We start from the raw sequence: 71,906 nt of genomic DNA, 5'->3' as shown, positions 1-71,906 counted from the left end.
AAATTAAAAAAATTAATTAATGAATTTTTTTATATTATAAGAACTAAATAGTAATTTCTTTTTTTTTGCCATTAAAAACAAAATCCTCTTTCCGAGTTTAATTTTCTTTAATAAAAACTATTAAATATATAGTGTAGTAGTTGTATGAAATTGATTTGAAGATGTACTTGGTTTGGTATAAAAACAAGAACCAAATTGAATTTCAAGTTTGAGTTTGTATTTCATCAATATAGTAATTCAAAGTCCAAACTCACTAATTTCTATAGGCGTGAATTTGCACAAAAACCAACTGGTATACTCGGTACCACATAGACAGCTACGGTCCAACCCTCTTCGCTGGAAAAAGAAAAGAGACCCATTTCGTTTTTAAAAGTGAAGCTTCAATATTTGACTATTGGGCCCAATTTTTATTTTGTTTTTCCCACCGCATTTATCACTATTCTTTTCAAAAAAAAACAAAAACATTAAAATTAGAAAAATGTACGGTCGAATCCCAATTCTGAAATATACTGATAAGCAAAAATAAAAACTGTGAACATAGGTTGAGAGTGCATGTATTCCTCTATATATTTTGATATAAAAGAAATCAAATTATAGAATACACCAAGCATACTACGTGTATATATATTCATGTCATGTTATATATGCATGTGCTGTGTACACCTACGTCCATTTGGATGTGTTATCTATAGATATCAATATGTGCTTGTCTACAAACATGTTTATAAATTTGAGAATCACACAGATAATGCAGTCTAAACTTGAGGTTCATAATCCCTTGTTAAGGTCCAGCTCGCTGGCTTGCTCAAAAAATAAGGCTGAAGTCTAGGAAGAAGATGATATAGATAGAGGGAGTAGAATTAGGCCCAGTCTGCTAACCGTACACAAAATATAAGAAAGAACTGTGAGCTTCTTAATGCCTAACGAAAAATGACTGAATGAGTGTAAAAGACAAATTCTTGTTAAGCGGAAATCATCGAGGCAGCAAATTAAGGTTCTTCATATTGCTGAAAGGGGAAATTTGATAGGAGATCTCCAAGGTTTGATAGGAGATCTCTAAGGTAATCTCGTTTTCTAATGATATAGGGAAATATCTCTCTATAGCATGTCTATGTGTCAGTGCAACATCACAGCACTTCCCAAAACATACTTATGGTACCCTATCTGGACAGACTCCTCAAGCAGAAGCAATTCCACTTTGAGACTCTTCAATACGCCTATCAGATGGATTAATTGCAATCTGATTATACATACAGGGAGTTGAACCCAAAACGGCAAGGCATCACTTTTGCCAGTGCAACAGCTTCAGCTAGTACCCTCTAACCCTCTCAGCCCTCTTCCGAATGAGAAAGCTTCCTTCTCAAAATCTCATTCTCCTTCCGCAGTTTCATAATCTTTGCCTTCAGCGTTTCAACTAGACGATTTGAGGCCAAGTCTTGCTGCTGTTCGACCAATTTTGTTTTGCTAATCACTACTGCAATTTATCAGCGTCCAAACATGATTCTAGTGGAAAAATTAAGTCTCCATACATGTGCCTTAAACTTGACTCAAACTAAGTCATTTATGGCCAGAGAAGCAAAAAATATGCAGAGCCAGCCAGCAAAATAAGGCATTAATAGGACCACCTACTCACATTGCTTTTCCAAATCTTGGAGTTTCTTATTCAACTCATTCTTCTCTTCCTGTTCAACCGAGAGACAATCCCTCAAATCTTGAATCTCGAGATTATCTGTCACATGGCTTATGAAATTACCGATGCTCTGATAAATAAAATCTGATAGAAAATTCGAGAATTCATTTCAAGTTCTGAAACTCACATTTTGACTCCACATCAAAATGGACCCGTTCCAACCTGATTGCTAGAGTTTGCATATGAGATTTATGAGCTGCTAAATCTTGGCGGAGGTGATTCATGGTTGCCTCACTTTTTGCCTTCTCGAGTATTAAGCCTCTGATATGATGTGCAATCATGCATACAAGAATTTAACATACATGAGAAGCATATTTGTATTACGGGAAATCACCTGACGTGGTCCTCTAATTCTCCAACCTTAGTTGTGTAGTCCTGGTTAAGCAATTCCATGCGCTTCCTAAATTCCTGCATATTGTTATGGATACCCACATGTAACGCCCATAGGTGTGAACACAGTTACTTGAAATTTGAGATTCTTCAACAATAAATCAATCAAGAACTTAATTTATCCCTTCAAATTACTCTAGTATCTATAGGAAAATACCACTAGAAATATTAGCCAACGATTTCACCACTTTATAAAGCAAAAGATGAACCTACCTCTTCTTTTCTGAGATTCTCATCACCGAGTCTTTTCACCTCCTCCTTCAGGCTTTGACATTTGATCCGGCTCTCAAGCTGTATCTCATAAAATCATGAAAATTGAGCAACAGAACAGGTACGCAAGTTTAGCTTGTCTAACGAAAATTGCACACCTGATCGGCTATATTATCTAAAGATTCTGTGTACAGCTTAGTTAGCCGCTCATTTTCTGCATTGTGAAAGATGTGGTGAAGAAGATGAAAGAAAGAAATTAGAGATCGACAAGAAGTTCAAATTGACAAAAATAAGCAATGAAAAGGCAATGAAAGCAGGTTGATAGAATTAAAAAATGAATAACCATGTTTCAAACTTAGGCAATTGACTTCAAGAGCCTCTCTCTTCTTGATTTCTGCACTCCAGTTCGATTTCAGCAATTGGATTTCCGTTATTCCACTCTTGAAATCCTGAGAAAACCTTATTTTAGTCAAAATTTTCCCCATACGAAATTAATAGGAAAAAACCCCCCCTCGTTTGGTGAACTAGAAATATGAAGAAAAATAAGTCGGTTAACTATTGTTTTAAATTTAATCAAGTGGAATTTCGCGCAGTTACAAAATGCCATTTCAACAGATTCTTTGGAGAGCTTATATGCCATCTTTCTCTCCGTCTCTTTAATCAAGTCACTTTTAAACACAAGTTTCTCAGTTTGTTTAAGCGACCAACAGAACAAATAACATCCCATTTTCTTTTCGCTTTTCCGTGATTTTTATCGGCAACCAAACAGCGAAAGGTAGAATTAGGTGAGAATCACCTCGTATATCTGATCGAAACTAGAGAGAAGCGAATCGATTTCTTGGTCACTCGTTGCAACCATTGCTCCAAAGTTTTCTGGGTCGCAATATTGAGAATTTTCCGTGGTGTTTTGATACGAAGGCATGTGCAGACTGCATGTGTATTACGCTCTGTATATGGTGTTACGCGCTGTATATGGGTACTGAATATGGATCCAGTGGGGGAACTGGAATCTTTTTTTTTTTTTCAAAAAATAATATATTTTTATATATGTTAATTTGCCCTCACGCTGAAAAATATATGCATATTTTTTTCCTAAATAATTTTCTCTGAGGTTAAAAATTAAAAAAATAGGTATATGAACAATAATATCCACTTTATACATTTGTATATTGCTTATTGCAATTACTAAATATGATTTTTGGATCTCGCAGCTGCTCAGTTTTCTTCAATCACCTGACCTAACCTGAACGTCTTGTCGCTTACTACCGACGGTTATACGCGCAACTTACATGAGAATATGATGCAGCTAACGTTCCCATCAATGCTGAGTCCTAACACACTGTTTTTGAAAGGGATAGAAGTTTTTTATCGGAGTTCACAATTTTAAAATATTTTTTTTTATAGTTCAAAAGGAAGTTAAAGTTTTATAAAGTATCTAAAAATTTTAAATAGAATATTTTCTTAATATATCCATTCATAAGTCTTTTCATTTTTCAAATATAAGATTGTATTTCATAATAAGAAAGTGCTTAGTCTAAATACAACACAAATGGGCTTGATTAGAGAAAAAAAAAATCCAAAAATTAAACTGGAACCTAGTATAACATATAATTAATTAATTAATTTAAAATTCAATAAAATTATCTAATAACATATTACGACTATTTAAATATTTAAAATATTAAAGGTGATTTGATTTAATCTTTTAGTAATAGTTTTTCAATATAATTAATATTTATTCATTATAAATAATTCGATTTAACATTTGATAATATAAAAAGTATCTGTAATATTAAATTATATTAGTTCTCAATTATTATAGGACATTCCTTAAATTAATTTAGGGTAATAAATTTTATCTCAATTATATAAATATTTTTATACAATTATAATATATTCAATTTATCTCCATTTGTTACTTCTAAACCAATTAATGTGTAAGATAAATCAAAATATAAAAGATCTTGTATAAGATTATTTATTAATGTTGTATATTTCATTATAGTTCTATGATTCAGAGTATCATTTCCTATTTAATCCCTTTGAATTCCATATTCAAAGTTGCGATCGGATCTATTCATTAAAAAGAATTGAGTCAATACATTTCTTATGTACTCATAGATACTATATTGGATTTGAATCAGATTTAGGATCAATCCAAATAAGAGGCAGAACCAATAAAGATTTCTTTTTCATTCATCCCTGGAGTTGAATACCTCATTCAAGAATTGTTTTTGATCCAATCCGTAGGAATCAATAAAAAAGGTAAATCCCTTATGATACACCAGATCCGGCTTGGTTATTGATAGAGTGAATAGATCTGCCATTTCTTGAAATCTCTCTTCTAATTCAAAATCATAGTGTAACTGTGTATCCCCTCGTTCCGATCATGGAATAGATGAAATAAATCAAAAAAAGAATTTTTGTTCAAGAAAGAAATCTTATTGGAACTGTCCATATCCCTTTCATCCTTCAGAACCATATCACATCCCGGATATGATGAAATATGATGAATTGAGATGGTATTTTGTTATCTTGAATATATTAACTATTTCTTTATTTTTCGATCGCCTGGAAGGGACAAAAGAAACATCTTGTTCTTTTTTCAATAATTTCTAATTTCTAGTGGACCTCTCAGTAGGGTTCGAACCCAAATGAAGTTCTGACGATCTGTCAGAGAAAAAAGAACGAATGGATCTTGTAGGATTCCCAAGATATTTTTTGATTTCTTCTGAAAGCCGGGACATTGAGAAATATCCAGAAAGGCATTTAGGGAATCGGTCTGATTCTATCTCTGTTCGTTCCGTTTGAAGAAAGGTCTTTCTTTTAGTCATTGAATCTTTCTTTGATTGATCAATATGTGATATTTCGAATCCTCATTACTAATGGAATCGAAATGATCTCCGGATTGATCAGAAGATCCCTTCAATTAGCTAGAATTCCTTCCTTGAACGAAACTAGATCTTGTGGAATCCTATTGAATATTTGATGATATATTCCGTGCCTTGCTAAAAAACCAATCCTTGTTTACCAACCACACATTGTCTAACCAAATCCAATTCTCTCTCGATATGTTCCTCAAAAAATCCGATTCGTGCGGATTATTCCCCCAACTAAGTCAAAGGATCACTTACACAACTATTACTAGAATAATCCATACATACAAGTTATTTTTCATATGAATTTTTCAGAGGGATCAGTTCAATACACTTATTTATAAAATAAGTACCAATATATTAATTCTACATATTTCATATATCTCAATTTATGAGATTAGCTATTTGCTCTGAAAGGAAAGAATATAATATGTACTAGTTTTAATAGTTTTAATTATTATCCAATTATAATAAGAATATCGATAAAAATATTTGGAGATGTTATTTAAATATAATAGAAATCTCACCGTTATAATTATGTTATAATTTCCTTTGTATAATATGATTTCATGAATTTTGTCTTTACTTAAATTTAATTAAATTAACATTAAAAATAAATAATTATTTTTATAAAATTATATTTAAATACTTAAAATATATAAAAAATAATATCATTTACGATGAATAAATTAACTGTAGGTATATTACTAACAATCTCCAAAAACAACATACAACCATAGATCTAGTGTCAATAACACAAAAGCAAGATCCCATAGAGGCAGCCAAAGTTAACCTCTCCACATAGAAGCATTGCTAAAGGCTAGACAAAATGTCAACTAAAAAGGAGCCTAAAAGTCGTAAAGGAAAGAGAAAATCAGAAAGAGATTTTTCTCCCAAAAAACATCATTCTTTCGTTTGACAGATTTTAAAACCTCAACCTTTATCAAACACAAATTTAAAGGTTTTAAGTTTTGAAAAATCTTTTAGATTGCAACAAGGCTAAAATTTCGATTGCAACCATGACGAAGAGTTTACTGAAGCCCACTTAACATAATATTCTAGACAGCTATGGAAATAAAAGGGCCAAGCAGTATATTGTAACAGATGATGCCCCTGCTCCCTCATGATACTAGCTCTCTTTTTCTCTTCTTTCACTTCCTATTTAATTTGGAGAAACACACACATACATGCCCCATGGATCCAATAGAGGTGCAATAGGACACACTTGCACTCAATTTTCCCTTTAAAATGCATTTTTTATTCACAAAATTATAATCTTTTCACTTTGTTCTTACACTAAAAAACGTCCCTTCTATTTCCATTAAAATTTGGATTTTTCACCTTTTTAGATTCCTAAAGTTAATTTTTTTTATTAATTAAAATAAATTTGTTATATATATTATTACGACACAATGTAAAAAAACTCACAAACAATCACACAAAATAAAAGAAGAGATAAGAAAGGAAAACATAAAAATTTAATGAGGTTGGATCGTGATGACCGCTGGATTTCTTCACCCCAGAACAGGGGCTTGACCCCAGCCAAAGGCCCATGACACAGAGGCCCACGTACTTGATACCCCCCAACAAGCCTGGCTCATCCCAGCTTCCGGGCCGGGCTCGACCAAGCTTCCTCACTCAGTCCAGCCTGATCCCTGACCAGCAGACCCCTCTCAGGCCCAGCGTCCAGCCCAACTCTCGGCCCAGCCCGGGGTCCAGAACAGTACTCACCAGACAGCCTGGCAGATCCGCTCGAACGTACGCATGAGGAGAATCAGAGGCCGTTACGCATGTAACAGGTAGCTGATACCCTAGTACACCCGAATCTGTATGGCAGAGATGCGTGGCCCAATCCTGGAGAGACCTTTACACGTCACCAGCAAGCAAGACAATGTATAAAAGAGGAGTCCCCTCCTCAGAAAGTTTAAGCCTTATTCTGTAACACAAAACCCTTGAAAAACCCTATTGGATCTCAGATCATCAATTGGCGCCGTCTGTGGGAAACGAAGGAGATCTTTTCATCACCGGAGTTTTCACTTTCAAAACCCACTGAGATCCACAATGGCAAACCACCAAGAAAGTAACCTTAATATTCCAAATGACTTAAGCTCCGCCCAAGAGGGGCAGCAGTTCTCTTTTTCTAGCCCTACGACGTTAAATAACCCAACACCCATCTCTCTTAATCCCTCGCCAGGCTTGGCAGGGAATACTCCCACCATGACCCTGTCTCACCAAGACATTCAAACCATGGCTCTCCAGCTACAAACCACTGCTCACTGGTTGGGGCAGATAATGCAACAAAGGGGACTTAGCACCCCAGTAAACGCACTCCCAGTAGTGGAGGAACCCAGAACCGATGAACCCCGACCCACCTCTATCCGCCTCCAAACTAACAACCACGATGCCGGAGAAGAGGAAGAACTGGAGGCCCGAATCCATGGGAGAAGGGCAAGAGAGATGATAGAAAATGAAGAGGTGGACGACTATTCTGCTGAAACAACCAGGGAAACGGGAACTGAAACAGAGGAGGAAGAATGTAGTTTGGGCAAAAGATCCAACCCAGAAGACGAGATAATGAACTAAAAACTGAAAAGGTTGAAGGAGCAGCTCCTAGCCGAGCTAGGTAAGAAAGATCAGAGTCAAACCTCCTTGCCTACTTCTTCTCCCTTCTCAAAGGTAATGCAGCAGGAGACCGTTCCCAAAAAGTTTATGATGCCGCCGATGGCGGCCTATAATGGGGCTGGAAACCCGAGAGAACATGTCATGAACTATAAGACCTTCATGGAGTTGCAAACTCTGTCAGATGCTCTGATGTGCAAGGTGTTCCCAACAACGCTCTCGGGGCCAGCGAGGGCATGGTTCAACAGCCTGGAGGCCGGAAGCATTAAAAGTTTTGGAGACCTTGCCCTCCGCTTCATTAGCCGGTTCGTAGCCGGGGTGCCAGCAGATAGGAAGACAAGCTATCTGGAAACAGTTAGGCAAAAAGCTGGTGAATCTCTCAGAGAGTATGTCGCCCGTTTCAATACGGAGGCCCTGCAGATTCCCGAGCTCGACGAAGGAAGGGCGGTAGAGGCCATGCAAAAGGGAACAACCTCTGCCGAGTTCTTTGGTTCTTTGAGCAGGAAACCTCCGACCTCACTGGCCGAGTTGATGAAGAGGGCGGAAAAGTACATAAGGCAGGATGACGCCTTAGTAACGAGTAGATTTGCCAAAGGGGTGGCAGGAAAAGAGAAAGCCCCGGAGGAAGGAAGGCTGGAGAAACACGAGAAGAAGCGTGGGAAGAGGCCTGAGCCATATAAGCAGGCCTGGGAAAGAAGGGATCAAAGGCCCCCCTCTCCTCCCAGGGCTCATGAACCACGAGTGCTCCCCCCTTGGGTTCCTGAGAAGCCTACTCCCCTCAACGCTTCCAGAGCCGAAGTGCTCATGGCAGTCCAGGATAAGGAGTTCCTCCAGTGGCCTAAACCCATGAGGTCGGAAGCAGATCAGAGGAATCCTGACAAGTATTGTCAGTACCACCGGACACACGGCCACGATACAAATAACTGTTTTCAGTTAATCACGGAGATTGAAAGATTGATAAAAAGGGGGCATCTCAAAAATTTTGTGAAGAAACCGGAGGGGCAGAGGCCTCTGCCCAGTCCGGCAGCCCAGATGCCCAGGAGAACCGGAGCTGGACCAGTGAATGATGGGTCTAGTGGGACTATTAATATGATTGTTGGAGGAACTGGAGGACGGATGAGCCGTCGAGGAAAGAAGAGAAACCGGGAAGGAGAGATCAACAATGGCGAGGTCATGCAGATCGTTGAACACTCACCCATGGCCATCGTTTTCTCTTCAGAAGATGCACAGGGCATTCAGATGCCCCATGATGACGCGCTTGTTATTGAAGCAGTCATTCATAATTTTCGGGTGAAGAAGGTTCTGGTGGATGATGGGAGTAAGGTCAATCTATTGCCATATCGGGTTTTCCAGCAGATGGGAATCCCGGAGGAACAGCTGGTTCGGGACCAGTCACCCATCAAAGGGATCGGAGGAGCACCGGTATTTGTAGAAGGGAAGGTGAAGCTGGCCCTTACCTTGGGAGAAGCACCCAGAGCTCGCACCCATCATGAGGTGTTTTTGGTGGTTAAACTCCCACTGAGTTACAATGCGATTTTAGGGAGGCCGGCGTTGTTTAGCTTTGAAGCTGTCACCAGCATCAGGTATTTGGCACTCAAGTTTCCAACGGAAGAAGGAGTGGGAATGGTTCGGGGCAGCCAGGAAGAAGCAAGGGCGGTATACTTGGCCACAGTAACAGAACCAAGCTCAACTGGAGAAGCGCTCGACTCGGAAGTTCTGGAGGTCAGAGATGAAACAAAAGAAGCCCGGACAGAGCCAGTTGGAGAATTGGAGACCTTCCCCTTATCAGAAGCAGATGCAAGCAAGATTTTCAGTCTTAACGCCAACCTCACCAAAGAACAAAAAGGTGAAGTCATGACTCTGATCCGAGGTCACGCGTCGACCTTCGCATGGAAGCCCTCAGACATGCCAGGAATTGACCCCAAAGTGATGACACACCGATTGAATGTCCTCCCCGAGGCCAGACCAGTGAAGCAAAAGAAGAGAGTAGTAGGAAGAGAAAAACAGCAAGCCACCCGGGAGGAAGTGCAGAAGTTAGAAGAAGCAGGCTTTATTAGGGAAGTAATGTACCCACAATGGTTGGCAAATCCTGTGTTAGTCAAAAAAGCCAATGGCAAATACAGGATGTGCATAGATTTCACCGACCTAAATAAAGCCTGCCCCAAAGATTGTTACCCCCTCCCCGATATTAATAAAATGGTCGATTCAACGGCCGGATTTGATTATATGTCTTCTTTGGATGCTATGTCTGGTTATCACCAAATCCCAATGGAGAAGTCGGATGAGGAGAAAACCTCATTTATAACTGAAGACGGGACTTACTGCTACAAAGCTATGCCTTTCGGATTAAGAAACGCCGGGGCAACTTACCAACGATTAATGAATAAAATCTTTAAGAACCAGATTGGCAGGAATGTAGAAGTGTATGTGGATGACATGGTGGTTAAAAGTTCAACTTTTCAACAACACATAGCAGATCTAAGGGAGATATTTGGGGTGTTAGATCAATACATAATGAAGTTAAACCCAGCAAAATGTGCTTTTTTCATCAGGGGAGGAAAGTTCTTGGGATACATGGTGAGTGGAAGAGGCATTGAGCCTAATCCGGAGAAAGTAGAAGCCATATTGAATATGCCAGAGCCGACCTGCGTAAGGGACGTCCAGAGATTAACCGGGAGAGTGGTGGCGCTTAACCGATTTATGTCGAAGTCAGCAGAAAAGTGTTTACCATTCTTCAAAAAGTTGAGAAAGGTACCAAACTTCAAATGGACGGAAGACTGCCAAAAAGCTTTCGCGGAACTTAAGAAATATCTTAGCTCGCCTCACGTGCTCAGCAGTCCCATAAAAGGGGAAGAGCTTCTGATATATTTGGCAGCCTCAGAACAGGCAATCAGCGCGGTACTAGTAAGGGTAGAAGGAGGAGAGCAGAAACCTGTTTTCTACATCAGCAAGGTACTTAGAGACACTGAGGTCAGGTACTCGAACATTGAAAAATTGGCTTATGCCTTGTTGTTAGCAGTCCGGAAATTCAAAGTTTATCTGGAAGGCCACCAAGGAGTTGTGATGACGAACCAACCCTTAAAGAAGGTCCTACGTAGGCCGGAAACTTCAGAACAGATGTTAGCATGGTCCGTGGAAATCAGCCCCTACTGTCTGGAATACCGACCTCGAACAGCAATAAAATCTCAAGCGCTGGCTGACTTCATAGCAGAATGCTCATTCAACGAGGAGAAGGAAGAATCATCCTCGGAGATGCCTAGAAAGGAAGGAGAGCGAGAGCTTTCCCAAGAATTTAGCTGGAAGCTATATGTAGACGGAGCATCAGGATCTGAGGGCAGCGGCGCAGGGATAATGCTTAAGGGGCCGGAGGGCTTCAAAGTGTGTTATGCTTTACGGTTAGAATTCAAGGCTTCTAACAATATGGCCGAGTACGAGGCCTTGGTGAATGGGATGTTGGTAGCCTCGGAAGTAGGGGTAACCGACCTCGAAGTAAATAGTGACTCTCAACTGGTGATCAACCAGGTGACGGGGGTATATCAAGCCAGAGACCCCATCATGCAGAACTATCTTGATAAAGTAAAAGCCATAGAAGCCGAGCTCGCAGAACGGGGAGTTATTGTCAGATTTCAAAGAATACCTCGGGATGAAAATGAGGAGGCAGACCTGCTTAGTCGATTGACCAAAGAAGAATTAGAGCAGCTCCCTGACGAAGTATACATACAGCATATCCGCACACCTGCTTTCAAGAAGACAAACACGGTACTGCAGGTGGACCAGAGCCCAACTTGGATGAGCCCCTATCTGAAATATTTGGAGAAGGGCGAACTCCCTGAAGATAAAGACGAAGCCAGAAAGATAGCAGCTCGAGCTGCCAATTACCAAGTAATAAGGGGAACTTTGTACAGAAAGGGGAAGTCCAGCCCATGGCTCCGGTGTGTAAGTCCGGAAGAAGCTGCAAGGGTAATGGAGGAAATACATAGAGGCCTATGTGGGGCTCACGAGGGAGCAGAGACATTAGCTAACAAAATATTCAGGCAAGGATACTACTGGCCCACTGTTAAGAAAGAAGCAGAAGAGTTTGTCCGAAGGTGCGACGTATGTCAGAGATTTGCTAATGCCATCAGGACCCCTGCCACTCCTCAAGCAAGCATATCCAGTCCATGGCCTTTCTCGCAATGGGGAATTGACATCCTGGGCCCTTTCCCCAAGACTACGGGGCAAAGAAAATTTGTAGTGGTAGCTGTGGAATACTTCTCGAAATGGCCAGAGGCAGAAGCAATAGCAACAATCACAGCCAGAAAGATGATAGATTTCGTATGGGGGCATATCATCTGCAGATTTGGCATACCCAGAGTGCTTATCTCAGACAACGGCAGACAATTTGACTGCAACACTTTCAAAACCTTCACGACGAACGTGGGCATATGGCATAAGTTCTCCTCCGTGGCCCATCCTCAGACCAATGGTCAAACGGAAGTCACTAACAGAGCAATCCTCCAAGGATTAAAAAAGCGGCTGGATGGTGCAAAGGAAAATTGGGCAGAAGAACTCAATAGTATCCTATGGGCACTCCGAACTACTCCCAGAGCACCCACTAAGGAAACACCGTTCGCACTCGCTTACGGTACAGAGGCCGTAGTTCCAGTTGAATTACAGATCCCCACTCATCGAGTTCAATTTCTCAGTGAAGACACTAATGGGGACAAGTTAAGAAGCAACCTGGATGCTCTTGAAGAAGTTAGGGAAGAAGCACAAGTCCGAACTGCTGCTTATCAACAACGAGCGGCAAGATATTATAATCAAAAGGTCAGAGAAAGAAGCTTAAAGGTGGGAGACCTGACTTTAAGAAACTTGGAAGCTACAGGGAAAAGAGCAGCCGCAGGCAAGCTAGCACCGACCTGGGAAGGTCCATTCAAGGTGACAAAAGTGGTTAAGCCCGGGGTATACCGAATTGAAGATATGCAAGGAAACCCCGAGCCCCACGCCTGGAACATCCAGCACTTAAAAAGGTACTTCCCTTGAAATATATGTAAAGAAAAATATTGTACTCTGAAAGGCACAAATAAATAAAATAACGCCATCCTTTACGCAATGATGTTATCTCCATTAAGAATGTTACTTCTCTTTGAAAAAGAAAGAACAAAACTAGAAGACCGGGATCCCCAAGATCTCCCGGATGCAAGACCAGGATCCCCAAGATCTCCTGGCAAAAGAAGACCTCCTTGAGACATAGAGACCTCCTGGAGGTAGAAGACCGGGATCCCCAAGATCTCCCGGATGCAAGACCAGGATCCCCAAGATTTCCTGGCACAAAGAAAACCTCCTTGAGACATAGAGACCTCCTGGAGGTAGAAGACCAGGATCCCCAAGATCTCCTGGCAAAAGAAGACCTCCTTGAGACATAGAGACCTCCTGGAGGAAGAAGACCAGGATCCCCAAGATCTCCTGGCAAAAGAAAACCTCCTTGAGACACAGAGACCTCCTGGAGGTAGAAGACCGGGATCCCCAAGGTCGTCCCGGAATTACAAGACCAGGATCCCCAAGATCTCCTGGCAAAAGAAAACCTCCTTGAGACACAGAGACCTCCTGGAGGTAGAAGACCGGGATCCCCAAGGTCGTCCCGGAATTACAAGACCAGGATCCCCAAGATCTCCTGGCAAAAGAAAACCTCCTTGAGACATAGAGACCTCCTGGAGGTAGAAGACCGGGATCCCTAAGATCTTCCGGATGCAAGACCAGGATCCCCAAGATTTCCTGGCACAAAGAAAACCTCCTTGAGACATAGAGACCTCCTGGAGGTAGAAGACCAGGATCCCCAAGATCTCCTGGCAAAAGAAGACCTCCTTGAGACATAGAGACCTCCTGGAGGAAGAAGACCAGGATCCCCAAGATCTCCTGGCAAAAGAAAACCTCCTTGAGACACAGAGACCTCCTGGAGGTAGAAGACCGGGATCCCCAAGGTCGTCCCGGAATTACAAGACCAGGATCCCCAAGATCTCCTGGCAAAAGAAAACCTCCTTGAGACACAGAGACCTCCTGGAGGTAGAAGACCGGGATCCCCAAGGTCGTCCCGGAATTACAAGACCAGGATCCCCAAGATCTCCTGGCAAAAGAAAACCTCCTTGAGACATAGAGACCTCCTGGAGGTAGAAGACCGGGATCCCCAAGGTCGTCCCGGAATTACAAGACCAGGATCCCCAAGATCTCCTGGCAAAAGAAAACCTCCTTGAGACATAGAGACCTCCTGGAGGTAGAAGACCGGGATCCCCAAGGTCGTCCCGGAATTACAAGACCAGGATCCCCAAGATCTCCTGGCAAAAGAAAACCTCCTTGAGACATAGAGACCTCCTGGAGGTAGAAGACCGGGATCCCCAAGATCTCCCGGATGCAAGACCAGGATCCCCAAGATTTCCTGGCACTAAGAAGACCTCCTTGAGACACAGAGACCTCCTGGAGATAGAAGACCGGGATCCCCAAGGTCGTCCCGGAATTACAAGACCAGGATCCCCAAGATCTCCTGGCAAAAGAAAACCTCCTTGAGACACAGAGACCTCCTGGAGGTAGAAGACCGGGATCCCCAAGGTCGTCCCGGAATTACAAGACCAGGATCCCCAAGATCTCCTGGCAAAAGAAAACCTCCCTCAGACATAGAGACCTCAGTAAAGAAGAAGACCGGGATCCCGTAGAACTCCCGGAAAAACAAAATAAAGGATAGCCGGTGAGGCCCTAAGGTCACCCCGGCACAGCCAGGATCTCGTAAGACCTCCGGAAGGTAAGAATAGTTGGTAAAGGACTTCAGGGCCCCCCCCCCCCCCCAAAAAAAAAAAAAAAAAAAAAAAGGGTCGAGCTCCCAGCTCGGACCGATAAGCCCAAGACCGAGCTCCTAGCTCGGATAGATTCATTTCTTCAAAAGATCAAGATACGAAAGCCAAAAACAAAGGTCGAGCTCCCTCCATAGAAGAACTCATAAATCCTTAGGAGGATATTCAGGCTATAATCAAAAGCCTAAATCAGTTTATTTAAAATAAATATACAAAGTCACAACGAAGAAAGAAGGACTAGAAGTCAAAAACTAGCATGACAGTTGCCATCAAATGGGTACGAGATTTGATCTCTCAGACGATAGCTAAGAGCTGAACTCACAACTTAAGATTAATTTAGAGCTTCTGAATAAACATATGAAGTCTACATCACACATACGAAGAGTAAAGATAAATGTCAAAGAATATGAAAAACAAAAAGGAAAACTAATATTCCATTAATAACTATTACAATTTATTTCTCCGGTGAGGAAGGAGGATGAATAGTCCTTAAAGGACTTACATCAATAAACCCACCCTCACTATTTCTATTTACAGCCACCCCTGAAGGAAGCTCGGTGTCCTTCGGACCAGCGCTCTCAATAGTAGGGGCAATTTCTGACCCAGGGTGAAGGCCTTCTTTCACAGAATCAGGATCGTCCTCCTCCGACCCTAGCTCGGATCCCTTTGAAGAAGACTCAGCTGGCCGATCTCGGTCCCTCCGGCAATCTCCTCGGGGCAAAGGGAAATCATCCTCCCCGTATAGCACTGACTCGCCATCTGAGTCCACTTCGCGCCTACGAAGCTTGGCCAAAGGAATATCAGGAGCCTGTCTAGCTTCTCTTAAACCGCGATTGTAGCCAGTTACATACATGCGGTAGGCCTTATCAAAGATAGCCTGTTTCATTTCACTAGAAGCTTTATACTCATCAAGATGTTCTTCACAAGCCTCGGCTACAAATTCCTCAAACTCAGAAGAATCTTTGTAGTCCTGAAGATGAGCTTCACAGGCCTGATCAATTTTACCCTTTAGCTCATCAGACTCCTGATACTCCGCTATGTACTGATCGCGCTTCCGCTGAGCCTTCTCTTCGGCATACTTTACCACCTCAAGCAGGGCTAAACATTTACGTTCCAAAACTCTGACTTCATTTTTCAGCTGTTGTTGGCGAAGGTCGAACTCTTCAGCCGAGGAAGTCAAGTCTCTGATACGGTCAGAGCTTGTGCTCAACTCCTGCTCAAGGACCTGCACCCGAGCTAAGGCCATCTCTCTCTGAGCCTTTACTTCCTCCAGATGAGTCTGAAGTCCTTCGAAATCAGCCTTTAAGGCATCAAATTGGCGCTGGACTTCAGCTTTCTGGCTAACGGCCTCATCCCTCTCCTTGAGAGCCTCTGTCATAGAGGACAGCTGCTCTAGCACTCCTCTACAGCGAACCTCCAAGGTAGCTGCCCTCTCATCAGCCTCCTGGAGAACATTGCGAGTCCGAGACAACTCATCTTCTAAGGACGAGGTATGCTTGGCCGTCTCGGCTGTTTTCTCTTCAGCCTTTTTGAGGGCCTCCAACGCAGAATGCAATTCCACCTGGAGGGACTGGATCTGCTCCCGAGCAGCTACCAAATTGCCCCTCGCATCACTTGTAACGCCCCGGAAATCCGGACCGCTACCGGCGCTAGGATTCAGGTCGGCTTAAGGCCGCCGGAACCCGTAGCAAGCCTACATACATCCTGTTCACCTGTTTAATCCCATACATGATCAACAAACATACATAAGAATTAAAAACTTTTCTTTTTCTTCATTCACCAAACTCAACCTGTGCATGCACTATATTCTTCATATACATAAACATTAATCCCTCTGTGGGATTTCATCAAAGCCTCAAGGGCTATACATCATATGGTGAGTTGGTTTACATCAATATCAAAACACAAGATCATGTACATACCAAGGGATTAACATATACTATGGTCAAGCACAACTCTATCCTCAATAACATAATTACATTACATTCTTATCATTTTTCATGTCCACATACTCTAGCTATTACATACATATGACTTTTCTCTTCTTTTCTTCTCTATCACTCCCGTACCTGCAAACCTGGGGGTTAGGGGAGAGGGGTGAGCTAAAAGCCCAGTGAGCAGAAACTAAAAACATTATATTAAAGTTCATGCTTTCATGAAATGCATCATATCACAGACAATCCACATCAAGGGTGAACCTGTCACCAATTAGTCCCAACATAGTCTCATGCCAGGCCGTAGCATGGGGTCCTGGTCTCCCTGTCATAACATACATAAAGTCTCGTGCCAGGCCGTAGCATGGGGTCCTGGTCTTCCTGTCATCTCATATATAAAGCCTCGTGCCAGGCCGTAGCATGGGGTCCTGGTCTTCCTGTTATAACATATATAAAGCCTCGTGCCAGGCCGTAGCATGGGGTCCTGGTCTTCCTGTTATAACATATATAAAGTCTCGTGCCAGGCCGTAGCATGGGGTCCTGGTCTCCCTGTCATAACATATATAAAGTCTCGTGGACTAATTGGATCATACAGCATTCACCCACAACCACAAAATGAAATGCAATGCGACATATTCGTGAACTAATGCAATCAGCCTATTACATGTCATCATGATGCATGAAACATGCTCAAAACATTTAATTGCTTGATTTAAAACATTAAACTTGTTTCCACTCACTTCTGGTTAGCTCTGACCAGACACTGAAGCAGCTCACTCACTGCTGGGGTCCTCGGTTCCTCGGGTCCGAACCTACACAGGTGGACTCCAATGAGGGACCAAACATATATAAACACAACTCTAATACATCCCCCAAAAACCCCTAAAACATCATGAAAACATCACAGAAAATATGCATGAAACGGCTGAACAGGGCACCTTCGGCGGCACCTTCGGCGGCCGAAAGTCCTGGACAGAGACGAAACTCAGCTAGGTTCGGCGGCACCTTCGGCGGCCGAAAGTGCCAGACAGAGACGAAAGTCTCTTTTCGGGGGCACCTTCGGCAGCCGAAAGCTGCCTTCACAAGAGGGGTTCGGCGGCCGAAACTCCCTTCGGCTGCCGAACCTGGTTTCTGCCAAACGGCAGAAACTTGGTTCAAATGAACCTCCTGCCTCCCAAAACCATAGATCATGCATATTTCTCAACCAAAACACACATACAAGTTCCTAGGGGTCTCAAACATGCATATACCCCATCTACAACACTTCATTCACACACAATCAAGCTACATTGCTCAAACATCATCAAAACCCCATAGACTCAACATATGTCCTAACATGCATTTCTACCCATAGATCTTACTTAAAACTTGTTTAAAACATAAAAAGGGTTCAAGATCGACCCTTACCTCTTGAAGAAACGAGAGGAAAGCGATCCTAGCTTGGAGATGGAGAGATTAAGCTCTTTGAACCTCCAAGCACTCAAAACTGGCTCAAAGCTCACAAATCTTCAAAACAAAGTTATAAACTTGTTAAAACTATGAAAGATCTAGAGGAAACACTCAAGATCGAGGGAGGAACGGTGGAGACTCACCTTGGCCGACAATGGGAGAGAAAAAAGCTCGCCCGTGCGGACCAAGGGGACCCTTTTATAGTGGCTGGCCAGGCCACGTTCGGGGGCCGAATGTGCCTCCGCATCCATGCAATGTTCGGCGGCCGAACATGAGGTTCGGCGGCCGAACCTGCACTTCCCTCACTTAGACTTTCGGGGGCCTAACGTGCCTCCCAAAGTCCATGCATGTTCGGCGGCCGAAAGTGAGTTTCGGCGGCCGAACCTGGGTTTTTCCTTAAAGAATTTTCATGCAAAAACTTATTTAAGATCATACTTAAAACATTAAAATACATGAAAACATTTTATAAAAACATGCTTTTACCCTTCTAGAGGTTTCCGACACCCAAATTCCACCGGACGGTAGGAATTCCGATACCGGAGTCTAGCCGGGTATTACATTCTCCCCCCCTTAAGAACATTCGTCCCCGAATGTTCCTCAACTAGTACATGCATAGCGAAACAAACATAACATACACACATATAGCACATGGAACACATCTCAACTAACCTTAGAAGAGGTGGGGGTACTGCTGGAGCATGGACTCCCGGGTCTCCCAAGTGCATTCTTCCAAATTGTGGTGGTTCCAAAGGACTTTCACCATCGGGATTTCCTTGTTCCTCAACTTTCTGATCTGAGTGTCAAGAATCCGCACTGGCTGTTCAACATAAGTGAGATCCTCTTGGATCTCCACATCAGGCTCGCTAAGAACCTTGCCCGGATCTGACACGAACTTCCTCAACATGGAAACATGGAAAACCGGATGGATTCTTTCCATAGAAGCAGGCAAGTCCAGCTTGTATGATACATTCCCAATCCTTTGCAGGACTTCAAAGGGTCCAATGTACCGCGGAGCTAGCTTACCCTTTTTACCAAATCGAACCACCCCTTTCATCGGAGACACCTTGAGCAATACTAGATCCCCCTCCTGAAACTCTACCTGTTTCCTGCGGATGTCTGCATAACTTTTCTGCCTGCTGGTGGCAGTCTCTATCCTTTCTCTGATAATGGGCACCACCCTGCTGGTGATCTCAACAAGCTCAGGCCCTGCTAAGGACCTCTCTCCTACCTCTTCCCAACAAACGGGTGACCTGCACTTCCTCCCATATAAAGCTTCATAGGGAGCCATCCCTATGCTAGCATGATAGCTGTTATTGTAGGCAAACTCCACCAAAGGTAGATGTTGCTTCCAAGAACCGCCAAAATCTAGCACACACATTCTGAGCATATCTTCTATGGTCTGGATGGTCCTCTCTGACTGTCCATCAGTCTGGGGGTGGAAGGCAGTACTGAAATCTAACCTGGTACCCATAGCACTCTGCAGACTCCGCCAAAACCTGGAGGTGAACTGGGGCTCTCTATCTGACACTATAGATACCGGGACCCCATGTAGTCTGACGACTTCATCCACATAAACCTGCGCTAACTTATCCACAGAGTAGTTGCTCCTAACTGGAATGAAGTGAGCAGATTTGGTGAGTCTGTCCACAATCACCCATATGGAGTCTAGTCTGTTGGATGTTGCCGGTAACCCCACTACAAAGTCCATAGCTATGTTCTCCCATTTCCATTCTGGAATAGGTAGCGGGTTAAGCATTCCAGCCGGCTTCTGATGTTCCAGCTTCACCCTCTGACATATTTCGCAGGCTGACACGAATTGTGCCACTTCCCTCTTCATAGCTGGCCACCAATACACCCTCTTCAGATCTTGATACATCTTGGTGGCTCCAGGGTGAATGCTGTATCTTGCATTATGAGCCTCTCTCATAATGTCTCCTTTAAGCCCGATGTCATCTGGTACACATAGTCTGTTCCCATAGCGGAGGATCCCCTTATCATCAAATCTGAACTCACTATCTTTGCCTGACTGAACAGTCCTGGCAATCTTCACTAACTCTGGGTCCTCGTGCTGTTTCTGAGCCACTTGCTCCAGAAACACGGGGGTTACTTTCATCTGTGCAATCAAAGCACCTGTACCAGACAACTCCATCTGTAGACCCTCCTCAATGAGCTTATAAAATTCTTTCACCACCGGTCTCCTCTCTGCCGTGATGTGGGATAGACTGCCAAGTGATTTCCGGCTTAAGGCATCAGCTACTACATTAGCCTTACCCGGATGGTACTGTATCTTACAATCATAGTCACTGAGCAGTTCTACCCATCTCCTCTGCCTCAAGTTCAAATCTCTCTGACTCAAGATGTGCTGCAGGCTCTTATGATCTGTGAAGATCTCACATTTTACCCCATAGAGGTAATGCCTCCACATCTTGAGGGCAAAGATAACTGCTGCCATCTCCAGATCGTGTGTGGGGTAATTCATCTCATGCCTCTTTAGCTGTCTAGAAGCATAAGCGATCACCCTACCATTCTGCATCAACACACAACCCAAGCCTACTCTGGATGCATCACAGAATACTGTGAAGTCCTCATTGCTGGTTGGCAGAGCTAACACTGGTGCTGAAGTCAACCTCTTCTTGAGCTCCTCAAAGCTTTCTTCACATCGATCGGTCCAATCGAACCTCTGATTCTTTCTGGTCAATCTGGTTAAAGGAGCTGCAATCTTGGAGAAGTCCTGTACGAACCTCCTGTAATAACCAGCCAAACCCAAGAAACTTCTGATCTCTGTCACTGAGGTGGGTCTGGGCCAGTTAGTCACAGCCTCTACTTTCTTGGGGTCTACCTCTATTCCATTCTCTGACACTATATGCCCCAAGAATGATATGCTCCTTAACCAGAACTCACACTTGGAGAACTTGGCATATAAGCCATGTTCCCTCAAGGTCTGCAAAACTATCCTCAGATGATGGGCATGCTCCTCTGCATTCCTGGAATACACTAGGATATCATCTATGAAGACAATAACGAAGTGATCCAGGTATGGTCTGAATATTCTGTTCATGAGGTCCATGAATGCTGCAGGGGCGTTGGTTAACCCAAACGGCATTACAAGGAACTCATAGTGCCCATATCTGGTCCTGAAGGCCGTCTTTGGCACGTCCTCCTCTCTGATTCTCAACTGATGGTACCCGGATCTCAGATCTATTTTGGAGAAACAACCCGCTCCTGCTAGCTGGTCGAATAGATCGTCGATCCTTGGCAATGGGTACTTATTCTTGATGGTGACTTTGTTCAACTGCCTGTAGTCGATACAAAGCCTGAGGGATCCATCCTTTTTCTTCACAAAGAGTACTGGAGCACCCCAAGGTGAGGTACTCGGTCGGATGAAACCCTTGTCTACCAGTTCCTGCAACTGTTCTTTTAACTCTTTCATCTCGGCTGGTGCCATCCTGTAGGGAGGGATAGAGATCGGTCTGGTACCAGGCATTAACTCAATTTCGAACTCTATCTCCCTAGCAGGTGGTAACCCTGGCAGCTCGTCTGGGAAAACGTCTAAGAACTCACTCACCACAGGCACTGAGGCGGGCTCTCTAACATGACTATCCAACTCCCTCACATGAGCTAGAAACCCCTGACATCCCCTCCTAAGCAACCTACGAGCCTGAAGAGCTGAAATTAGACCTCTAGGTGTACCCCTATTGTCTCCTCTGAAGACGACCTCTGACCCATCCTGACATCTGAACTTAACTACTTTGTCCCTGCAGTCCAAGGTAGCACCATGGGTAGATAGCCAATCCATCCCTAGAATGACGTCAAAGTCTGTCAAATCTAGAACCACAAGGTCGGCGGACAAGCATCTTCCCTCTATAAAAACTGGACTACACTGGCAGACTGACTCTGCAACTGACGGGTCACACTTGGGTCCACTGACCCATAGGGGACACTCTAACGCAGAGACCATCAATCCTAACCTCTGAACGGCTCTCGGTGCAATAAAAGAGTGAGATGCACCCGGGTCCATTAATGCATACACATCAGAACACCCAATGATGAGTTTACCTGACACCACGGTGTTGGATGTGTTAGCTTCCTGCTGTGTCATGGTGAAGATCCTGGCTGGAGCTGACGGACCCTCACCTCTGAACCCTGCTGAAGAAGAGGCTGACCCTCTCCCTCTGCCTCTGCCACTGGCCTGTGTAGCAGCTGGAGCTACTGGCTGTGCCACACTTCCTGAAGCTGTCTGTGCCATAGGAACTGCTTTAGGACAATGCCATGACATATGCCCCTCTTGCCCACATCTGTAGCAGGTCGTCGTCCCATACCGGCATAAACCCCTGTGTGGCCTACCACACTTCGCACAAGCTGCATTATCTGCCCCAGAACTAGAACCACTGCCAAACCCCAGACTAGACTTGACCTTGTTCCAGAACTTATTCTTCTTACCCTTGGGCTTACCCCATCTCTTACTGCCTGAAGCTGCTGCACTCAAGGTAGAGGGATCTAACCTTCCCCCTCCCGGAGTTTTAGAACCAGAAGCTTGTGCCACTGTCTGTTTGACTGTCCCCTGAACGATGGCACTAGCCTCCATTCTCCTAGCCATGTCTACTATGGCGTGAAAACTCTCTCTATCTGCTGACTGTACCAAGGAGGAATACCTGGGATGGAGCTTCATGATATACCTCCTCGACTTCTTCTGGTCTGTGCTAAGGTCTTGCCCAGCAAAAGGCAGCAACTCCATAAACCTGTCAGTATACTCGTCTACACTCATGTCATCGGTTTGCCTCAACTGCTCGAATTCTATCATCTTCAATTCCCTTGAACTATCAGGGAAAGCCCATCCTGCAAATTCATTAGCGAACTCCTCCCATGATAGGCTATCCACCCTCGGCTTCACATAGTTTTTGAACCACTCACGGGCCTTTTTGCATTTCAAGGTGAAACCAGCCATCTGAATGGCTCTACTATCATCAGCTCCAATCTCCTCTGTGATCATCTTGACCTTCTCCAAATATACGAACGGGTCATCGCCTGACTCAAACTGGGGAGCACCCAACTTCATGTAATCTGTCATTTTAGCCTTACTTCCCCCAGATGAGCTAGGCTGAGGTATATGGGTATCTGGGACTGTAGGTGCTGGTGGCGGAGGAGGTACAGCATCCCCTGAGGTAGGGTTTGCTGGATTTGGATGATATGGTGGAGGTGGGTACATTGGGTACTGTGGATATGGAGGGTAGTATGGTGGGTATGGCATCTGTGTGGAGTAAGGGTTAAAACTAGGGTAATCCGATGTACCTCCCATCGAATACCCGGGATTTTGGGTGTAGGGCGGATAGTGAGGTGGCTGAACAAATCCCGAGGCCTGAGTGCCTCCTTGGGATTCTCCCATACCCTCTTCTGACATACTGACGCCCAAACTGCCATCCCTCCTTTGATCAACATCCATCTGATCCCCCATATCCTCTGACATACCTCCCTGCACTGTTCCTCTGACTGATCTGCTTCTTCCCAGATCTAAAGACCTTCTAGGGTCTCTCACTGCTCGGTCCCTGTTGGACCTACTTGACATTGCCCTAGGCAATGTTGAAGGACGGGCACCAATGCCCTCGTCCTGAGGTGGTATTCCAGTCAATCGTGCAGATCGACGGGTTCCTCTCATCCTGTTTTCTGAGAAACAGTAAACATCACATAAACATTAGCATTAAATGGTTCATGTCGGCAAGCATGAACCTCACAGCTACATTACACACATAGCATATCATCTTGGTATATCATACAATCATAGCAAGACAGGACTCTACATCCTATCCTAGTGGACATGATTTTTGCCTATTGTGCTTGACCTTCTATAACATCTATGAGCCCGACACTCTAGGTCCGACCATATGAACCTAGGGCTCTGATACCACTCTGTAACGCCCCGGAAATCCGGACCGCTACCGGCGCTAGGATTCAGGTCGGCTTAAGGCCGCCGGAACCCGTAGCAAGCCTACATACATCCTGTTCACCTGTTTAATCCCATACATGATCAACAAACATACATAAGAATTAAAAACTTTTCTTTTTCTTCATTCACCAAACTCAACCTGTGCATGCACTATATTCTTCATATACATAAACATTAATCCCTCTGTGGGATTTCATCAAAGCCTCAAGGGCTATACATCATATGGTGAGTTGGTTTACATCAATATCAAAACACAAGATCATGTACATACCAAGGGATTAACATATACTATGGTCAAGCACAACTCTATCCTCAATAACATAATTACATTACATTCTTATCATTTTTCATGTCCACATACTCTAGCTATTACATACATATGACTTTTCTCTTCTTTTCTTCTCTATCACTCCCGTACCTGCAAACCTGGGGGTTAGGGGAGAGGGGTGAGCTAAAAGCCCAGTGAGCAGAAACTAAAAACATTATATTAAAGTTCATGCTTTCATGAAATGCATCATATCACAGACAATCCACATCAAGGGTGAACCTGTCACCAATTAGTCCCAACATAGTCTCATGCCAGGCCGTAGCATGGGGTCCTGGTCTCCCTGTCATAACATACATAAAGTCTCGTGCCAGGCCGTAGCATGGGGTCCTGGTCTTCCTGTCATCTCATATATAAAGCCTCGTGCCAGGCCGTAGCATGGGGTCCTGGTCTTCCTGTTATAACATATATAAAGCCTCGTGCCAGGCCGTAGCATGGGGTCCTGGTCTTCCTGTTATAACATATATAAAGTCTCGTGCCAGGCCGTAGCATGGGGTCCTGGTCTCCCTGTCATAACATATATAAAGTCTCGTGGACTAATTGGATCATACAGCATTCACCCACAACCACAAAATGAAATGCAATGCGACATATTCGTGAACTAATGCAATCAGCCTATTACATGTCATCATGATGCATGAAACATGCTCAAAACATTTAATTGCTTGATTTAAAACATTAAACTTGTTTCCACTCACTTCTGGTTAGCTCTGACCAGACACTGAAGCAGCTCACTCACTGCTGGGGTCCTCGGTTCCTCGGGTCCGAACCTACACAGGTGGACTCCAATGAGGGACCAAACATATATAAACACAACTCTAATACATCCCCCAAAAACCCCCTAAAACATCATGAAAACATCACAGAAAATATGCATGAAACGGCTGAACAGGGCACCTTCGGCGGCACCTTCGGCGGCCGAAAGTCCTGGACAGAGACGAAACTCAGCTAGGTTCGGCGGCACCTTCGGCGGCCGAAAGTGCCAGACAGAGACGAAAGTCTCTTTTCGGGGGCACCTTCGGCAGCCGAAAGCTGCCTTCACAAGAGGGGTTCGGCGGCCGAAACTCCCTTCGGCTGCCGAACCTGGTTTCTGCCAAACGGCAGAAACTTGGTTCAAATGAACCTCCTGCCTCCCAAAACCATAGATCATGCATATTTCTCAACCAAAACACACATACAAGTTCCTAGGGGTCTCAAACATGCATATACCCCATCTACAACACTTCATTCACACACAATCAAGCTACATTGCTCAAACATCATCAAAACCCCATAGACTCAACATATGTCCTAACATGCATTTCTACCCATAGATCTTACTTAAAACTTGTTTAAAACATAAAAAGGGTTCAAGATCGACCCTTACCTCTTGAAGAAACGAGAGGAAAGCGATCCTAGCTTGGAGATGGAGAGATTAAGCTCTTTGAACCTCCAAGCACTCAAAACTGGCTCAAAGCTCACAAATCTTCAAAACAAAGTTATAAACTTGTTAAAACTATGAAAGATCTAGAGGAAACACTCAAGATCGAGGGAGGAACGGTGGAGACTCACCTTGGCCGACAATGGGAGAGAAAAAAGCTCGCCCGTGCGGACCAAGGGGACCCTTTTATAGTGGCTGGCCAGGCCACGTTCGGGGGCCGAATGTGCCTCCGCATCCATGCAATGTTCGGCGGCCGAACATGAGGTTCGGCGGCCGAACCTGCACTTCCCTCACTTAGACTTTCGGGGGCCTAACGTGCCTCCCAAAGTCCATGCATGTTCGGCGGCCGAAAGTGAGTTTCGGCGGCCGAACCTGGGTTTTTCCTTAAAGAATTTTCATGCAAAAACTTATTTAAGATCATACTTAAAACATTAAAATACATGAAAACATTTTATAAAAACATGCTTTTACCCTTCTAGAGGTTTCCGACACCCAAATTCCACCGGACGGTAGGAATTCCGATACCGGAGTCTAGCCGGGTATTACATCACTGGTGGCAGATATATTCTCCTCCAGACGTGCCTCTTCAATTCGGCGATCTACGGACTCCCGGAGGGAGCGATCACGGATATCCACCTCCATAAAGAGGCCCGTCACCTAACATGAAAACGCAACCATCAAGAAAAAGAAACAAAGCAAACTGAAAGGAGGGGGAAAAATGACTTACCATTAGAAGCATCTCCCTAATGGACGATCCGAGCTCCTCACGAGAGCGAGACTGGAAGGATGCTTGCTCCTTGGTAAAGCTGGATAAAAGGCCGGTCAGAGCAAGAAGGCATGGATCCGAGGCCTCTGTGGCTCCACCAAACATTTGCTCCCTAAGAAGGTCGGCAACAGCACTGGCCGGAGACTCGGATGTAATACCCGACGTCTTTAGAGAATTGCCAGGAGAAGGCAATGACGGGTCAGCAGCAACACCTTTCCCTTTCCCAATGGGAGGAAGAGCTGGAGAAGATCCTGTTGCAACCCTGGACTTCTTCCGGACAGGAGAAGAGGCAGATTTTCCAGAAGAGGCTGGGCGCTTGCCTCCGATCTTTGCTGGAATGCCCTCAGAACCCTCAGGTTCAGTCCTCACAGGGACAGGGGCACTTTCACCAGAAACCTCTGGACTTTGATCCCCTAGGAGGATGATCTCCATCCCCGTCCCAGAGGTCTCCTTGTCTTCAGCAGGGGACTTAAACTTTCCCCTTGACACCTCCTCAGTAGAATGGGCAGCACCCTGTCCCACTTGTTCAGTAGACTTTGAGCTCAACCCACCACGGCTAGATGGCTGAGCTGATTTAGTGCTGTGAGAGCTCGGCTTGGAAGCTCGAGAAGAAGCTTTACCAGACGGCCGGCTGACCTTCTCGGAGGAAGCGACCTGAGCTAGCTCTATAGCAATCTCAGTTACAGAACACCCATCCCCAAAGGCGTCAAAAATTGCGTGCATGTTCTCCCGAGACAGGTCAAGGTTCTTGGGGAATTTGATGCCGTCCATTTTAACCTCAGAAGCTGCAAAAAATAAGAAATTATACAGAATCAGCATATTATCTGATATTCTTAACAACGAAGAAACAGAATAGCAGGACAAAGCACTATACCAGTGTCCTGGATATCCCTAAGGTTGGCCGCAAACATACACTTCTCGACATCATACTTCCTCTCAACGGAAGTCAGTCGAAGCAGCCCAACCTGCTCAATAAGACTCAATTCGGGCAGATCATTACAGCCCGGAAAGATCTCCCCCCAACTTAGGCCCATATCCCACGATCGGCAGGACCCTAGTTTCAGCTCCGCCACAAGGAAATTCTCTATCCACCCCTTTATAGAATCCTTGTAGCCCGTAAGAAGAGATAGCCCATAGCGGGGGGAAAAGTAATAGAAGTTTTGCTTCGCCCTAACCAGGCGGAAAAAAGTAACAAACAGACAGGCCGTAGGTGTGAAACCCCAACACAGACAGATAGACTCGAAACAGGACATAAATAAAATGGAATTTGGGGATAACATTCGAGGAGTTACCCCAAAGTATTCAAAGACCTCAACAAAGAAAGGGGAAAAAGGAAATGGTAGACCAAATTCTCTCTGCTTTAGGAAAAACACTATGCTACGACCCTCTTGGGGATCCACTAAACCAGGAGGGGGAGGGTAGGGAAGAACTATCCTCTCATTTGGACGAGGTGCTCGAATAAAATACAACGGAGTATCTAGAAGCCTCCGGGAGATGTGATCAGTTATATTGGAAGAAGTAATACGTGACTCAAGGTTAACAACATCAGGAAGCTTTGAACTTGCCATTGAAGAACAAGGGAGCGTACCTGAGAACACAATAAGGTGAAAAACGCAAAAGGAGTCGCAGGAAGCCAGAGAGCAAAAGAGAGCTAATTTCTTCGGAAGACAGAAGGAATTCGAAATGAAAGGCAATGATGAGACGGAACGTTGATCTGAACAGTTTTGTCTTGGAGCGGCGCGATCATTAATTGCTCTCGAAGTTTACCCTCTCAACGGTTAAGTAATAACCGGAGAGAAGGTAAAGGGGCAAAAGGATGATCGCTGGGCTTGTCTACATCTATCAAGGGCCAGGTCCACAATGATAGCCCATCACTTAAAGGCCCAGGCAAGCCCAACTTGTTCAGACCTGATCTCCAGCCAAGACAACGTAACCCACAAGATTCATCACTTCACCACATCCATGGCAAGTATCAAGGAAATGGAAAGAAAAACTCAAAGATGCAAGCAGATGAAAGCATGACAAAGGTTAGACCTACTCATCACATAGAATATATAAGATTTGACTTGTTAAAACAAGGGTACCTCGGATCTATACTGAGCTGAGAGCTTAGAGTTCGACTTATCAGAAGCCGAGCTCATAGGTCGGAATAGTCCAGCTCGGACAACATGACCTGAGAGCCCGGCCAGCTAACCCAGAGCTCATTTCACTAAGCGAAAGACAGAGCTCTCAGGTCGGCTAGTCCAGCTCGGACAACGCACCTGAGAGCCCGGATGAAGGAGACTCAAAGCTCAATTCATCTAAGTAGAGACCGAGCTCATAGATCGGTCAGACAACCCAGTTTGGAAATATGAAAGCCCAGTTGGCTAAATGGGTCCGAAGTCCGGCTCACGAGTACAGTTAGTTCAGCTCAGAAAAAACAAATTTCAGTTAAAGCTACGAAGAAAAGCAGTTTCAGTACTCCATCCATGGTAGAGAAAGAACAACTCAAGTATGAACGAAAACGAGAACTTCATTAAAAGAAAAGCACATTACAGCACGTTACAAAGGCCTACACTACGGGACGAAAGACTATCCTTAAAGGATTTACATAGCCACATGCATCATCATCAACAATTACATCGTTATCACCTATCCTACTACTTCGGCCTTCGGTTCGGAGAAACTCTCGCAGCTCGATATGTGAGTTTGGCAGAAAGAGCTGCAGAAAGCCAAGAAGTTAATCCTCATAAGCGTTTCCCATGGACTGATGCGGAACCCAGGACCAACTTGTGATCAAAAACCCCGTCACACAACTTGATAAAGAACAAGACAAAGATATCTTCCAGAAGGTTGCTCTACCACACCCCTAACCAACGAATGTGATTAGAAACATGGATAATCAAGCGAAGGTTGCTCTACCACACCCCTAACCAACCATGTGATTAGAAACATAGATAATCAAGCGATTCCAGCTTCGAGAACGCCACAAGAAATTCTTGATAAGTTAACTAAGCATGGAGGAAATCCATATCAGAACGCCACAAGGTTAAACCTTGATAAGTTACCAAATAATGGAGACGAACCAAATATTGTTCAAAAAATCATTTTTATTCACTGCCTTTTTGTGGCTGCCACCGTAAGGGTGTTTTTATAGCCTTCAAACCCTAATTCTATTGTAGGAAGGTGTAATTACAATATAGGAAGGGTATCCAGTCAAATGGTCAAATCTGGATTACATTAAAGATCATTTTCCTAAATTATCTTGGAGAAATCTCCTTCCTAAATGGGCTGCACGAATTTGGCTTCTAATATAGGCCAAATTAATTTAAAACAAATCCCACAAAATACTAAAATACCAAAATAATAAAACTGGCCTAAATGCAATTTGGCTGTACATGCATTACGCGATCTGAAATTGTGTTGTGCGTCCACATGTGTTGAAGAGAGTCTGATTTGTTTCCTTATGCTCCCATGCTTCCCAAATATAGTTCTCATCTCGTAAGCCTTGAATTAAGCGATGGTAACTTGATTTGTCATGATTTGGAGTTTCCCTTTTTAAATCTTTGAAGCATCATATTATTTCCTTATCCGTATCATTCTCTGCTTCTTCAAAAAGATTCGTCCTCGAATCTTCAACCATAATGATAAGAAAAGAATCGATCGACATAGGATTCTCCTTGAATTCAGTATGACATTTCACGAATAAAACACTAAATTTTGACATCTCTCCTCTTTTTTTCTTTTTTTTTCTTTTTGAAATCAAACAATTGAAATAATTTTTTTTTCCTTACTCTTCTCTTTTTTTTTCTTATCTCTCACTTTTTTTTTTAAAGAAAAAATCTCACACACTGAAATAAAAATTAAATTCTCTGTTTTTTTTTTTCCTTTTTGTTGAGAGAAATTATAAGATAAACTGAAATAAAAAAAAAGAGAAAAAAATAAAAATAAACTTACGAAATAAATAAATATAGATAAATAGGAATTTATCTATCACCGTGCTCTGATACCAACTGACGCGGAACCCTATGGCACTTAGTCCTCAAACCCCGTCGCACCTCTGATATAGATTCCAAGAACGTGGATAAACCACCCTCTATAGCACCCTAAGCTTAGCGAAGCTAGAACACTAATAACGGAAGGATTTTGTAGAACGGATCAGAAGAACGCCACAATCGAAATTGATAAGTTGGTCTGATTCGTGATGCAATCAATGAAAGAAGCAAACTCTCACTCTCTCAAAGAAGGCCGAAATTTGCATAAAGCAAATCTGAATTAAATTTGTCCAAAACAAAAAAAAGTCTGATATAAGAATTTAAGGCCTTATTTATAGTGTAAGGCAAAAACCTAAACCTAGTTGGAAAAGGAAAACAAATACTAAGTCAGAATTCCTATCCCAACAGGGAAACAAGCTAAAATAACAAAAATAACTGCCAAGTCTTTAAAAACCACCCACATTCTCGTATGCCTCAATAGTTCCAGCAGAAACCACAACCTCAGGGACGAAACCACAACCTGCTTATGGTTCGGGCTGATTCTCCACTATCTTCCTCCATGATGTGCTCCAAAATTAACTTCCACAAAACACAAAAGTATCTTCGGCTAACTGAATGTCGCGAGCGCGACTTTGATAATGGTAGCGAGCGCTACAAATCTTCAATTTGCTTCTGCTTCATCCATGCATACACCCAGCAACGTAATCAGCTTCGAATGACCTTCAAGTTCCTTCTCGCACTTATCCCTAGCAATTTCAGTCATCTCTCTTGTAATAAATTCTTGAATATGCAATCCAAGAGTAACGCCGTACTTCCTTGCTTTATTCCTTGTCAATGGTCCTTGTTGTAGCTCCAAGGGATCCTTGCCTTGCTTCCCATGCTGGTTCACATCAGATCCTCTGTAGGACGGCATTCGGTTGCCCAAGTGTGATACGCGTGACAAACTCACATGTCATATGCTGTGTGTATATCACGCATAAAAAAACACGGGCTTCAGATTACGACCTCAGGAGGATCGCCGGGCTAACGTGTGAAGGTACCAGCAGAAGCTTGACTGAGTGTAGCAGATCTCAGTCTCGCGTAATACTGGTACTTCACATCAAAGAGACTAATAATACTGGTGCTTCACATCAAAGAAAACAACAAACCGAGCACTTGAGCCCCTTCCATTTATATCCAAAGAAGGCAGCAACGGGGGAGGTCGGCCAGAAGATCTGGGCAAAATAATTTCAGCAACTTGCCGAATGGTCCCACCCATCAACCGCCCTACCAGACGGATCCCCAAAGCAACATTCAAACTCCTTAGAGGTAACATCCACTCCTCTGAAATTTTGAATTGACTCATCTTCATCTCAGGTACTACGAAAAAGTCCCAAAACAGAGATAAGTTAGCACAATTTTCCGTCGAGATGATAAAAGTAAGATTAAAACAAATTCCTGGGGCAACACATCAATGTAATATCAAGCTCGCCTTCGCCCGCTTGAAGAAGGCACCAAATGGATCCTTCACAGATAAAACAAGAAAATCTCTCTGTTCCAACAAAGTGCCTGGGAATGGTAAAGAGGTGAGGTTAACATATATATCCAAAAGTTTATGTTTTGCAGGACAAGGTAGAGCCGAATTCTCAATTAATGCTGTCAGAATCCTTCAAAGATATTCATGAGAAAGGAAAGAAAAGACATGTCCAGATAACAATGACAGGAAAGCAAAAATAACCGAGAACGCGGAGAATAAAGAAAAGTCCGAAAGAGGAAAGAGCAGATAGGATTCAGAAACTGCGCAAAGATAAAAAAAAATGAAAGAGTATTATAAAGACACCTGGACACGAACAGGCGCGGCCATGATGGTTCTTGATATTCACCCCCTTGGCAGTTGGAGCAATAACTCCCGAGAAGGTGAAGGGGCAATTGATGACCGCTGGATTTCTTCACCCCAGAACAGGGGCTTGACCCCAGCCAAAGGCCCATGACACAGAGGCCCACGTACTTGATACCCCCCAACAAGCCTGGCTCATCCCAGCTTCCGGGCCGGGCTCGACCAAGCTTCCTCACTCAGTCCAGCCTGATCCCTGACCAGCAGACCCCTCTCAGGCCCAGCGTCCAGCCCAACTCTCGGCCCAGCCCGGGGTCCAGAACAGTACTCACCAGACAGCCTGGCAGATCCGCTCGAACGTACGCATGAGGAGAATCAGAGGCCGTTACGCATGTAACAGGCAGCTGATACCCTAGTACACCCGAATCTGTATGGCAGAGATGCGTGGCCCAATCCTGGAGAGACCTTTACACGTCACCAGCAAGCAAGACAATGTATAAAAGAGGAGTCCCCTCCTCAGAAAGTTTAAGCCTTATTCTGTAACACAAAACCCTTGAAAAATCCTATTGGATCTCAGATCATCAGATCGAAAAACCTACTTCTTGAGCAGAGCAAAGAAGAAATATCTGCTATGAAAGAAAAATGAGTGTACCAAAAAACTATCTCTAGAATACTAAACTCTGCAATTTAAGAATTTTCCAAATAAAGTGGCCAAAATAAATATGGGCTTTACAAGCGAAAAATACAACCCTATCGATTCAACAAATAATGCAAGCAGCATTTATTGGACAGGTTCTTTTTTTTTTTTTGCTCTCCCCAAAATTATTACATTAATTTGTGTTTAACATATATCCATGAAGTTGCAAAGAAATTTCTATTTGCTGTAGACGTAGTTGGGCATTTATTAAGTAGCTCCAAAATTCACAACGCATGGGCAGCTCCTGGCCTACAAGTAGCCATCTTAACCACCGGAACACGCGTTGCCGCTATAGCCGACGGCGGCCGACTCAGCACGAAAGCACTTGTATCCACATCCTCCCTTGTCCCACAAACAACTGCATGCCTCCACCATAACCCTTTCAAGAGTTTCTTTTTCTTCTTCTTCTTACTCTTGATTGAACTTGTGCTATTGTTGTGGTGATCATCACCAAAAGCATCATCTCTATTAAAGAAAATGTTACTAGACTCTATAAGATAATCGAGTCGCTTGGAAATGCTCTGAATTTCATAGGCATCAAGAAGAGAATTACTATCCGTACGGATACGAACAGTTTTGTCTGATTGTGATGACTTTTGCATAGAACATTGTCCCTCCACTCTCATGGCTTCTAGCTTGTACCTTGATGGTCTATGCGCAAGGCGAGTTCTCGTGACAAGAAATTCGCAAATGGGCTTCTCTTCATCTGACCCTGAACCACGCTGGTACCATGCCCAAGCTGCAGCTTTTACAGTAGATAAATCGTCAGAGCCACTGCCACTCTTGGGTTTCTTTTTGCCCATGAAAATATTGAAGGGCGCAATGGAAGGCATAGGGAATTTGAGAGGAGAGGAGATATGGCAATATGTGGAAAAATTGAGCTCTACGCTATAGCTAGAAAGTTGGCACTTGTTTTAGTGATTTTAGGTGTGAAAGTTGTAAGTTAAGGAAAGGTGTTAAGGAAAGGTGTTTAAATCTAATCCGATGAAGGGTTTAGTTTGTTTGGCTGAAATTTGGTGCGTTGTGCTGTCAGAATTGAATAAGATCATTGAATTGGAAATAACACAATGGTCCTACTAGAAGATTAAAAGTTAGGTGGGGAGATGGGGTCTTAAGAAAGGTTGGTTTTGTTCTCGTGATCAGCGTTATGCCATTCTCTACTGTCTACGCATCATTTGTCAATAGTCATTGCCATCAATTTTACTCCTCAAATCGGCACGGAGTGCGCATATGTTATTACCGGCAATCACTTTTAAAATTCATACGGTTAGATAAAATGTATTTGTTAAATTAATTATTACATTTTTTAACTAATAAAATAAAGAACATTAGACCAGACTGTGGCTACTAAATATAAATATATAATTTATATAACTAGCTTGCACATCCATTTTCCAAAGTTTACATATTTTAAGAAAATTGATATAATTTATTTTTTATTTTAAGAGGTGATTTGTGAGATTTACTTTATTTTTTTATTTTAATATTTTTATTAGGCATTTTAAAATTTGCATGCTTTGATCAGTGCTTTTAATTTCGTGTGTTCACTTCTTCATTCTTTTATATTTTGTTAAAAATCTCGAACTGTCCTAACTGATAAGTTAACTAGGTGTAGTTTACTTTTAATAAACTCTTTTATTGAGACTTTTTCAAAATTTTTAATATATAATTTTTGTTATTTTTAGCGGTCTTAAAATGAATTTACATTTAAAAAAATAAATATTATCTTTTTTTTCTTTATCATATTTTAAGCTTAGATTTATCCAATTCGATAATTTTTGAAATAAATTCTGATTTATTATTAGTGATGTTAAGATTCGGCTTCACGTCCAAATGAGAACACTCTAAGCAGAGTTTGATTCCCTGTGACAATCGACTTTTGAAATATTTAGAGAATTTAGTAAAATTTTTGTAAATTCTACATTTATTGTACATGACAATATTTTTAAATTATATATTGTATACCTACTTTTTAAATTATATACATAAAAATAATTTTATTATATTTAATAATTTCTTATAATCTATATTGAAAATGTCTAAATAATAAAAAAATTTATTATTTATTGATAATAATAAATATTATTAAAAATATAAATAATTTTTCGATCGATTTTCAATGAATTTGAAATAATGTGATACTTTTTATGAATTTTTGACGGTAATTTTTTATTATTAATTATTTTAATAAATTAGTGATAAATTGCTTATGGAATGAATTTAGACGATAAATAAAATTTATAAGCCAAAGCCATAGAAAATTCATCCTGAGTTATGAGTGATAAAATTTTTTGACACTAATAATCTATGTTTTTATGAAAATAATTTTATTGCATGATAAAAAAATATTTATATAAATTAAAATTTTACTTTCATTAAATCTCATTCCACACTTCAACCAAATAACTGTAATTTAAGATTTTTTTTATCATCAATTAATTAAAGTAATAATATAACATAGCATAATATTGATTGATAATGAAATCATTTATTTAAAACAGAACCATAATACACAGTGGAAAGTGAACTGTAATTTAATACTAGTTATTTCCAAATAGCGGCAGTGCGAATTATTTTTCACGTGTCAAAAAAAATTATTATTATTGAAAAATATAATGCATATAAATTAGGATTTAAAAAAATAATATAATTAATCGGGCCAAAACATGTTTGGGTTTAAATGGAACCCAACTATACAAGGAAACCCAAAGAAAGTCGAATTTGCCTTAGGAGCCGATTACCTAACCTGACCCGAATACATTTATACGTATCGGGGTCGGGTCGTTTTTCTTCTTGCAATTTGACCTGACCCGAGTAAGAGTGTGAGCTGCGAGGTTTGCGGCAGAGACGGCCGCAAAAGCTTTGCTATAGCAAATTCTCATCGCTGAACCTTCTTCGGGGATCCAACCCAGTCATGGCTAACAACAGCGGAAACAGTGTGTACAAATATACATTTTTATGCAGTATAGAAATTGGAAATTTTGCTGTTTATAAGCTAATTATGAGTTTGATTTGGTGATTTCGTGCAGCAACTGCAAGATCATTTCTTCAGGTAGCCTCAACTGAGGAGGTAGCTCCTCCTCTTCGAGTTGTACAAATCGAGGGACTGGTACTCTCTTTCCCTCTATGTGTTTTTTTTTTTTTTATCATCTAATCATCGAATCAAAATCTTAACATGTTATGTAATAACTTACTTTCAATGGTGAGCAGGTTATCTTGAAGATCATCAAACACTGCAAGGAGTTTTCTCCGGCATTGGTCACTGGTCAGCTTCTTGGGTTGGATGTTGGTAGCATTCTCGAAGTTACAAACTGTTTCCCTTTCCCGGTACAATGAATCTTATTTTCTTGCTCTTTTGTTTGATTCTTTTAGTTTCTTTTATCTTAATTTCTTTCTTAATTGTTCGTAGATTCGGGAGGAGGATGAAGAGATTGAAGCCGACGGTGCCAATTACCAGCTTGAAATGATGAGATGCTTGAGAGAAGTTAATGTTGACAACAATACAGTTGGATGGTGAGGTTGATGTATTAACTCCATGTATGCCGTGCATAACTTTTTTTATTAGTTACAATGGATCTTATTCGTTAGTTAACAATAAAATAGCTGTAACTGCATGAATAAATATCTGTCCGTAAAGGAAAATTTTGGTCGAATACATGATCCATTGATTTCTTTCCTGAATTTCAGGTACCAATCAACATTGTTGGGTTCTTTTCAAACTGTGGAATTGATTGAGACCTTTATGAACTACCAGGTAATGGGTTTAATAACTTTTGCCTCCACCATGACATCATACAATTTTAACGTGGCTTCTGCATCTTTGGTTTTGTTATTGTAATAAGCTAGGGGATATGAAGCTAAAAACTTACATAGATTCACTTTCTTTTGAGTATCTAGATGCCCGTCTTTTGTTTGATTTTGCATGGAAATCTGCTCATTTTCTGTCCGTTGTGTCTTTTTCTTCATGAGATTTAGCAAAGTCAGAATCCTATTTAATGTCATCATTTTTTTTCCAAGTGTTCCTTCCAAGATGAACAACCTTGGCTTCCGTATTCCACCTTAATATTAATTTCTACTAAGTTTTATCTTGGATCGATGCTTGTGGATATCAACTCATCACCAGCCCATAGTAAATTATTAGAAGTTGCTTTTATCTCTTTCGATCAAAATTCATATTCATTCTTGCTACCAGAAATAGACTTGATGATTTCACAGGAAGCATCAATTCAGCTTTAGTTGCTATTGTAATCGAGGATACTTATTTAGATATTTGACCAAAGTAACATGTTGGCAAAGATGGACAAGCATTTAATTTTTTTGGAGCTGATTTTATTCTGGATGTCTTTTAAGTTCTTTTGTGTTTAGTTTTATTGTTTATGGTCTTTGCTCATTTATTTGATCAACTTATCAAGGGAATGCTATTTATTTTTAGACAACTATATATTGGTGGTTGCAGGAAAATATTAGGCCATGTGTATGTATCATTTATGACCCTTCAAGATCCAATCAGGGTGTCTTAGCTCTCAAGGCCTTGAAACTTTCAGATGCCTTCATGGAACTGTACCGCAGTAATAATTTTACTGGGGAGAAGTAAGGATTTCTCCTATTGCTATTGTGATTATGCAGTTTTGAGTTATTCAAATGTAATCCCATTGTGACTCTTTTGCTCCAATAGGTTGAGGGAGAGAAATTTGTCTTGGGTTGATATTTTTGAGGAGATTCCTGTAAGCTTCTAGACTTATCCTTTTTTCTTTCTTTTTGCCTAGAATAATTTATTGCTATATTTACTTCATCAACTGTCATTTTAATGAATTAAAGAGAGGCTGCAGGATTTGCATTTTAAGTAATATGCTTTTTTTTTAATAACACAGATCAAAGTTTCAAATTCTGCACTTATCAGTGCCTTTATGACTGAGCTAGAAGCTGATTCACCCATCACCCAGGTAAGATATTGACTGTATTTGAAAGATATTTTAGTTAATGTATTCTCTTTATTTTAACACACTACACTATTTTTTTAGTGTGATTATGATCGTTTGCAATTATCAACCAATCCATTTATGGAGAGAAACGTTGAATTCTTGATTGAGTGCATGGATGAATTGTCAATGGAACAGCAGAAGGTTTGTTATCCTTTTCCTAATGTTCAGTGTTTGAATGACTGTTTGTATAATGTGAAATGTGCCTTCTTTTGCAGTTCCAATTTTACTATCGGAACCTTTCACGCCAGCAAGCTCAGCAACAAGCATGGCTTCAGAAGAGAAGGTAAAGCATGCTGAGGACAAGAACTTTTTGGCCCTTAGTCATGTTCTTGTCTTAAAATATGCAAGTCATGTAAGACTTTTTTTGGGAGCAAACCTGGAGAAGGAATAAAAGTGAAAGAAATGATACTATAAAGCATGTAATGAAATTAAAATGTGACATGGAACAAAACTGACATGATCAGCTGTGGTTAAATAGGATTTATTAATTGGCATGAGATAATAGAAGGTTTAGCTTTGTGTGGGGGCCAAGTAGAATAAAATTTTTATTCGGCTGAAAGTAAGTAGCTTGGAACTGAGGCTTAATTAAGTTGGGTTCTAGGTTTATTGGTCTGTATTGTAGTTTGATCTCAATCAATCCCTCATTTTTGCTCACAGGCGAAGTAATAGGTTGATTGTTTTGTTTCTGACTGATTTGAGTCATCTAGAAGCAGTATGGTTAGATACTCCAACAGGCAACTAAGGCCGACTTTGGGTGGCTAAAGTCCATAGTTACATGTAGGATTTCTTATGAAACTAAAGAATCAAAGATTCTAGGCTTCGAACTTAAAAATTCCGTAGGATACCCAAGTTTTCCAGCACTCATTTCATGTGGTGAGGATGGGTCTCATTGTTCTCATTCCACTTCCATGTTGAACTTTATAAAAGCCTACTTTACCTAATGGATACTCTGGTCAGCATCAGTTTAATTTAGCAATACTGACTTGGCTTTCCTGGCTAAATGTTTGTTTACTGGCTTGGAAGGGTTTTTACGCTCCTCTGTTGGGTTGATATCAACATATTTGTGGTTTATGTCTTTCCTAATCTATGGTCTTCTGTCCTTTGGTTGATAATCATATGACAATGAGATTGAGGAATGTTAATGATGTCGAAGGATTCAGTTCCATACTCTCTTGTGGCCTGAACCAATCTCCTGCTTCTAGGGAAGGCACAAAGTGTGTTATGCAACCTGTGGTTAATGCTAATTAAAGTTGTACAGAGTCTTCTCAAGCAGATCTCATTAAAGCTTTTTTATTTAGTCAATCTATAAGCATCGTCAAAGGTTTTCTTTGGTGGTAAAAAAGACTGTTGAAACCTGATGCGGCCCAAGGGGCGTAAGCGAAAACACATCTCCAACTAGCTTACTAGATGGCCACTTTGAACTGTTTAGTTGCATGAAAATTTTTGAATCATGGAATAACAGTCTCCTAACTGAAGAACTATTCTGTTCATAGCGTTGCCTCTTGATGCTAATAATATTTCTGTCATTAATTGGTTTATTATATGTTCATAGTTCTCTATATTGCATTCTATAATGTGTATAGGTCAGAGAACATGGCACGTAAAGCTGCAGGAGAAGAGCCTTTGCCGGAGGAGGATCCTTCAAATCCCATTTTTAAGCCAATCCCTGAGCCATCACGGTTGGATAGCTTCCTCATCACCAATCAAATTGCAAACTTTTGCAACCAAATAAACGGGTATGTCATGGATCTTAGAGGCTGGGAGCAAATTTATTTAATTTTTAATACGGGTTGAATTGTAACTTGCTCAAGTTTCTATACTTGCTGTGGCTCCAAGTTATTTAATTATTTAATTTGAGCCAAGTGTAATTTTTGCTACCAATCAACGGGTATGTTATGGACCTTAGAGTCTGGGTGCAAATTTATTTAATTTCTAAGTTTGGGCCAACATATTGTTTGTTCAAGTTTCTATGCTTGTTGCTCCATGTTATATAATTTTATTTAATTTCTAATTATTGGGCAAAGTGTTAACTTTTGCAACCAAATTAAAGGTTATGTTACGGATGGAAAATTCTTATATGGACATGGTCCACTATGGGACCACACCATGGACCCAAACACATACAGGTGGGTCCTATTGAATTTTTTCATAAAGGGATCCACTGGTATGTGTCTTGGATTAACGGTGAACCAAATCCAAGTAAGTTTTTTCCATCACTACAAGAATTTATAAATTTACCAACGGAAATTTTCGTTGGTAAACATTGATATTTTGTTAGTGGAATTTTTCACTAATGGATCTGTGACGGATTCATTCCGTTGGAAAAATCCTCGTTGGTAAATTATTCATTAACGGAATTTGTATCCGTTAGTGACACTAACGGATCACCAACGAAAATTTCAGTTGGTGACATTAACGGATCACCAACGGAAATTTCCATTGGTGACACTAACGGATCACCAACGGAAATTTCCGTTGATGACACTAACGGATTTCTTGGTTAGTAACCCGTTAGTGAATAAAAATGGATACCAACGGAAATTCTGTTGGTAAATCATAAAATTACAAAATCATTCATATATTTTCATACATTATGCATTATGCACCTGTTATGCACATGTACCTGTACCTTGTACATTCATATACATCCTTCATTATACTGGACAATAATAATACTATAAACGTAAAAAATCAAATTACTCATTAAAATATATTTAAAACTTAAAGAATTTGTACTACAATTATAATTTGAAATAAAAATTATCAACTGGTCATAACAAAAGATACATACTAAAGTAAACTAGCTAGCTCATCATCTGTATCATCATCACTGTCTATATGATGATCACCAATGACAGGGGTATCATCATACCGCTGCTGTGGAGATGGAGCTGGAGGTGCCCTAGGAGCAGATGTTTGAGTGGATGTCCCAATACCCTATTGTGCCATCATCCTATGCATAAACGTCTGCAACTCGTCCAGCACTGTGGTAATTCGACCATTCTCTGTCTCTAGCCGATCAATTTTATTCTGCATCCTGTTCATTGCTTCAATTGTAGGAGGATCCACTGGGGGTGCAGACGTGTATGAAGCAGAACAATGAGATGGCTCATGAAAATATGCTAAAGCCTGGGACCCTAACCCATAAACTCGACTCTTTTTCTGCTCGCCAACCGCTTCGTAGTACAGCTGGGCCTCATTTATGGGCGTCGGCTCATTGCTTCCCTCCTGTTGCTGTGTTGCAGCCTCCTTCAGTTGTACGTATTTATCCTGCATTATAAATTTAAAGTAACGTATAAGTAAAACAATTTAAGTAAATCTAAATTGTTAATAACTATATTTAATATCAACTTACATAAATAGCTTTTGACCTCGCATCAACAAACTCCTCCGTCCCCTTTCTCTTATGTGTGGCCTCAAAAAGCTCATGAGGATGTGGTTCTCTGTCTAGTCTTTCTCTCTGTTACCAATTATAAGAAGTGTAGCATTTATCATCGAAACAAAATATTTATAAGAAGATAAATATAAAATAAAAATTTTTACTAATACCATCCTCCGCTGGTGGGTATACTGTGAAACTGAACCGCATGCGTGTCTGGAAATGCCAGATCCTAACCCTTCAGCCTCACTGCGCCTATTGGCAGAAAACTTGTCACACTTCTCTTTGTATTCAGAAGTGTTCCAAGTTTCCTGCCACTTCCTCAAAACAGAATCTGGTGTAGCAAGATTTTTTCGTCTTCCCTTTCCTGATTTCCCACATTAAGCCCCTGTATCTCTCAGCTGCCTTTTTCTGCCATGCAATTTTGACCAAGCTGTCAATTGTTTGGTCCCATATGAAGTATTTCTGCAAAAAGATTAAAATATATGAGTAGTTAGTATTTACCCATTTCATATTATAGGTCAAAATGCTAAGAGAATTACGCATCACCTTGAATTCCTGCCAATAAAACTCCTTGGTGTCATTTGGCACTGTCTTCTAACAGTGCCCTTCCGCGACCAATCTTTCTTTTATTATCTGAGTAATCCTGCGACTGCACATCTCCGACGGATGTAAACTACATAAACAATCGTGAGTTAGTATAGGGTATCATTGAAATTAATCGTAATTAAGAAATAATTAACTATTACTTGTTATTAATGAGTGAAATGGTCTGTCGGAATGACTGTGTGCCGCCTACAGCAGTGGTCGATCCCGCTGATGCTGGAGCAGATGATGGAGTAGATGCTGATGCAGACCTTGTCCTTCTATCTGATGCAGTAGCAAAAGTGGATGCAGGTTGAGGTGAATGTGAATGTGATACCGCAGGTCGTGGAGCTGGAGTATGACGGTGAGGACAATGAGTGTGACGGTGAGGAGGTGGAAGGGGACGGGGAGGCAAAGCATCGGTACATGGTGGAACTAGTGGACCTGATCGATCCCTATGACATGGCTGTACACCAGATGCAAGTGGTACCCATATCTGAAGCTCCGTATCCCCAAGTCCCAACGATGACCGTGGTAATTGCGGCTCATGCTCTTGTCCGTCATCTGCATTCGCCTCCTCTTGGCTTGTACTAGAAGGAAGTCGAACCGGTCCTCTGGGCTGCTTAACTCTTCCACGTCCCCTCATCTGTGAACAAATTAAAAATAATCAATGCAAAAAATAATATAAAGTTCATAAACATTAAATTAAAAATAATATAAAGTTCATAAATATCTGGGATTGAGTAAACCATCTCTGAGACGGGCATACATCCAACTTCTTTCAGCAGTCATATTAACTACAATAACAATGCTGATATGAAAACATAAAACTTATAAATCCTATCTTCGAAAAGAGCCTGAAAACCAACAATTAAATTATGCATTATATCTACAATATGCGGTAATTATGTCAGTTTTACTTGAGAGAATAATTGATGCAAAAATGCATGGAATAATAATACAAAAGCATGAACTATATGATAATTAATTACTAATATCTTCATAATCACGCGTTTAATTAATTTTTAGGTCCGCCAATTTATTAGGTGCGCCAAATTATTTTCGCGAAGTGCTTGGCAAGTGCACCAGCAGGTCCACTGCAAATTGCATCTGCTGGTGCACTTGGCTCTGGATGCAGGTGCAATTTGCAGTGGACCTGCTGGTGCACTTGCCAAGCACTTCGCGAAAATAATTTGGCGCACCTAATAAATTGGCGGACCTAAAAATTAATTAAACGCGTGATTATGAAGATATTAGTAATTAATTATCATATAGTTCATGTTTTTATATTATTATTCCATGCATTTTTGCATCAATTATTCTCTCAAGTAAAATTGACATAATTACCGCATATTGTAGATATAATGCATAATTTAATTGTCGGTTTTCAGACTCTGTTCGAAGATAGGGTTTATAAGTTTTATGTTTTCATATCAGTATCGTTATTATAGTTAATATGACTGCTGAAAAAAGTTGGATGTATGCCCGTCTCAGAGATGTTTACTCAATCTCAGATATTTATGAACTTTATATTATTTTTTGCATTGATTATTTTTAATTTGTTCACAGATGAGGGGACGTGGAAGAGTTAAGCAGCCCAGAGGACCGGTTCGACTTCCTTCTAGTACAAGCCAAGAGGAGGCGAATGCAGATGACGGACAAGAGCATGAGCCGCAATTACCACGGTCATCGTTGGGACTTGGGGATACGGAGCTTCAGATATGGGTACCACTTGCATCTGGTGTACAGCCATGTCATAGGGATCGATCAGGTCCACCATGTACCGATGCTTTGCCTCCCCGTCCCCTTCCACCTCCTCATTGTCCTCACCGTCATACTCTAGCTCTACGACATGCGGTATCACATTCACCTCAACCTGCATCCACTTCTGCTATTGCATCAGATAGAGGGACAAGATCTGAATCAGTATCTACTCCATCATCTGCTCCAGCATCAGCGGGATCGACCACTGCTGTAGGCGGCACACAGTCATTCCGACAGACCATTTCACTCATTAATAACAAGTAATAGTTAATTATTTCTTAATTACGATTAATTTCAATGTTACCCTATACTAACTCACGGTTGTTTATGTAGTTTACATCCATCGGAGATGTGCAGTCGCAGGATTACTCTGATAATAAAAGAAAGATTGGTCGCGGAAGGGCACTGTTAGAAGACAGTGCCAAATGACACCAAGGAGTTTTATTGACAGGAATTCAAGGTGATGCGTAATTCTCTTAGCATTTTGACCTATAATATGAAATGGGTAATTACTAACTACTCATATACTTTAATCTTTTTGCAGAAATACTTCATATGGGACCAAGCAATTGACAGCTTGGTCAAAATTGCATGGCAGAAAAGGCAGCTGAGAGATACAGGGGCTTAATGTGGGAAATCAGGGAAGACGAAGAATCTTGCTACACCAGATTCTGTTTTGAGGAAGTGGCAGGAAACTTGGAACACTTCTGAATACAAAGAGAAGTGTGACAAGTTTTCTGCCAATAGGCGCAGTGAGGCTGAAGGGTTAGGATCTGGCATTTCCAGGCACGCATGCGATTCAGTTTCACAGTATACCCACCAGCGGAGGATAGTATTAGTAAAAATTTTTATTTTATATTTATTTTCTTATAAATATTTTGTTTCGATGATAAATGCTACACTTCTTATAATTGGTAACAGAAAGAAAGACTAGGCAGAGAACCACATCCTCATAAGCTTTTTGAGGCCACACATAAGAGAAAGGGGACGGAGGAGTTTGTTGATGCGAGGTCAAAAGCTATTTATGTAAGTTGATATTAAATGTAGTTATTAACAATTTAGATTTACTTAAATTGTTTTACTTATACATTACTTTAAATTTATAATGCAGGATAAATACGTACAACTGAAGGAGGCTGCAACAGGAGGGAAGCAATGAGCCGACGCCCATAAATGAGGCCCAGCTGTACTACGAAGCGGTTGGCGAGCAGAAAAAAAGTCGAGTTTATGGGTTAGGGTCCCAGGCTTCAGCATATTTTCATGAGCCATCTCATTGTTCTGCTTCATACATGTCTGGATCCTCCTACAATTGAAGCAATGAACAGGATGCAGAATAAAATTGATCAGCTAGAGACAGAGAATGGTCGAATTACCACAGTGCTGGACGAGTTGCAGACATTTATGCATAGGATGATGGCACAACAGGGTATTGGGACATCCACTCAGACATCTACTCCTAGGGCACCTCCGTCTCCACAGCAGCGGTATGATGATGCCCCTGTCATTGGTGATCATCATATAGACAGTGATGATAATACAGATGATGAGCTAGCTAGTTTACTTTAGTATGTATCTTTTGTTATGACCAGTTGATAATTTTTATTTCAAATTATAATTATAGTACAAATTCTTTAAGTTTTAAATATATTTTAATGAGTAATTTGATTTTCTACTTTATAGTATTATTATTGTCCAGTATGATGAAGGATGTATAAGGTACAGGTGCATAATGTATGAAAATATACGGATGATTTTGCAATTTTATGATTTACCAACAGAATTTTCGTTGGTGTCCATTTTTATTCACTAACGGATTACTAACCAAGAAATCCATTAGTGTCACCAACTGAAATTTCCGTTAGTGTCACTAACGGATACAAATTCCGTTAGTGAATAATTTACCAACGAGGATTTTCCCAACGGAATGAATTCGTCACAGATCCGTTAGTGAAAAATTCCACTAATGGAATATCAATGTTTACCAACGGAAATTTCCGTTGGTAAATTCTTTTAGTGCATGGGAAGCCAACTTATGCCCTTTCCAATCTTTAGATGCAGGTTGGACAAAATAAGGCGTCATATGTATTGCTCCATATTATTTTTGTTAGGCGACTTTTCTAGAGTCTTGCGTTTCTAGGAGATTCACTTATAGCTAATTGCAACCGTGATAATATTTAAAAATTGTAAAATGTGCTTGAGTTGATGGCATTTGTAATTTCTTTTAGATCATGTTGGCCACATTAAAGAACAGAAATACAAAATGAATGTGATGGATCTTTCTCTGTATTTTGTGCAAGTAGCATGTGTTGCTCGTTTTAATCATTATTGACAATAATAGTTTTCATATCTCTGATTGGAATGACGTAATATCTGCATGGGCGAGCAAATTTTTGTGTTTATTGAGTAGGTGTTTTTTCTTCTTCTTTTGATGCGCCTAAGAGTCTGTAAAACGGCAGTTCTGAATTTTAAGTTTCTGCCATCTGTAATTGCCTTTGTTTATTCTTGATTTATTTTCTTTGCAGGGTCTCTGGACAGAGTTTCAGTCGATTGTATTTGATGAAGGCTTTGCGAGAAAGTTGATATTTTTTTTAACCTAGGAAGTGTTTATTTTTTGAAGAAACAAGAGAATGCCTTTTCTGTTTGCAAAAAATGAAAAATTTTGGAGGGGGAAAGCTGTCCTTGGATTGTCGTCATCTTTTTTTGTAAGTGACTGTAGAATGATAGTTTAGTATTGTTTTGCTTTTATTTGTCAATTGAATTTGGGAAAGTTTACTTGATTTATAAATTAAAGTAAATCAAACTTTACAAAAAAAATTTTATATTTTATTTTATAAATTTATGTGAAATGATTTCTTTTTTCAAAATAATCATTTATGGTTAATATATTAAATTAATAAAAATAAAATTATATTAAGTTTTACATCATTTTATGTATTACTATCTTTTCATTTTAAAGTTTTATTTTTTTATATTTCTTAAAACTGTCACTATTTTTATTGATTTAATATTTTTTCATAAAATAATTACTTTAGAAAAATATGTACCATTTTCTGAAAATTTATAAAACAAGAATTATAAATTTTATAGATTATATGATATGTTTTTTTTGTGAAACATGCTTATTTACTAAAACTGGTAATTATACTTTGTTTTAAAGAAAAAAATGATATAATTTATATTTGTTAATTTATATTATTATGCCATGCTGGTTTCTTAGAAAGTAAATTCAGATTTTTTTTTAAAGGATTGAAGATGATAATATATGAGAATTATCATGGGAAAATTAAATTGAAGGGAAAATGCGTCTCTGTATTAGTTGAATGTACAATTAATTTTATATGAATTTAGGTATAGTGCTTTTTTTTAATTAAACCCTCATGAGAATAAATAATATATAAAATGTTGATTACAAAAAAAAATACATTTTCATTAATCTTTTAATTTTTAACTAATTTATAAAAATTAATTAATATAATGATCGTTTGTTATCTTACTTTAATCATTTTCCTTGATAAACACAATTGGATAAAATAAAAACTCTAAATACTTTATGTACTATTTTCTGAAGGTTTTAATTGGTTGGAAAAAAAAATAATAAAAAGGTTTTTTTTTTTTTTTTGAAATAGGAATTGAAAGAGTATAACTGAACTGTGAGTGCATATTGTTCTTTTCTTTGAAGCTTCAGTTGATAAAAAAACAAATATAAATATAGAGGATAGCAAGAAACAGACAATTCATAAGTTAATCAATAATATGATATTTCATTGGAGATTGATAAAGCAAACTTCTGCAGCTTTTGAGTGCCTTCACTGTTTCTATTTATAGCCAAGTAAAAATCTCTTGTTATAATAATCCTAGAAAATAATGCCTTTTAACACTTCCAAAATTTCTTTAAATATGAATATGGGAGAAAGAGCATATCCTCTGACGCAATGTGATGAAATCAAAACTCTCATCGAAATTTATTTTCAAAAAAATTAATTGCATTACAGTATACTAAACGTAAAATAAGTGCATGGAATAGTTTATGGGTAAAGTGTAATGTTGGCTATCTAACAATTGAATTTGCAGAATCCAATCAATTTAATTAGGTTGATTTTATTTTGATTTTATTTTCAGTTCACTTTGTCTATATTGTATCTTCTCCCCTGCTTTAAATGGTCGAGGACGAACAAAGCAACCAGCAAAAACAACATAAAAACAAATGTAAAACTTTAGAAAAGACATAAAATTCTGCCCAATAAAAATGTTCAACTGAATTTAAAGCGTTTTACATTATTCAACACATCACAAATATGCAAGGAAGCAACAACCAAACCTTGCTACACCTCCCATACAAGGGCAAACTGGAAAAACAGCAGGAACATTAGAAAACAAAGAGCTTGCATATCCCAAGTTAAAGTCACATGGAGACAAAGTTCCCACTGAAAACACAGTTCTTTCTGCTCTAGCTTTATGGTTCCCAGAGAATTGTGGTTTCTGCAATCATGGAAGTCACAACATATGGATCCATGTTTGATGCAGGCCTCCTGTCCTCAAAATACCCTTTTCCTTGCTTCTCCGTGTCTCGGCCAACACGAATTGATGCTCCACGGTTGGCAACACCCTGCCAAAATATTCAAATGTAAGCAATCCCTTATAAGGTACAAGGACAAGAATCTTTTGTTTTTTTTTATTTTTTTTTTATGCTCTATACCCATAAGAATGTGTTGATGTCAGCTGTTTCGTGTCGTCCTGTTAGCCTGCGATCATTGCCTTCACCATATGCAGCAATGTGTTGTTTGTGCCTGAGCCCCAACTTCTCAATAGCTTTCTTGATGATCTCATAGCCTCCATCTTCCCTCATTGACTTTGTACTACAAGCATTGTATAAGACAACACAAATAATGAAAAGATCAGCAGAAATAGATCAAGATAGAAGTTCTATACAATGATTTATAGCTGACCTATAGTTTGTGTGAGCTCCAGCACCATTCCAGTCTCCCTGTTCCACATAAACCAAATTCCCATTATAAATGTCATCATGCATAAATACAAATTTCCCTCGAATAGCAAAAAGGAAGGCGATCAGTTTGACCTGAATTGGCTTGGGATCAAAAGAAAGGACAACTCCAGCAATCTCCGTAATCCTCTGTTGAAACAAAGATAAGTACTTAGTCAACAATACAACATTTGGAACGGTAGTATCATTTTTCTGCAATCATATAGGTGATAACTACCTCCAAGATGTAGCGAGCAACCCACAATTCGTCTCCAGCAGAGATACCAACTGCAGGTCCAACTTGAAATTCCCACTACATAAACATGGAAAAAGGTTCAGAATTAGAAACTAATCGAAGTTAAAACAGGAAGAAAAGCAAGCTTTTATATCTTTACCTGGCCAGGCATCACTTCTCCATTAATACCACTAATGTTGATTCCAGCATATACACAGGCCTTGTAGTGTGAGTCGACAACGTCTCGCCCAAAAGACTTGTCAGCTCCGACACCACAGTAGTATGGCCCCTGTTAAAATCAATAAATGAGCATGACCACCTTGACTGGTCAAAACAAAATTCCACTATCTATCTATTGATGGAAGTAGACAAAAGCAGAGTCAGGCCCGTGTAGTGGGGTGGAGCAGCGAACGTTGAATAAATCAAGAATAAGAAACTTTAAAAGATATGTTCAATATTATAGACAGTCCAGAACAACCTGTTGTAGAGACAAAAGGAAAGGGCTCAAATTTTAAAGGATTTGAAACTAGGATTTTGATTACCTGGGGACCAGGGAAACCCCCAACAGGCCACCCAATTGGCCATTTAACATCTTTTTGCAACAAGGTGTATTCCTGCTCAATACCGTACCTGTTTTTGTTTTTTTTCCCAAATCAAGTTACAAAAGTTCACCACATAATTTTAGAACAAAAAATTCTAAGGAAAAGCAAAATTACAGTGATCTACCAGGGCACTTCAGCAACAACATCAGGATGGCTGAAGACTTTAGCAGCAGCATGTCTTTTATTTGTTGGAATTGGGTCACCAGCCGGGGTGTAAGCATCACACATCACCTAATTATGTAAATCCATTAGAAATTGACTCCTTGGGATTGAGGGGCAGTAATACAATTATAATGGCAGAGTAGAAACTCACAAGAATATTGTTGCCCCTCCTAAATGGATCCCTGAAAATAGCTTGAGGACTGTTCCATTACAGCATAGCTAAATCAGTATCAGGGGTAGATAAAAAAGTTAAAAGAGACGAGTACTAAGAACAAATCCTTACTATATGATGACTTCGCTGTCTTCTCCAGGAGCCTGCCCTGTGCTGGAACCATCATAATTCCACTTGGGGAGCTCTGAAGGATCACTAACTGGACCAGGAAGTGTCTATACAAAAGAGAGGGTGGAGGGGGTGTGAAAAAACATTGTAATAAATAGACTAACCTCAATAACAACAACAACAAAAGCATAGCTTTCTTTTGAAAATTATTCTCCTATTTATCCTTCCTTTAAAGAACAATAATTGATAATATTTTTACCCTTGCTTTACTCCGCATGTCCATGCCGGATCCACCAATCCTGTAAAAGTAAAGAAAGATCTAGTTAAAGAATAGCAGAGGCCACTGGATTGGTTGCAAAGCATGGTTCGTGCAAAAATCCATTGGAAACACAAACAGGAGCTACTGATAAATAAAACCTTGGAGAGAAATAGAACCAATATTTTTAAAGATATTCCAAAACAAAGACTAAGAAGAACTTAACAAACATCCAATTCATCCACCATGGACACATGAAGAACAACAGGAAATGCTCTGTTTTTTAGCCAAGATTTAAAAATAAAAACAAAAACAAAAAGATTTAGAACAAATTTAGCCTTGACGAAATATAAGAATAGCCTTAAATATTATTTTTGAAAAGAACCATCTCAAGAACCAAAAAAAAAAAAAAGCAAAAAGAAAAATTTAGATCTTATAATAACAAAACTGCAACAAGCCACTAATGCAGTAGTTCAATGGACGGGGAAAAAAAGGAGAAGAAAAAATCCGAAACATTTTACCCAATAGAAAAAAGAAAATTCTAAATCCCAAAAAAACAAAATCAGTAGATACCATTTGTGCTTCAACAGAAACAACAATCCCAGAACGCCAACAATATAATGGATCACAAAAAAAATAAAGCATGCCCATTAACAGAAACACAAAGTTACTAGCAGTGGCATGGGTATGAATACGTGCAAGTGTATGTAGCTATACAAGTGCACTATAAGACGAACCATATGTACTCGGCGATGATCTTGTCGGTGGTTTCTGAAAGGTTAAGGTTGATGAGATCTGAAAGCAGCGACATATCCAAATGGAAACAATTGACAACACTTTCTCTTCTTCCTCCTCCTTCCTGTCTGTGTGGGTGTCCTTTGCAGAAACGAGTCTATATAGAATTGCGAGACGTGAGAGCTTAGGTTTGTTTTTACCGTGCGGTTACAGTGTCCTTTTTATTTATTTATTTATTGTTTTTTTTTGAAAGAGTAAGATATAAAGAACTCTTAATACTCAAATATTTTGATTATACATGGAGACTTAATAGCCTGATTAGTTTTTGAATTTAATATGTTAATTTTTTAATAAAAATAATTATAGGGTAGCGGCAGTTTCAACGGAGTTTGGGATTCTGGTTAATTCATTGGTTTGCTCGCAGAGGGAATCTAAAAGGAGGGTCCACAGTGGTTTTACCGGGTAACCGACTCACCGGTTGCATCATTCTCATTGATTGGTGGTTACGTTACTGCCCGCAATCTCTTCAAATTCAACGATTCTTTTCGACCAAAAAAATATTCTATTTTTTAAATATAGTTACAATTAATGTACACTAAAAATTAAAAAATTTATTATTTTCATTCCTAATTTTAAAATAATACAAAATTCATTATTTAATTATATTAATTATTTTTAATCCAAATTTAGAGAAATACTTAATATGTGTTTAATAACATACGATTCATAAATTTCAATAAATATAATTAAGTATAAAAAAAATTATATTCACATTTTAAATAACCTTGCAGTACAAGAGGGAGAATCGAAAGGTATTATTTAAGGAGAATTATTATTTAGTTTTTTAAATTTAATGGAAGTGAAATTTATTAATTAATTTTTTATTTTAAAAAATATATTAAAATAAAAATTATTAATTAATTTTTTATTAATTTTAATCATTAAATATTAAAAAATTAAAATAACATATTAATTAGTTTAATTTTTATAAAATTAAAATATCAATTAATAAATTTTATTTATACTAAAAAATTAAATAATATAATACTTAATATATAAAGTTAATAAATGACTCATTAATAAAGTTTTTAATATTTTTTTAAAGTTTTAATAAATTTTTTAAATTAATAAATGTAATTCATTAAATTTAAGAAATTAAATAATTATTTTTCTGAGGTTATTAAAACGCAAAAAGCAGCTATCATCCGGGCTTCTCAATTCTTTTTAATATACATTATAAATTTAATGTATTAATTTTACAATATGAATAATAATATTTATGAAATTAAGATATTACTATGTTAAAAAAAATATGGCAAATATAATAATAATAAAGTGTGCATATCTTATTTAAAACAATTCACAAATAAATTAAATTTAAATTTATGAGTGTAAATAAATTAAATTTTTATAAAAAGAAAATAAACAGTCATATCGTATAATTTGCCATTAATAAATACTTTCTTACTGCATGCCTTGTTTTTAATAATAATAATAAATAAATAAAATAGAGGTCTCACTTTGTGGTACAGTGGAATCACCACATGTAATCCTATCATCTCATTTCAATCTCTCATGCTCCTAGCTCATGGGACATGCTTTGACTCATTTATTGGCTTATTTCTTTTTGCTTTAAAACACCATATTTTTAGTTTTAATAATATTAAATTAGTTACATATTATTATATTTTTTTTCCCAAAATGAATGGAAATTTGACTAGGCTCCTTCAAGCTGGAATTGCACATTCGTCAATTAGAAAGATTCTGATACCTTTTAACTGTCTCTTAATTATAGACAAAAATAAATTGTAGAATTATAATGAAATTACTAAATTTCATTTACTTTTAAAAATTTGTCAGTTTAACTATTTTGATTAAGAATCACATGTAATTTGTCAGAACTGAATAAATTTGTAATTTATTTTTTATATTTTTGATAGAATAATCCCATGAAAATAAAATTAAAGTATTATATCATTTATTTTAAAATATTTATGTTCGAGTATTAATAATCTTAAAATTTAAGTAATTAAATAACAAAAATTCCGTTAATCTATTTTTTGTTTGAAAAAAAATCTAATTTAAAATGAATATTAATCATATTAAATTAATAGTTAAAATTACCGGTGTTATCTTATATGACATTTAAGGTTTTTATATATTGATTAAGAAAGTAAATAAATCTCTTAAATTGTAAAAAATCAAGTATCTATTCTCTGTTCATTAATATACCATCAGAAATGTGAAATAATTAAGAAAAATGAAGAAAATAATATAATATGTTTTATAAAATTATTAAATAAATATTATATTGAATAAAGATAATAATTAAAAGAATTCAAAGTGATAGGACCTATTAAAAGTGACATGTAAGAAATGCAGGGTTGGAGTAATATTTTTTAGTTCAAAGTGTCCTCTACCAAATCTACTACCCGGTTAGCCGGTAAAAGGAAAATCGGCATGCGCTCGTACGGGGAATGACGTGGGACTTTTTTTTCTTCAATTTATGTTAAGGAAAGTCCTCTAGTCCTACTCGTCGGACCCACTGCCACCTCGAAACTCCCAATGAGTTATTGCGAGCGTTTAGGGATAATAATTAAAATCCTTAGCTCTTGCCCACCACTATAACACATGCTTATTTAGCGCGTGCCCTCACTTTCTGATGAGAATTTAGTAGGTACAAAATATCTAAAATGTTTAAATAAAATTAATGTTTTAAAATTTATTTATTGAAATTATTAATAGTTTTAATTTAAAAAAATATATAGTAATTTATCTAAAATCAATGTTATTTTAAATTTTTTTAAAGTAATAAATAATTTAAAATAATAATTATTGTGACGGGACGTACTAACGTAAAATATCGATATAGGTGGGAACAGATGGATCTCTTCCTTTTTGTTTTTTGTTCGTGGGAATTACTGAATTACTATTTATAAGAAAAAGTTCAAAGTAAAATATGATGCAAAAACCCCAGAAGCTTTTTAGAGGCTTCTTATTTTATTTGTTTCTCTCGTTTTTCACGTTTTTCCCTGTTGAGCGATGGAGCCTCACGCCTTTTAATTGGTTGTCCTGAACTTGGAACCACCATTAAATCCATAGTATAAATTGATTTTTAAATTTAAAATGCTTACAAAATGTCTAATATAATTTCGATCTCATATTAATTTTTGTTTTGCCATTACGTTTCACTGTAGTATGAATTTTTCAATTTGTTTATTTTATTATATAAGAAATGTGTTTTTTTTTTCAATGATTTTTTAGTTTTGTTTCAGGAATAGTGGATTTTGATTATGTGTTGTAATTAAAAGTTTCGAATGAGTTTGTTGCTAAATATGATTTATGAGAAATATAACATGATTTTGTTTATTTTTTTTTATAAATAATACCAAGTCTTATAAATGAGATTTTGATGTCCTATATTACTACATGATTAATATATGTAAGATATTGAATCAATTTAAAAAAAATAACTAAAATACTTTTTTATTAATTTTCATATTTAAAAGAATATTATTCTTTTTAATTTTAAAAATTTTTACCTTAAAAAATTATATATTAATGTATAAAAATATATTTAAATAATTTCTTATAAATGAATTTTTCCAAACAAAGTTAATACAATTAAATTGAATTTTTTTTATTTAATTTTATTTGTAAGTAAATTCGTTTAAAGGTTTATTAATACATTTTTATTATGTTTTATAACCAATTAAATTAGAGAATTTAGATATATTAAATGCGTAATTGCTGCGGAATTTTGACTATGAAAAAAAAATTGCTGCATAGTTCCCATGCACTGTATTTCATTTTCATTTTATATTTTATTAATACCGTAGCCTTTGTAAGCTAATGTGGTAGGTGACGTAAACACAGTTGTTGCCAATAATTAATAATAAAATCAAATTAATTATTTTAAAAAGATATTAATTAGTTTATATATTTTTCATTAATTCTTTAATTCATTTTATTATTTTAAGCGTTAGTTTAAAAAAAAAACATTAATTAAATTCTATGAGTGCTGGGTGTGGGTCGGAAATAAGTAGTCAAACGACTCCTAAGGTTGCAATCGATCTTAATTAGTAGGTCAATGCCCTTTCGCTCTTCAATTAATCACTATTCATTTTTTTAATAATAATAATAATAATAATATATTAACTTGGAAAAATGATTTAGATGAAACAAAAATCTTCCCTTATAAAAATAAAGTACGAGATAATAATATAGCAATAGAAAAATTATAAATATATAATGCATATTTCAATTTTGTTAATGCGTATATTGACATGTCGAATATAATTATATAATATAAATAAATTTAAATATGCACAATTTTTGAAGGCCAGTAAAGGAGAAGAAAGGTCATTGGACAATATTGAAAGGCCAAATTTAAAATTGACTTGGATGAATTTGGTAATATATTAATTTGAAAACTATCATCAACAAGGCCATTAATAATCCACGTCTAATCCTGGCATCACATGCTTAACATAATCGATTATGAAATTAACACCATCCTTCTCATTCAACATTTTTTAAATTCTGTATATTAATTAAGTAATGCCTCTAGGATGTCGTTATTATCCATAACACAGTTAATTAATTAATTAAAAAAATAATTTATAGATGGATTGCCTTGTCTAAATCCTTGCATCCGTCCTTCTCAAAATCAATTAACATTATGGTTGCTGAAGAAAATTGACAATGTGAGCCTTTGTTAAAGCTGGCTCTTGTCCTTGTGCATGAAGTGTGGCCTTTATCACTCATATCGCTAGCTAGTCAATTTGTCATTACTAATTGCAAATTGCTATACTTCTAAGGAAGAAAAATGGTCAAGTACACCATCCCCATTTCGGTTTCATTGGTCGTATCATCCCATCAACTTCTCATATTCTCGCAAACAAAACAACTTAAAATATGTGAAAATAGTTTAAATGCAATTTAGATACGAACAATGAAAGTTATCGACATTGTGATCTTGTTGATGTACAAAGCAAACCAAGCAAGGGCAAAAAAAGCAGTTGGTGGTGATTAGCCATTTGCCGTCCTACTTGTCTTGCTCTAGGCCTATAAATGGTGGTATCTGGTGCCAAGTTGGCAGTGCCTGCTTTTTTTGTTATTGTAAAAAATTACCCACATTGGGCGATGATAGTTACAAGGTTTCTGCATTACATTACCCTAAAGAATATATTCTATTCTATTGCGAATCTCCGCATATAATTTATCCAAATCCAATGTTGCAGTGGAGGATAAAAAGGAAGATACGAAGAGAGTCTCCTGCCTTGAAGCAATCGCCTTGGAGAACAAAAGAATTTTCATCACGTGGGCTTGGTGCTCTCCTACTCTGCATAGACTTTAAAGTTTATAAACCAATGGCTGGTACGACACTTTTGGGACACTCAACAACTAGAATGTTAACGCAATGCAGCATTATGGGCAATTTGCTGTGGTTACCCAATCACCATACGCCAATCAATATTTGCACCCGCCGAACCATAATGGACCAAACGAATAAATGTCAAGGTTCACTAAAATTTAAAAGAAGAGTTAATACATGAAATGTTTGGCCCAAAAAGACATAAAATATTTAGCCCAAATGATGTCAAAACATTCCAAGCATGAACTTGTATTATGTCTGTGTTTAGGAAGTTGCGAGAACCAGAGACACATGGCTAAAATTAATTTCAAACCAAGGCCCAATGCATTGGTTGTGAGATGAATACACGAGTAAAAGAATTGGGTTTAGAAAGTTGCGACACAGTATCTGCTTCATGTGTCGGATTGGTGAAGTAGGCGCTGGAGTGCAATAAGCCTCACAGTATCTGCTTCATGGCTATAAAAGACTAATACTGCCATATCATTGGACATTCTCTCTGATAGCAGTCAATGATGAGCCGAAAATTTTGTTAAAGGGTTATACTTTGTGATTTTTACTTCAGTTTTATTCTGTTTTACTCTGAATGGGAGCTTTCAATTGCCCCTTCTTCTACAATTGACCCTTTGAGTGTCTGGATTTGAAAGCTATGTATTTGTGTTGATGAGCCATTAGTGTCTGAGTTTGTTTTCTTCAACATATAAGGGGTTTTGATCCTTCAATCACCCCCTCTGCAATTGATGCTGGGTGTGTTAACGATAGTGGCTACGACAAGGAGGGTTCCAAAATGCTCTAGGGACGGTCTGACTTCTTTGCTAGATGGGCTTTTTCTTGGGCTTGTATTTTGGCTTATTGGGCATCAAAATTATTTACTCTGGATGGATTTGTAAGTTGTGTCTTTGCTATTTTAGGTTTTAATGCAATTAAATAGTTTATAAATTAAAAATTTTTTTTTGGCGTGCTCGATGGCACTTAGAATATATATGAATGTGATAAACAAAATAAAATTTGTTCAATTACGAGTTTATTAATTATAAAATTATAAATATAAAAAATCATATATTTTATAATGTAAGTGGAGAGCACATCAACGATCAATTGACGTATTTAACTAAATTTATAATAATTAATTTATTAATTATTTAAACTAACAAATCAATATAAAATCCCTGTTTCTTCGGACGGCTGCTTCATATGATATTGCATGCAAACATTAGATGCTAATTCACAATATTCACAAAAAATAATTGAAAAATCCTACAACTGCCCCAATTCACCAAAACCTTAGATGCACTTGTTTGCTTTTGCAGTGGTCCCATTCACAAACACAAATCTTTAATTTTTATTATAAAAGAAATTTCAATTAAAAAAAAATAGACATAATTGGATTTTGAATTAAAATTTCATATTACTTAAAAGGGAAAAGTAAAGGTGAATCAACCAACTAGGTCCACTACTTACAACAGAGAAAATGAAGACATCTTATTATGATCATTACATAAGTACAAGCAAGAAAAGTTATGGGGAAAAAAAATAAAGTACAATATTGTTTTTTTTTTTTTGAAATAAAGTATCATATTGAGGGTAGTGGATATGAAGTGATGCAAGCCAAAGGAACAGCAAATTGCCCCCTCCATGGATGCAATATCTCTTTCTTTTGTGGATACCCACCCAAAAACAATACCAAAACCAAATGGGAGATGGCATGTTCTTGGCTTTTATTTTCAGCTTAGTTTAATTATGTGAGGGGAAAATCTAGTTCCCATTCTCATATTTGTCTCATCCAACATATATTGGTTGCCCAAATCCCATTGTTTTTGGTAGCATGCAGACTTGTGGGGATTCTTCTCTTGCATGCCATGATCAATGGTGACAACTTTTTCTTTTCTTATAATTGAAATTTTTAGAATAAAAAATATTAAATTTCAATTATATACCTTTTATATTATAAAACAAATATTCCAACATTTTTCCTTTTTCCAAATAAAAGAATATTCTTCTTACTAGGATGCGAATCCTTGGTCAACATCAGTTACAACAAATGTTATGATTAGAACTTGATGGATTAGCTTAATTAGAAAGAGGGATTTGATTTGTGTTCTCTCATTGTGTTTGAATTTTGATGAACTATTTATTGATACACCATCAAATTTGAGTGCTTTAAAAAAGTTATAATTCAAAAGTAAAACTGGTTTGATTTGATATGTTAAGATGGAGTCGATAATATAACCGGCAAAAATTTATATTGATCAAAAGATTAATTAATATTTTTTTATATTATAAAAATTAATTATTAAATTTCCCTGATTAGTTGGACCTCATTTTGTGGTTTGAGGAAGTTCCAGTTGTCTGAAATACAATAGTGGCCTTGATTATCAGGTGGTTATGTGAGCATATCAGTAATGAGTTATTGGATTAAGCCTAACGGTCTTAATCAACTCAAAATTAATTAAAAATCAATAAAATAATTTTATAGTGAATATTTATTATAATTCGGAATATATTTTAAATTAATGCCAATAATAACCTTAGGTAGTTGACTACATGGCACTCATTAATTGGCCAGAAAAATTTAAAATATTAATCTATAAATTTTAAAAGAAGAATTTACAAAAAAAACATGAAATCTTTTCAAACTGGCACATTCATTTCCTCTTCGATTTTTTCTCTTTAAAAAAAAAAAAAATATTCTAGATAAAATTTTAAAAATAATGATTTAAGTACAGGCTTGCAAATTTCAAAGAAAGCGACTGATTTTGGCCGACATATAACAACCTATATGTGATTTTTTTTTTTTTTAGGTAAATAAATGGAGATTGAGAAATATAATAAAATAATTATTATTTATATATTCACACTCATTTTTCAAGGGATGACTTCGTCTTCTTCTTCCTCTACGGCGTTGAGTTTCGACCTTTTCTTCTATATAATAGTAAGAACTAATTCTGTGTGTATTAATTATGAGTATTCACTTTCATTTTTGAAATTTTCACTCTCCATTTATATGAAATTAATTAATTATTGAATGGTCTAGTTTAAAATATTTTTGTCTCAACTAATTATTATATATTGAGCAAAACCTAGTTATATTTATTCACTTTTTTTTTTTAATATAAATTTAGCCCCATTTGCAACCATTTATTTTATTTAAAAATAATACAATCATGCATAATTTTTAAAAATAAAAATATGCTTAATTATTATCAATAATTTCCACATGTTTTTCAATTATCTCCACATCTAGTTATATTAATTAGAAAATTAGAAAATGAAAGGAAGACTTTAACCTTAGGAAATAATAAAAGTAGTTGAAATTGTGTGAGAAAACAATAATGGAAGGGAGACTTTTTGTGAATATGAACATTATATTTTTATTGTTGTGCATGAGCTGAGCTGGCCTTAGTTTGATTGGAGAAGCAAATAAATAAATAAAATATATTTTAGATATATCGAGTTTAAATTTCGATAAAATTAATTATAAAAAAATTAATAATTTTTCTCAATTTTAAAAACACTAAAAAGATTATATACCAAAGAAAAAGTCTGTATTTTGCTTGGGCAACGGAAGAAGCTTCGACTTACATTTGTTTATTTTATTAAGTATTGGCTTTCATATTACATTTCGGCAGACTGACTTTACATCAGAAAACATTATTTATAATTTATTATATAAGGAGATGCATAATCTGACTAATAAATTGATAATTTTTTTTTGAAATGGAATAAATTGATAATTAAATCTTTAATTTCTATTAGCATAAGAGAATAATGTTAATTAGGTAAAATGGATCGCAACTTACTTACTGATTTGGTAAAATTATAGTTTTTTTCAAGAAATCATTTTGCAGCTTTAATTCAACTGTATTATTTTTCAAAATGTGTATCTCATTGATAATAAGACTAATAAAAAAAACTAAAAACCCCTTTTAAAAAATATAAAAAAGGTCTTTTAGTTCCATTTGTTTACAAAACAAATTCTATAAAAAAAATTTCATATTTTTTTATTTATAATAATTAAATAATAATAAATAAAAGTGATGCTAAATAAAATTCGCCTAAAAATAGTGAGTTGTTAATATAAAATAGAATCAAATAGTAAAGATATGATAAATTTATATACGGTTTCACCCATATGAAAAAAGATTCGAACGCTCCTTATCGATATCAAGTTGCACAGACTCACTCTTTCAATTTTAAAGTGAGACTCTACATGGAAGTCAGACTCTATATGGAAGTCAGACTCTACATGAAAGTCATTGTTAACGGTTATAATTCAATAAACTCTTTTATTCTGACTATCATAAAATTTTTGATAAATTAACATGTAAAAACTTTTTATTAATAAACTGGCCACATCATCACCAAATTATTAAAAAATATTATATTTATCTAAATTTTCTTATAGTATAATAGATGAATGATCATATAAAAAAATATATGATATTCTCTCACACCAATAAAATTATACTTGTCATTATTTTTAATTTACTAATTTGAGCGATGAGCTCATTATTTTCAACTTATTAATTTGAATGTCGAAATAATTAGTATAAGTACCAACTATCTCACTCTATTTTGCAAGTGATTCAATCATAATTGTTTTATTGAACTAATCATAACACAGTTTCATTGAATCAATTGCAGAATAAATTCATTTCGATCACGTTATTAATTTAATTTTAGCAATATTAAAAAATATTTTATTAATTAATAAATTAAACTATTTTTAAAGGATTAATGAATAAGTAGTTTTTAAAATTTTCATAATTGTTTAACACAATTAATTGTTTATACATGAGCTTCATTAATATTATTTATTTTAATATTACAATTAAATAACAAAAGAGTTATTTTCGTAAAAAATATTTTTTAAACTAAAGGAACCTTAATTAGCATACATTTTGAAGTTGAGTTTTGGTTTGTCGTTTAGTGGTAGGCAAATTTATGTTAGAAGAAATTAAATCCATGTGGCACACGGCTATACCCATGTGCCACCGATGCATACGGTTGACTTCAGCCAACATCTCACTCTCATCTTTTATTGGCCTGCTTTGTCCAAGTCTTCAGTGTATATTATACATGTTTTAATTTATTTATTAATTACTCTGCAAATTTATAATTTTGAGATTTTTGCGTGTTTTTTTTTTTTTAAAAGTGACCAAATAAATAAGAGAATTGTATTTTCTTCTCATCTCGTCTTTGTTACATGTGCAAATTTGTGAGAAAAGTTGCGACACTGTTATTGTATATAAAGCAATTTAATTATTAATATATAATTATTGTACATAATTATTATATTGAAAATTTTATAATGTTTAACGTAACATATACAATTAATGAGATTTAAAAAAAAAAAATTAAATCAATTATACGGTTTTTCGAGCATATATATTTATATGTAAAAATTTGATTTAATAATTATTAAACTGACTTTATTGTATGAAATTAAGAATTTAAAATGTGAAAAAAAATTATGCTCTTGAAAGTTTTATGAATTAAAATATGAATGAAAACTGAATACGATGCCTAGAAATAAAATATTTAGAAACATGAGAAAAATGAAAATAATTGTAATGAGTTTGAATAGTCTAAATACACGGCATCAGCAGCAATGGCATCAGAGCTTTCACAGTTCATTTAAAATAAGAAAATTATTTTTTATTTAAAATTTTTTATTTTAAAAAAAATTAAGATATTAAGTAATTTTATAAATTTTTTTTGAAAAATAAAATTCCTATTATAAATTAATAAATTAAAAAATATGAAAAATATATGTCCAATTCACAAAACTTAAAACGACTTTTACAGATTCCACTGGAATTCAGTATTACTAACGTCCTAATATTGCTTTTAAAGCATGCTGATGCTGGTACCAGCCGTTGGTGTTGGACCCATATGCTTATATAAAGTTCAAGCTGCCGTTGCCATTGAAACGTTGCCGTTTTCCCATCTCAATTTTGGTAGCAAAATTAAGCTACACATCAAATATTGCGCTGATTTACGAAAAAAATGTTGCTGTGTATACCATTATTAATAACTTAATTTTTATATTTTAAAAAATGTATTAACAAATTTAAAATAAACAACTGATGATCTGAGATCCAATAGAATAGGGTTTTACAAGGGTTTTGTATTACTGAATAAGACATTTCTCTTTCTGAGGAGGGGACTCCTCTTTTATACATTGTCTTGCTTGCTGGTGACGTGTAAAGGTCTCTCTAGGATTGGGCCACGCGTCTCTGCCATGCGGATTCGGAGGTACTAGGGTATCAGCCGCCTGCTCCATGCGTAACGGCCTCTGATTCCCCTCGTGCGTACGTTCGGGCGGATCTGCCAGGCTGTCTGGTGAATATTTTTCTGGATCCTGGGCTGGGCCGAGAGTTGGGCCGGACGCTAAGCCTGAGTGGAGAGGATGGGTCGAGTCCGGCCTTGAGGGTTGGATGAGCCAGACTTGTTATGTGTATCAGGTGTGTGGGCCTCTACGTCATGGGCCTTGGGCTGTGGTCAAGCCCCTGGCCCGGGGTGAAGGAATCCAGCGGTCATCAATTGCCCCTTCACCTTCTCGGCAGTTATTGCTCCAACTGCCGAGGGGGTGAATACCAAGAACTAGTATGATCGCGTCTGTTCGGGTTCAGGTGCCTTAATAACATCCTTTCATCTTTCAGTCGTTGCGCAGTTTCTGAATTCTATTTGCTCTTTTCTCTTTCTGTCTTTTTTTCTATTCTTCTTGTCCTCTGCCGCCTTTGCTTTTTTTGTCATCATTATCTGGACATCTCCTTTCTTTCCTTTCCCGTGAATATCTTTTAAGAATCTGACATCCCTGGCTTAGAGTCTAGTGTAGCTCTGCCCCGTACTAAGTCCTCAGGCTCCGAGTATATATCAGCGCCAGCTTTTCTTCATTCTTGAGCCTTCTGTTGAAATGAGAAATTCTTGTTTTATCTGTGGCAGGTCCATTTGACGCCTTCTTCAAACAGATTGCTTTGTGCCCCAGAGGTTTGCTTTGATTTTGCTCTTATCATCTTAAGGGAGAACTGTTTCTGACTTGTCTCTGTTTTGAAACTTTTTGCAGTTCCTGAAATAAAAATGGGTCAGATCAAAATTCTTGAAAATTTGATGTTACCTCTAAGGCGTCTGGATGGTGCATTGAAGATCTTTCTGGTATGGCAGTCGAATGGTGGGACCATTCGGGAAGCTGCTGAAACTGCTTTGCCCAGGTCGTCTGGCCGGCCTCCTCCTCTGCTTGTTGCCCGGGCTCCAAAGAAGTTCTGGGCTATTGAGGGGTTCGCTCTAACTTCACCTTTTTCCGCAGAGAAAAGGGGAATTTCCTCGATGCCCCTGTTGTCCTCTTTTGATATAAATGGGAGTGGCGCCGGCGCTCAGCTTGTTGTTCTTTTTGATGTGAAGTACCAGTATTATTATTCCCTTTGGTGTGAAGTACCAGTATTACGTGAGACTGGGATCTGCTGCACTCAGTCAGGTCTCCAGCGATTTCTTCGAATGTGTACTTCGCGATCTCTTCGGGGCCATAGCCCGAAGACTTATGTTTTTCATGTGTGGTGCACGTCCGGCATACAATATCTGAGCTTGTTCGAATGTACCGTGCATCACATTCGGGTAACCGAACGTTTGCCCAGAGGGACAGTGAGAAATGCTTATAGGAATCAACTTGTTCAGTTCCCCTATAATAGCGGGACAGATCTTGGCCTTTTCTGAAAAACTCACATTCCGAGCTGCGAGAAGTCCTCCAAACTGAAGACTAGAATAGTAGGGTAGGTGATAATCGTAGATGATGAAGTATCTGGATATGTAAATCCTTTAAGGGTGGTCTTCCATTCTGTAATGTAGGCCTTTGTAACGTGCTGTAATGTACTTTTCTTTTAATGAAGTTCTTGTTCTGCTCTCATGCTTAAGCTGTTCTTCCTTTATCATGTGTGAAATACTTTAGATTGCTCGCCTTATAATTTTAACCAATTGGGCTCTGTCCTGCTTTTTTCCGAGCTGATCTAACCATATCTGCGAGCTCTGATGAGTTGAACTCCGGATCCACTTAGCCAACTGGGCTTTCAAGTTTTCGAACTGGACTGCCTGACCGACCTATGAGCTCGGTCTTTACTTTGATGAATTGAGCTTTGAGTCTCCTTCATCCGGCCGGGCTCTCAGATCATGTTGTCCGAGCTGGACTAACCGACCTGAGAGTTCTGTCTTTGCTTAGTGAAATGGGCTCTGAGTTTCCTTTAGCTGACCGAGCTCTCAAGTCGTGTTGTCCGAGCTGGACTAATCCGACCTCTGAGCTCGGCTTCTGATGAGTTGAACTCTAAGCTCTCAGTTCTGTATGATTCCGAGGTGCTCTTGGCGCCTCTTTCCGATCTCACATCCTTTGTTTAATAACGATAAATCCAATCTTATAACTTTTTAAGTGATGAGCAAGTCTGACCTTTATCATGCTCCCTTTTGCTTGTACTTTTGAGTCTTTTCATGACTTGCCCCTCTGTTTCCTCGGCATTTACCATAGGGATGGTAAAGTAGTAGGCTAAGTTTCTCTGACTGATGAGTTGGGCCTGTATTATGTGGATGGCGAATGGGCTTTTAAATGATGGGCTGTTATCGTATACTTGGCCCTTGATAGATGTAGATAAGCCCAGCGATCATCCTTTTGCCCCTTTACCGTCTCGCCAGTTATTACCTAACCGTCGAGAGAGTAAATTTCGAGAACAATTAATGATCGCGCCGCTCCAAGACAAAACTGTTCAGATCAACGCCCTGCCTCATAATTGCCTTTCTTTTCGAATTCCTTCTGTCTTTTGAAGAACTAGCTCTTGTCTGCTCTCTGTCTTCCTGCAACTCTTTGTACGGTTTTTCATCCCATTGTGTTCTCAGGTACGCTTCCTTGTTCTTCCATGGCAAGTTCAAAGCTTCCTGATGTTTTTGACCTTGAGTCGCATATTACACCTTCCAACATAACTAATCACATTTCCCGGAGGCTTTTAGATACTCCGTTGTATCTTATTCGAGCACCTCTTCCAAATGAGAGGATAGTTCTTCCTTACCCTCGTCCTCCTGGTTTGGTGGATCCCCAAGAGGTTCGTAGCATAGTGTTTTTCCTGAAGCAGAGAGAGTTTGGTTTACCGTTTCCTTTTACCCCTTTCTTTGTCGAGGTCTTTGAATACTTTGGGGTAACTCCTCGAATGTTATCCCCAAATTCCATTTTATTCATGTCCTGTTTCGAGTCTATCTGTCTGGGTTGGGGTTTCGCACCTACGGCCTGTCTGTTTGTCACTTTTTTCCGCCTGGTTAGGGCGAAGCAAAACTTCTATTACTTTTCCCCCCGTAATGGGCTGTCTCTTCTTACGGGCTACAAGGATTCTATAAAGGGATGGGTAGAGAATTTCCTTGTGGCGGAGTTAAAACTAGGGTCCTGCCGATCGTGGGATGTGGACCTAAGGTGGGGGGAGATCTTTCCGGGCTGCAACGATCTGCCCGAATTGAGTCTTATTGAGCAGGTCTGTAACAGCCCGGAAAACCGATACCCCTCTTGTAACGGTCCGAACCGCTCGGCACTAGGATCCAGATCGACTTAAGGCCGCCTAGACCCGTAGTAAGCCTGCTATACTCTCTGTGTACCTGTTAAAATCCCATACATGATCCGACTGGACTACTAACTGTTAAAACTTTACTTTAAAACTACCAGACTTAAGCTTTAAAACACTCTCTGTAGGTCCAATCATATGAACCAAAATGCTCAGATATACTAATCTGAACTAGCCCTCGGCTATCTATAATACACCAGTGACACTCTACCAAGTAACCTCCATGCCCTATGCGCTCTGCAGCATAGAACCCACTCTGTAAGGGTCAGCATATCATAAGTTAACTTGGCTACCATAGAGTCACAGGAATCAAACCTGGTCTTCTCTAATGGCCTCTCTATGGATCACAGGAATCAAACCTGGTCTTTCCTATGCACTGGTCTTGGGTCAAAGGAATTAATCCCTGTCTTCCCTCACAGTTATAATTCACTGGGTTTTCGAAACACAACATCTGTTAAGCCTGGTTTGACTCATTTCTCATCAAGAAACTGTAAAACAGGTTACATGCATACACTAGGGATTAACATACACTAGACAATAGGCAAAAGCACATTCTAACTCATTTATACATTAACTGATTAACTATTACATCTGTAATACATATCTCTTTAAATACATCATGTCCACACTATACTATTACACATGCAATCCTTTAGCATAACTCTGTTGCTTCTGCCCTTCCCAGCTACTCTGAACCTGCAAAACTGGGATTAAGGGAAAAGGGATGAGCTACTAAAGCCCAGTGAGTAGAAACACTGAAAACAGTTCATTCATACGCACTTTATATGAAAATGCATCACAACTCATACATTTCACATCATTGATTGATCATGACCTCAAAACTCCCTCGATGGGCTATTGATGTCGCCTTTGTAACGACCCGGAAATCCGGACCGTTACCGGCGCTAGGATCCAGATCGGCATAAGGCCGCCGGGACCCGTAGCAAGCCTACTATGCATCCTGTACAGCTGGTATAATCCCAAACATGATCCAACATAAGTATAAACTTTAAAACATAAAACTGTAAACTTTTTCTTTAACCCGTTTGACCTGTGTATGCACTATGACTGAACTCATAGAACCCCTAGGGTCAGCATACCCTATGTCAAACTCGGTCCATCACATGAAACAACATAAAATAAAGCTCATGTACAAAGGGATTATCCAACTCGGGCCAAGCACAATACTATAACTCTGAACATATAACATAAGGTCATATTACAATACAACTCTTTTACAACAATACATAATCTTATATTACATCATGTCCACAACTATTCTATTACATAAGCATGACCATGGACGTATCCAGCTGATCTCTTGACTATCTCTGAACCTGCAAACCTGGGGATAGGGGGAAGGGGTGAGCTAAAAAGCCCAGTGAGCAGAAACTAAAAACATTTGCTTTAATTCCACACTTTTTAGGTATATTATTATTCATTTTATTTATCAAATCATTTAACTTTTTCTTATTCATGCTTTCATGAAATGCAACACATCACAGCTAATCACATAAAGGATGAATTTGTCACCACTAGCCCTCTACATATCATAACATGTCCAACTACACCAGGGGCGATTAGGCCTCACCTAGTGCTCGCTTACATAACTCATATCATAACATGTCCAACTACACCAGGGGCGATTAGGCCTCACCTAGTGCTCGCTTGCATAAACATAGTACCAGGGGCGACCTGGTCTTTCTATCTCATATCATACCATGGCATATCATATCATATTATCTCATCTCATACTGAGGGCTAAGGATCATCCAAAATCCATCCACATCAACAACATATTATGCAATGCATCATATTCGTGGGTTCTAATGCAAAACAACCTAATACATATCATGGCATTTTATGATGCATGGATCATGCTCTAAAACATTTAATTTATTTACTTTAAATTAAGAGAGTTGTGTTCCACTCACCTGTGACTAGCTCAGGGCCGACTCTGAAACGGCTGACACTACTAAACACTTCGGTTCCTCGGGTCCGATCCTACACAGGTGGACTCCAGTGAGGTGCCAAACATACTCTAAACAACTCATAAAAGACTACCCAAATACCCTCTAAAACATCATAGAAGCATGCATAGAAAACACCCAAGAAAAGGCTGGGCAGGGCACTTTCGGCGGCACTTTCGGCGGCCGAAAGTCCCAGACAGAGACGAAAGTCAGGCAGGTTCGGCGGCACCTTCGGCGGCCGAACTCTCTCTCCAGAGACGAAAGTCAGGCACTTTCGGCGGCCGAACATTACCTTCGGCGGCCGAAAGTCTGCTTTCAAGCCAAAACTCAACTTTCGGGGGCAAGGTTAGGCGGCCAAACCATGCATCCTTAGGCAGGTTCGGCGGCCGAAACCACCTTCGGCGGCCGAACCTGAGTTCATCCAGAACTCAGCCTTTGTGCATTTCAAGCCTCCCATACCTTCCAAACACCCCAAAACAAGCATCCAACTTCTCAAACACATGCATACATCCTTAACCATGCACAAGGGAGCTCAAACAAGCTTAAACTCCCAAAAACAACATCTAAAGCATACATAGATAGTTTATGGCCCACATAGGCCAAAACTATCAAAACAACCCAAACCTCACATACTCTCTCCCAATCATGCATACTCTCTCCCATAAGCTCAAGGGGCTTGAAAACTAACTTAAACCCCAACACAAACATCACATGAACATACATTATCATACATTGGGCATAAAACCCACATAAACCCTAACATGCATATCTACCCATCAAAACCATCTTAAAACTTCATGAAACGTAAAGAAAAACATAGATCCACACTTACCTCTTGAAGATCGAGGGTTGGTGCGACCCAAAGCTTGAGATGTGGAGAACCCAAACTCTTAAAGTCTCCAAGCTCTCCAAACCTTGATCCAAGCTTTAAAACTCTTCAAAACAACCGTATAGCTTATAAAACGTGAAGGATTTGAAGAAAAAGCAAGAAAACGACTAGAGGAGGACATGAACACACCTGAGCTCGAGAATGGGGAGAAATCTCGCCCATTTCCGGTCTGAGGGGCTTTTATAGGTGGCCAGCCAAACCTCCTTCGGCGGCCTAACGTGCATGCAAAACACCCCCATGTTCGGCGGCCGAACTTGAGGTTCGGCGGCCGAACCTGGTTTGTTCAATCAAGACTTTCGGAGGCCAAAAGCGCTCCCAAAACCAACTCATGTTCGGCGGCCGAACTCCACTTTCGGCGGCCGAACCTGGCAAAACCTCCTTGGTCTTTTCTTTTCAAAACTCAAATCTTTTTCATTTAAAACCATGAAATCAGTAAAAATCATTTTAGAAAACACATTTTACCCCTCTAGAAGACTCTGGCATCATCAAAATTCCATATTCCAACGGAGATTCCGCCGGAAGGTAGGGATTCCGATGCCGGAATCTAGCCGGGTATTACATTCTTCCCCCCTTAAGAACATTCGTCCCCGAATGTTCCTCAGCTAGGACATGCATAACATGAAACATAACATACAATCATAACAACACATAAGTTCAAATCTAAAAAGAAACACGGTGTCACTGGAGTATGAACTCTCGGTCTCCCTGATGCACTTTTCATCTTAAGGTGATTCTAAGGGATTTTCACCATCGGGATTTCCTTGTTTCCACACTTTCTAACTTGTGTGTCTGCGGTCCGTACTAACTGTTCAACATAGGTGAGATCCTTTCTGATCTCCACCTCTGGTTCTTTCCAGAACCTCACTCGGACCCGACACGAACTCATATATCGTGGAAACATAGAAAAACGAATGGATCTCTTCCATAGAAGTGGGTAAACCTAACTCGTGGAATACATTCCCAATCCTTTGCAGGATTTCAAGGGTCCAATGTATTTGAGAGCTAATTTACCCTTTTGCCCATAATGAATCATCCTCTCTTTAGGAGACACCTCCAGCAAACCTCGACTTCCTCGAGAACCTCAACACGCTTCCGCTGCGCACTCTGACAAAACTCTTCTTCCCTTCTGAAACTCTACATGCCTCTTGCGGACAACTTCATAACTCTCCTGCTGACTCACAGCAGTTCTGATTTTCTTCATTTTCTGACTATGCAGCTCTCACTCCTTTTCTCTGCCTCTGATTCTCCTCTCTTGACTCAAGATGTATTGCAAGCTCTTTCGATCTGTAAGGATCTGTCCACATACCTTATACAGGTATCGCCTCCACATCTTGAGTGTAAGTATTACCATTGCCATCTCTGGATTGTGTGTAAGATGATTCAACTCATGCTTCTTCAGCTACCTAGAAGCATAAGCAATCATTCTACCACTTTACATAACACACAACCTAGTCCCACACGGGACACATCACGAGACACTGTGAAATCTTTATCACTGGCGGACAGAGCCACCACTGGTGCTGACATCAACATTTCCTTTGGCTTTTCAAAGCCCTCTTCACTCTGAGTAGACCATACACCTTCTGGTTCTTCTTGGTCCATCTGGCCATAGGAGCGGCAACTCTAGAGAAGTTCTAGATGAACCTCCGTTAGGTAACCTGCCCAACCCAAAAAGCTCTTGATCTTAGTCACTACAAGGGGCCTGGGCTAGTTAGCTACAAGTTCAACTTTCTCAGGTCTACTTCACCTTTCTTTTCTCCGACACACATGACCCAAGAAGGATATGCTCCTCGACCAGAACTCGCATTGGAGAACTAGGCATCCAAGCCATGTTCTCTCAGGATCTACAATCCTGATTTCAGATGATGGGCATACTCTTCTGCATTTCTGGAACTCGCCGAAATACCGTCAATGAAGACAATGACGGAGTGATCCAGAAACCGATTAAAACTCTGCTTATGAGATCCAAGAATGCTGTAGGGGCGTTCATCAACCCGAACGACATTCCTAGGAACTCATAGTGCCCATATCTGGTTCTAAACACTGTTCTCTACACATCTTCTTCCTTGATCTTAACTGATGGTACCTAGACTTCAGATCTGTCTTGGAATGGCAACCAACTCCTGCTAGCTGGTTTAAAATAGATCATCGATCCAAGGTAACAAATACTTGTTCTGGGTAGTGACTTTGTTCAACGACTAGTAGTTGACACAAAGTCCTAGGGATCCATCCTTCATCTTGCAACAACACTGGAACACCCCTAGTCGAAGTGCTCAGTCAGATGGGAACCCTTAACTACCAATTCTTACAACTGATCCTTATAACTCTTCTAACTCTGTTGATACCATCCTGTGGGGAGGGATAGAGATTGATCCAATTTCATGCATTACTTCTATTTAAAAATCTATCTCCCTGACAGGTGGTAGTCCTGGGAACTCATCTGGGGAAACATCTAAACTCTCTAACAACGGGCACTGAGGCGGGCTCCCTGACCTGACTGCTAAACTCTCTCTGAAGAGCTAGAACCCCTGACAACTTTTCCTGAACAACCTACGAGCCTATAGGGTTGATACTGAACCTCTAGGTATCCCTATTCTGTCCCCTCTAAGGACTACCTCTGATCCATCCTGACCTCTGAACCTGACTACCTTGTCTCTGCAGACTAGGTAGTACCACTAATAGAAGAACCAATCCAACCCTAGAATGACGTCAAACAGTCAAATCTAGAACCGCTAGGTCAGCTGGAAGGCATCTACTCACAACACATACTCTGACTATACCGGCAGACTGACTCTGCCACAGATGGATCACACTTGGGTGTACTGACCCCAAGGGGATACTCTAACCCATAAGCTATCAACCCATCCTCACAAGGGCTCACAAGCAAACAAAGAAAAGAGAAACATCAGGGTTCATGAAACAGACACACCAGAACATACCAGAGTGAGATTACCTGATCCCATCGGGTTCGATGTGTTAGCCTCCTGCTGAGTCATGGCGAAGATCCGCGCTGGAGCTGATGGACCTTCCCCACGGGAACCTGCTGAAGAAGGGGCTGTCCCCCTGTCTCCACCTCTACCACTGCCCTGAAACATGGATGGAGCTACTGGGTGAGCTATACTGCCCGAAACTGTCTGCTGGGACCGTGCCACCAAGGTCGCGGTGGGACACTCACGTGCCATGTGCCCCTCCTGTCCGCA

The 71,906-nt window shown here is 38.9% G+C and overlaps 5 protein-coding genes and 1 long non-coding RNA gene across 9 annotated transcripts; 1 reads left to right on the top strand and 5 right to left on the bottom strand.

The window, feature by feature from the left end:
- Positions 1-446: 446 nt before the first annotated feature.
- Positions 447-3,261, bottom strand: LOC110610050 (protein At-4/1). Its single transcript, XM_043954421.1, is given in 7 exon segments — positions 447-1,729; positions 1,818-1,951; positions 2,025-2,098; positions 2,294-2,371; positions 2,449-2,504; positions 2,634-2,739; positions 3,087-3,261. Coding segments are annotated over 7 exon segments (975 nt in total). The 5' UTR covers positions 3,213-3,261; the 3' UTR covers positions 447-1,328.
- An 11,676-nt stretch (positions 3,262-14,937) lies between these two features.
- LOC122722060 lies at positions 14,938-26,491 on the bottom strand. The gene is made up of 3 exons (XM_043951690.1): positions 26,222-26,491; positions 15,832-16,215; positions 14,938-14,970 (listed from the first exon to the last, which is right to left on the bottom strand). Exons 1-3 carry the CDS (start codon positions 26,315-26,317, stop codon positions 14,938-14,940), a joined length of 513 nt encoding a protein of 170 aa, XP_043807625.1. The 5' UTR covers positions 26,318-26,491.
- A 6,399-nt stretch (positions 26,492-32,890) lies between these two features.
- On the bottom strand, positions 32,891-34,009 carry LOC110608630. The gene has a single exon (XM_021747898.2). The coding sequence runs from the start codon at positions 33,756-33,758 to the stop codon at positions 33,150-33,152; it is 609 nt and encodes a 202-aa protein (XP_021603590.1). The 5' UTR covers positions 33,759-34,009; the 3' UTR covers positions 32,891-33,149.
- Positions 34,010-35,700: 1,691 nt separating this feature from the next.
- LOC110609656 (eukaryotic translation initiation factor 3 subunit H) lies at positions 35,701-46,420 on the top strand. 4 transcript variants are annotated; one of them, XM_021749408.2, is made up of 12 exons: positions 35,701-35,861; positions 35,955-36,034; positions 36,136-36,252; positions 36,335-36,438; positions 36,613-36,679; positions 37,382-37,515; positions 37,601-37,649; positions 37,797-37,868; positions 37,947-38,048; positions 38,123-38,190; positions 39,491-39,643; positions 46,158-46,420. In XM_021749408.2, the coding sequence occupies exons 1-12, from the start codon at positions 35,840-35,842 to the stop codon at positions 46,213-46,215; spliced, it is 1,026 nt and encodes a 341-aa protein (XP_021605100.1). In that variant the 5' UTR covers positions 35,701-35,839; the 3' UTR covers positions 46,216-46,420. The 4 variants fall into 4 exon arrangements, with proteins under 4 accessions (XP_021605100.1, XP_021605099.1, XP_021605098.1 ...); XM_021749407.2 differs by lacking the exon at positions 46,158-46,420 and adding an exon at positions 44,180-44,437; XM_021749406.2 differs by lacking the exon at positions 46,158-46,420 and adding an exon at positions 43,969-44,122.
- On the bottom strand, positions 41,071-41,514 carry LOC110609658. The gene is made up of 2 exons (XR_006349979.1): positions 41,263-41,514; positions 41,071-41,177 (listed from the first exon to the last, which is right to left on the bottom strand). It is a non-coding gene; the product is annotated as an uncharacterized LOC110609658 (long non-coding RNA).
- Positions 46,421-47,866: 1,446 nt separating the features above from the next.
- On the bottom strand, positions 47,867-51,046 carry LOC110602694 (glutamine synthetase cytosolic isozyme). Its single transcript, XM_021740277.2, has 12 exons — positions 50,889-51,046; positions 50,155-50,194; positions 49,899-50,002; positions 49,767-49,815; positions 49,578-49,684; positions 49,394-49,481; positions 49,012-49,140; positions 48,855-48,929; positions 48,713-48,766; positions 48,582-48,619; positions 48,332-48,491; positions 47,867-48,241 (listed from the first exon to the last, which is right to left on the bottom strand). The coding sequence occupies exons 1-12, from the start codon at positions 50,960-50,962 to the stop codon at positions 48,089-48,091; spliced, it is 1,071 nt and encodes a 356-aa protein (XP_021595969.1). The 5' UTR covers positions 50,963-51,046; the 3' UTR covers positions 47,867-48,088.
- Positions 51,047-71,906: the final 20,860 nt, after the last annotated feature.

The sequence above is a fragment of the Manihot esculenta genome, chromosome 2 (genome assembly GCF_001659605.2).
Source record: "Manihot esculenta cultivar AM560-2 chromosome 2, M.esculenta_v8, whole genome shotgun sequence".
NCBI classification, from domain to species: Eukaryota; Viridiplantae; Streptophyta; class Magnoliopsida; order Malpighiales; family Euphorbiaceae; genus Manihot; species Manihot esculenta.
This window is presented reverse-complemented; position numbering and strand designations above follow the sequence as displayed.

Excerpts from the sequence above, each read along its gene's own strand:
- LOC110608630 (XM_021747898.2), bottom strand. The coding sequence starts at position 33,758 with ATGCCTTCCATTGCGCCCTTCAATATTTTCATGGGCAAAAAGAAACCC.
- LOC110609656 (XM_021749406.2), top strand. The coding sequence starts at position 35,840 with ATGGCTAACAACAGCGGAAACA. Across the intron at positions 36,680-37,381 it reads AGACCTTTATGAACTACCAG|GAAAATATTAGGCCATGTGT; the intron begins GTAATGGGTTTA and ends TGGTGGTTGCAG. Across the intron at positions 37,869-37,946 it reads CTGATTCACCCATCACCCAG|TGTGATTATGATCGTTTGCA; the intron begins GTAAGATATTGA and ends CTATTTTTTTAG.
- LOC110602694 (XM_021740277.2), bottom strand. The coding sequence starts at position 50,962 with ATGTCGCTGCTTTCAGATCTCATCAACCTTAACCTTTCAGAAACCACC. Across the intron at positions 49,685-49,766 it reads GGAGGGGCAACAATATTCTT|GTGATGTGTGATGCTTACAC; the intron begins GTGAGTTTCTAC and ends TTACATAATTAG. Across the intron at positions 49,482-49,577 it reads GTTGTTGCTGAAGTGCCCTG|GTACGGTATTGAGCAGGAAT; the intron begins GTAGATCACTGT and ends AAACAAAAACAG.
- LOC122722060 (XM_043951690.1), bottom strand. The coding sequence starts at position 26,317 with ATGGAGGTGGATATCCGTGATCGCTCCCTCCGGGAGTCCGTAGATCGC. Across the intron at positions 16,216-26,221 it reads ATATATCTGCCACCAGTGAT|GCGAGGGGCAATTTGGTAGC; the intron begins GTAATACCCGGC and ends GTTACAAGTGAT. Across the intron at positions 14,971-15,831 it reads TGGCCTTAGCTCGGGTGCAG|ACTTCATATGTTTATTCAGA; the intron begins GTCCTTGAGCAG and ends TGTGTGATGTAG.